Raw genomic sequence first — 63,054 nt, forward strand, 5'->3', positions numbered from 1 at the left:
TCTCCCTCTACACTGTCCTCATCAAACACTCACAGGACAGGTACAGCACAGGGTTAGATACAGAGTAAATCTCCCTCTACACTGTCTCCATCAAACACTCCCAGGACAGGTACAGCACAGGGTTAGATACAGAGTAAATCTCTCTCACACTGTCCCCATCAAACACTCCCAGAACAGGTACAGCATGGGGTTCGAAACAGAGTAACCCGCTCAATCCAGTGCCATCAAACATTTGCAGGACAGATACAGAGTGGAGTTAGATAGAGATTAAAGCTCCGTTTACACTGTCCCCATCAAACACTCCCATGAAAGGTACAGCACGGGGTTAGATACATCACCCTCTGCTCTATCGCCAGCAATCACTTCCAGGACAGCTACAGTATGCAGTTAGATTCTGTGTAAATCTCTCTCTACAATGTCCCCATCAAAAGCTGTAAGAAGTCTCACAACACCAGGTTAAAGTCCAACCAGTTTGGACATAAACTGGTGGACTTTAACCTGGTGTTGTGAGACTTCTTACTGTGTCTACCCCAGTCCAAAGCCAGCATCTCCACATCATGACCATCAAAAGCTCACAGGACAGGTACAGCACGGGGTTAAATCCAAAGAAAAGCTCCCTCTACACTGTCCCCATCAAACATTCCCAGGACAGGTACAGCATTGGGTTCAATAGAGAGTAAAGCTCCCTCTACACTGTCCCCATCAAACACTCCCAGGACAGGTACAGCATTGGGTTCAATAGAGAGTAAAGCTCCCTCTACACTACCTGTTCAAACCCTATCAGGACACTTCGAGTACGGGGTTAAATGCAGAGCGCAGCACGCGCTACACTCTCCGCAGCAAACATTCCCGGGGAGACACAGCATGTAGTTAGATACAGAGTAAGTGGAATCGGCTGCTGTCGGTGGTGGTGGAGGCAAATTCGATAGGGTCTTTTAAGAGACTTTTGGATGAGTACTTGGGACTTAATAGGATTGAGGGTTATAGGTAAGCCTAGTAGTTAGAGATAAGATCGGCACAACTTGTGGGCCGAAGGGCCTGTTTGTGCTGTAGTTTTTCTATGATTCTATGATTCTAAATCTCCCTCTACACTGTTCCCATCAAACACTCCCAGGACAGGTACAGCACGGGGTTAGATACAGAGTAAAGCTCCCTCTACACTGTCCCCATCAAACACTCCCAGGACAGGTACAGCACGGGGTTAGATACAGAGTAAAGCTCCCTCTTCACTGTCCCCATCAAACACTCCCAGGACAGGTACAGCACGGGGTTAGATACAGAGTAAAGCTCCCTCTACACTGTCCCCATCAAACACTCCCAAACAGTACAGCATGGCATTAGGTATAAAGTAAAGCTCCCTCTTCACTGTCCCCATCAAACACTCCTAGGACAGGTACAGCACGGGGTTAGATACAGAGTAAATCTCCCTCTACACTGTCCCCATCAAACACTCCCAGGACAGGTACAGCACGGGGTTAGATACAGAGTAAATCTCCCTCTACACTGTCCCCATCAAACACTCCCAGGACAGGTACAGCACGGGGTTAGATACAGAGTAAATCCCCTCCACACTGTCCCCCATCAAACACTCCCAGGACAGGTACAGCACAGGGTTTGATACAGAGTAAATCTCCCTCTACACTGTCCCCATCAAACACTCCCAGGACAGGTACAGCACAGGGTTAGATACAGAGTAAATCTCCCTCTACACTGTCCCCATCAAACACTCAGTATGCATTGTGTAGATGGAATCTGCTGATTTAGACTGTGCCTTTGAGAAATGGAGGTTGCCATCTCCCACAATGCCAGTGGGATGTGCAAGTGCCCTATCAATTTGCTGGAGCAGACAGTGACTCTGCAGATTGGTCTGTGTGTGTGTTGTCTGGAAGCCATTTGCTGATTCTTTCTCTGCCTCTCTGTACTGCTGCTTCGAGTGAATCACTGCAGCCAGTCTCTGGGGGCAACATTTGCAATCTGGCCTCCCCTCTCTTGCAGGAGGGAGAGCAGAGCAGAGGTGCAGGGTGAAGCAGCTTGCACACACACAGCGGGCGGATAGAGTGGGGGAGAGAGCAGGGAATTGCTGCATTGAAGAGGCCTGGAGCTAACAAAGGGCACAGGGAGCCTGCACATTGCTGGTAGGTAACCACCGACACTGGGTACAGGCACACAGAGAGAGCCACTCTCCTCTCCTCCTTATCTCTCTGTAACTGTCCCTCTCTCTCTATACAGCTCTCTCTCTCTTTCCCTTTCTGCAACTGTCTGTCTCTCTGTCGTGCTGCCTCTCTCTCCCTCCCTCTCTGCAATTGTCTGTCTCTCTCTTTACAATCCTGTCTCCTCTCTGCCTCTTGCTCTCTCCTTCCCTCTCTGCAAGTGTCTGTCTCTCTCTCTCTCTTTACAGCCCTCTCCCTCTCTCTCTGAGTCTCTCCTCTCTCTCTCTCTGTCTGGAACTGTCTAACTCTCTCCACCTCCCTCGATCTTCTTCCTTCCTTAGAATGGTCTGTCTCTATCTCTCTCCTTCCATCCATTGAGATGTCTCTCCGCCTCTCACTTTCTCACTCTCCAGTCCTCTGTTGAACTCTTGGTCTTTCTCCTTTACATGTTGTCTCTTTCTCTCTCACCCTGCTCTACAACACTTTACCTCTCTCACTATCTGTCTGCCATCACCTTCACTATCTCTCTCTGTCCCTCTCTATTTCTCGGAAGTCCACCAGAATTGTCTCTCTCTCTGTTACCCCATTTCCCTTCATCACCATGTCCTTGCTTCGTTCTCTCACACTTCTGCTCCCACTCTCTCTCCTTCCCTATGTTACTTTCTCCTTCCTTCCGTCTCCCCGTCTCTCTCTTTCTCCTTCTTTCTATCGCCGTATCCCTCTCCTTCGCTCCATTGTCCTGTCTCTCTCTCTCTCTCGTTCCCTCCATCATCCCGTCTCTCTCTCTCCTTCTCTCCATCACTGTCTCTCTCTCTCCTTCTCTCCATCACTCTGTCTCTCTCTCTCCATCGCTCTGTCTCTCTCTCTCCATCGCTCTGTCTCTCTCTCTCTCCATCGCTCTGTCTCTCTCTCTCTCCATCGCTCTGTCTCTCTCTCTCCTTCTCTCCATCGCTCTGTCTCCTTCTCTCCATCGCTCTGTCTCTCTCTCTCCATCGCTCTGTCTCTCTCTCTCCATCGCTGTCTCTCTCTCTCCATCGCTCTGTCTCCTTCTCTCCATCGCTCTGTCTCCTTCTCTCCATCGCTCTGTCTCTCTCTCTCTCCATCGCTCTGTCTCTCTCTCTCTCCATCGCTCTGTCTCTCTCTCTCTCCATCGCTCTGTCTCTCTCTCTCTCCATCGCTCTGTCTCTCTCTCTCCTTCTCTCCATCGCTCTGTCTCCTTCTCTCCATCGCTCTGTCTCCTTCTCTCCATCGCTCTGTCTCCTTCTCTCCATCGCTCTGTCTCTCTCTCTCCATCGCTCTGTCTCTCTCTCTCCATCGCTCTGCCTCTCTCTCTCTCCATCGCTCTGTCTCTCTCTCTCTCTCTCCATCGCTCTGTCTCCTTCTCTCCATCGCTCTGTCCCTCTCTCTCCATCGCTCTGTCTCTCTCTCTCTCCTTCTCTCCATCGCTCTGTCTCCTTCTCTCCATCGCTCTGTCTCTCTCTCCCCATCACTCTGTCTCTCTCTCTCTCCTTTCTTCCATCGCTCTGTCTCCTTCTCTCCATCGCTCTGTCTCTCTCTCTCCTTCTCTCCATCGCTCTGTCTCTCTCTCTCTCCATCGCTCTGTCTCTCTCTCTCTCCATCGCTCTGTCTCTCTCTCTCTCCATCGCTCTGTCTCTCTGTCTCCATCACTCTGTCACTCTGTCTCCTTCTCTCCATCGCTCTGTCTCCTTCTCTCCATCGCTCTGTCTCTCTCTCTCCATCGCTCTGTCTCTCTCTCTCCATCGCTCTGTCTCTCCTTCTCTCCATCGCTCTGTCTCCTTCTCTCCATCGCTCTGTCTCCTTCTCTCCATCGCTCCGCCTCTCTCTCTCCATCGCTCTGTCTCCTTCTCTCCATCGCTCTGTCTCTCTCTGTCCATCGCTCTGTCTCTCTCTGTCCATCGCTCCGCCTCTCTCTCTCTCCATCGCTCTGTCTCCTTCTCTCCATCGCTCCCACTCCTTCTCTCCATCGCTCTGTCTCTCTCTGTCCATCGCTCTCTCTCTCTGTCCATCGCACTGTCTCTCCCTGTCCATCGCTCTGTCTCTCTCTCTCTCCATCGCTCTGTCTCTCTCTCTCTCCATCGCTCTGTCTCTCTCTCTCTCTCTCCATCGCCCTGTCTCTCTCTCTCTCCATCGCCCTGTCTCTCTCTCTCCATCGCCCTGTCTCTCTCTCTCCATCGCCCTGTCTCTCTCTCTCCATCGCCCTGTCTCTCTCTCTCCATCGCTCTGTCTCTCTCTCTCCTTCTCTCCATCGCTCTGTCTCTCTCTCTCCATCGCTCTGTCTCTCTCTCTCCATCGCTCTGTCTCTCTCTCTCCTTCTCTCCATCGCTCTGTCTCTCGCTCTCCTTCTCTCCATCGTTCTGTCTCTCTCTCTCCTTCTCTCTATCGCTCTGTCTCTCCCTCTCTCCTTCTCTCCATCGCTCTGTCTCCTTCTCTCCATCGCTCTGTCTCCTTCTCTCCATCGCTCTGCCTCTCTCTCTCTCCATCGCTCTGCCTCTCTCTCTCTCCATCGCTCTGCCTCTCTCTCTCTCCATCGCTCTGCCTCTCTCTCTCTCCATCGCTCTGCCTCTCTCTCTCCATCGCTCTGCCTCTCTCTCTCCATCGCTCTGTCTCTCTCTCTCCTTCTCTCCACGTTCTGTCTCTCTCTCTCTCTCCTTCTCTCCATCGCTCTGTCTCCTTCTCTCCATCGCTCTGTCTCCTTCTCTCCATCGCTCTGTCTCCTTCTCTCCATCGCTCTGTCTCCTTCTCTCCATCGCTCTGTCTCCTTCTCTCCAGCGCTCTGTCTCCTTCTCTCCAGCGCTCTGTCTCCTTCTCTCCAGCGCTCTGTCTCTCTCTCTCCAGCGCTCTGTCTCTCTCTCTCCAGCGCTCTGTCTCTCTCTCTCTCCTTCCCTCCATCGCTCTGTCTCTCTCTCTCCTTCCCTCCATCGCTCTGTCTCTCTCTCTCTCCTTCTCTCCATCGCTCTGTCTCTCTCTCTCTCTCCTTCTCGCCATCGCTCTGTCTCTCTCTCTCTCTCCTTCTCTCCATCGCTCTGTCTCTCTCTCTCTCTCCTTCTCTCCATCGCTCTGTCTCTCTCTCTCTCTCCTTCTCTCCATCTCTCTGTCTCTCTCCCTCTTTCCTTCCCTCCATCACTCTACCTCTCTCTCCTTCCCTCCATCTCTCTACCTCTCTCTCCTTCCCTCCATCTCTCTTGCTCTCCATCTCCTTTCCATCATCAAGTTGACTCTCTCTTCTCCCCTGATCCTCATCTCTCTCGCTCAGCCCTCCCTCTGCTACTCTCATTCTATCTGTGACAAATAACCTGTTGGTGGGCTGGATGTTAAACTTTGCTGGAGTGTTGATTCTAGTGAATATCACAACCTCAAGATAAAGGGGGGGCGGTTTAGAACGGAGTTGAGGAGGAACTTCTTCACTCAAAGGGTGGTGAATCTCTGGAATTCTCTGCCCGTTGAAGTGGTGGAGGCTGCCTCGCTAAATATTTTTAAGACGCGGGTTGATGGGTTTTTGATAAGAGAGGGGATTGAGGGTTATGGGGAGAGGGCGGGAATGTGGAACTGAACCACTTCAGATCAGCCGTGATCTTATTGAATGGCGGGGCAGGCTCGAAGGGCTAGATGGCCTACTCCTGCTCCTATTTCTTATGTTCTTATGTTCTTATATCTCTCTGTTGATAATTGTTCCCTTGGTGTGGTACTGTTGGAATTGGCGGAGGATTGGATCTTTGTGTAATAGAACATTATAGCGCAGTAGAGGCCCTTTGGCCTTTGATGTTCATAGAATCATAGAACCCTACAGTGCAGAAAGAAGCCCTTCAGCCCATCGAGTCTGCACCGAACACAATCCCACCCAGGCCCTACCCCCATATCCCTACATATTATCCCCACTAATCCCTCTAACCTACGCATCCCTAGACACTAAGGGGTAATTTCGTAGCATGGCCAATCAACCAATCAATCAATCAATGTTGCGCCGACCTGTGAAACCAATCTAAAGCCCATCTAGCCTACACTATTCCAATATCATCAATATGTTTATCCAATGACCATTTAAATGTTGGTGAATCCATTACTGCTGCAGGCAGGGCATTCTACACTCTTATTACTCTCTGAGTAAAGAACCTACCTCTGATATCTGTCCTATATCTATCACCCCTCAATTTAAAGCTATGTTCCCTCGTGTTAGCCTTCTCCATCCGAGGAAGAAGGCTCTCACTGTTCATCCTATCTAATCCTCTGATCATCTTAAATGCCTCTAATTGTCATATAGCAGGGATTGATTCCCCCCCTGAGAACTAACACCAAAATACCCAAAGAGGAGTACCTGACCCAATAATCTGTAAAAAGTGTGTGTGAAGTGGTGTGACTCCTAATAGTTAAATACAAAATAAATCCCTGACACTCACTCTAACATGAACGAGTAACAACTTATGTATCTAACTAACAGCGAACAAGCTAACTAAACTATTAACAAACTGAATAAATCCCTTCTGTTTACCGTTCCCGAATAAGACAAGATTCTCATGGAATGCTGTTCCAATAAATACAATTCCTACTCATTAACAAAAGTTGAATTTAGTCTCTCTCTAAATTACAACCTTGTTTTGTGTCTTCCAGAATATTCGGTGGTTTCTCTATTGATTCTTCTGCCTGGAGCTCCTTTCTTCTTTGGTACCTTTGCTATCCAGATGGTGCTTTCTTTAAGACATAGATGAAGCTATGAGAGGCAGCTATTCTCTCTTGAGAGTTGAGAGCTGTTAGCTCTGGTAAGTAGCAGTTGCTCTCCCCTCTTTGCCTCACTGACCCCCGTCTTTTATACCTGTGATGACATATCAATATTTTCCACAATAGGATTGGTTCTAAGTTGTCAAAACCATCAGATTTGACTTTAATAGGTTCTTGGTATCAAAATGTTTGATGCAAATTGATAGGCTAAATTCAAAAGTCTTGTTAAAAACTGCTGCTTGGCCTTTCGATACTGCTGTTTCAGTTTGGGCTCTCTATTGTTACAACACAGAGATTAATCCTCTGGTAAAATATTTGGGAAGGTGTTAACTGTTCTTAATTAACATTTAGAGGTTCATTGACATAAAGGTCTGACACTCGCTTTAAGTGAATAATTAACAAAGTATTTTATTTAAATAACCAGGAACTGTACCTTAATTAATATGTTCCTTGTTTAGTTACAGTTTGACTGAAATGTTGTTCGACTAATACAGGAACACTCTTGACCAAAACAGTAATAACAGAATTTATGCAACCAGGCTTGATGGAACTTGGAAGCTTTTGGACCTTTTCTGCAGTTATCGGTTGTCTATAAGATCTTTCTTACCCTTTTGTTAGATAGCTGGATAGTTTTCTTAAAGAGATATTTAAACTAGCACAGTGGAGAGCTGCTCTTAAGAGCCGAATGCCAGCTTTTGACTGGCTGCCCTGGCCTCTGAGATGTTCTCCCTGGAAATCGCTGTTGCTTTGTTCTTTATACCTGCGAACACCTCGCAATTTTCTCATACCAGAGTTGGTTTGATGCTGTCAACGCTATCAAATTCAAATCTGATAGGCTCACAATAGTTGATGGTTCTTTTTAAACAGATAGGCTGGCAGAATGTAAAAGCCTGTTACCAAGTAATCCTGATGCTTGGCCCTTTTGAAATAAATATTGCAATCTGGAGTCTTTGTGTACCCTGCATTTTAGCACAGAACTCAAAAACAGCTTTTAAAGGAACCATGCACTGTTTTCTTTCCCTCTAACATTTTTTACAATTAGTATATATCTTTACAATCTCAACTTCACTGTGTACTTGCATTTTGAATCTCTAAGCACAGAAAAAGCACCAACTTTTAGTGGGACTTTACAATATTTTCGCCCCTGTATAAACACCAATCTAACTTCCTACCTCCCAATCTACCATTACTCTGCCCTACTTCACAACAACAATGTTGTTGTCCCTATTGCTGACAGGTTTGTAATTGAATTGAGTGCTTACAATTCTTTCTTCATCTCCCAGGGAGAGGCCTGGTCGCTTCCCCGCACCGATTAACCCTTCACTCAGGCAGTTGACCACTGGGGAATCTGCAAGGCCCTGGCTTTTGCTTCTGCTGTCACAATGGACAACATGTTTACGGTTGTATTGAGTGAATCTTGGTTTTCTCTCCAGTGAATAGCTCTCACTGGGGGTTTAGGGAGATGTCAGCCTCGATAACTTTGGTATTAACACGGGGGATTGAGGTTGCTCTGGGAGACAGGTTGGTCCGCACGGCTTATAATTGTGATCTTTCTGCTCTGACCCACAGGGTGTCTTGCTTCGGACTCCTGGCAAGAAACCTTTCCTTCAGCACCCCTGGAGCGGTAAGTTGCTCAGCTGGAGGAGACAGGACTGTGGACAACTTGGGACCCCCCAGATCAAATTTGGGGTTTATAGTTCTTTGGGACAAACACCAGATTGTAGACATCCCGCCTTCCAGGTACGGACACACTGCCAACAAATTCAGATGCTGCATCTATCCCCAAACTAATCCTATTCCCCGCTGTCTTCCCATAGCCCTGTATCAATCCCAAACTAATTCCACTGCCCCACTCTCTCCCCATAGCCCTGTATCAATTTCCAACCTAAATCTCACTGTCCCACTCTCTCCCCATAGCCCTGTATCAATTCCCAAACTAATCTCACTGCTCCACTCTCTCCCCATAGCCCTGTATCAATCCCAAACTAAATCTCACTGTCCCACTCTCTCCCCATAGCCCTGTATCACTTTCCAATCTAAATCTCACTGCCACACTCTCTCCCCATAGCCCTGTATCACTTTCCAATCTAAATCTCACTGCCCCACTCTCTCCCCAGAGCCCTGTATCAATCCCAAACTAAATCTCACTGCCCCACTCTCCCCATAGCCCTGTATCAATTCCCAATCTAAATCTCACTGCCCCACTCTCCCCATAGCCCTGTATCAACCTCCAATCTAAATCTCACTGCCACACTCTCCCCATAGCCCTGTATCAATCTCCAAACTAAATCTCACTGTCCCACTCTCTCCCCATAGCCCTGTATCAATCTCCAAACTAAATCTCACTGTCCCACTCTCTCCCCATAGCCCTGTATCAATTTCCAATCTAAATCTCACTGCCCCACTCTCTCCCCATAGCCCTGTATCAATTTCCAATCTAAATCTCACTGCCCCACTCTCTCCCCATAGCCCTGTATCAATTTCCAATCTCAATCTCACTGTCCCATCTCCCCCCGTGGCTCTGTTTCAATCTTCAAACTAATCCCACTGTCTCACTCTCTCCTTATAGCTCCGTATCAATCTTCAAACTAATCTTACTGTCCCACTCTCTCCCCATAGCCCTGTATCAATCCCAAACTAATCCCACTGTCCCACTTTCTCCCCATAGCCCCGTATCAATCCTCAAACTAATACAACTACCCTGTTCTCTCTCCATAGCTCTGTAACAATCCCCACACTAATCCCACTGCTGCACTCTCCCCCTTTAGCTCTGTATCAATCCTGAAACTAATCCCATTGCCCTGCGCTCTCCCCAGAGTCCTGTATCAATTGCCAAACTATTCCCTCTGCCCCACTCTCTCCCCATGGCCCTGTATCAATCCCAAACTAATCCCACTACTCTGCTCTCTCCCAATAGCCCTGTATCAAACCCCAAACTAATCCCACTGCCTCAATCTCACCCCATAGCCCTGTATCAAACCCCAAAATAATCCAGTTGTGTCAATCTCTCCCCACAGCTCGGTATCAATCCCAAACAAATCCCACTTCCTCCCTCTCTTCCCACAGCCCTGTATCAATCCCTAAAGTCATCCTACTCTCACACTCTCTCCCCCTGGCCGTTCTAATCCCAAACTAATTCCACTACACCGTGCTTTGCCCATAGTCCTGTATGAATCCCAAACTAATTCCACTGCCCAACTCTCTTCCATAGCCCGGTATCAACCCCCAAACTGTTCCCCTCTCTCCCAATAGCCCTGTGTCAATCCATAACAGTCTCAAATTGCACTCCCTCCGCATAAACACGGTATCAATCCCCAAACTAGACCCACTGCTCCACGCTCTCCCCATAGCCCTACATCAATCCCAAACTAATCCCCCTACTTCAGTCTCTCCCTGTATCAATCTCAAATTAATCTCACGATCCTGCTCTCTCCAAAACTCTGTATGAATCCCAAAACAAATCTGTCTACCCCAATCTCACCCCATAGCTCTGTATCAATCCCCAAATGATTCCCACTGCCCTGCTCCCTCCTCATAGTTCTGTATCAAACCCCAAACTAATCCCACTGTCCCAATCTCTTCCCATAGTCCTGTATCAATCCCAGACTAATCCTACTGCCCCAATCTCTCCTCCTGAACTTCCATCAATCTCAAACTAATCCCACTGCCCCACTCTCACCCTTTAGTCCTGTATCTATCCCCAAAATTAATCCAAATGTCCCAATCTCTCCCCAGAGCACTGGATCAATCTCCAAACTAATCCCACTGACCTCTCTCTCCCCTTAGTTCTGTATCAATCTCCAAACTAATCCCACTGCTCCACTCTCCCCATAGTCCCATATCAATCCCAAACTAATCCCACTGCCCCACTCTCCCCATAGCCCTGTATCAATCCCAAACTAATCCCACTGCCCCACTCTCTCCATAGCCCTGTATCAATCCCAAACTAATCCCACTGCCCCACTCTCCCCATAGCCCTGTATCAATCCCAAACTAATCCCACTGCCCCACTCTCCCCATAGCCCTGTATCAATCCCAAACTAATCCCACTGCCCCACTCTCCTCGTGTCAAACCCAAATTAATCTCATTACCCTGCTCTCTCCAAAGCTCTGCATTAATCCCCAAACTAATCCCATTGCCCCACTCTGTCCCCATAGCTATGCATCAATCTCCAAATGAATCCCATAGCACTGTATAAACCTCAAACTAATTCCATCGCTCCAATCTCTTCCCATAGTCCTGAACCAATCCCCCACACTCTCCCTATCTCTGTAACCTCCTCCAGCTCCTACAACCCTCCCTATCTCTGTAACCTCCTCCAGCCCTTACAGCCCACATTATCTTTGTAACCTCCTCCAGCCCTTACAACCCCACCTTATCTCTGTAACCTCCTCCAGCTCCTACAACCCTCCCTATCTCTATAACCTCCTCCAGCCCTTAACAGTCCACATTATCTCTGTAACCTCTTGCAGCCTCTACAACATCCCATCCCTGTAATCTCCTGCTAACGCTACTCCCTATCTCTGTAACCTCCTTCAGTCCCTACAATCATAGAATCTATATGGTGCAGAAGGTGCCATTCATCCCATCGAGTCTGCACTGACTCTCTGATAGATTACCTTACCCACGTTCTGCCATGTCTAATTCTGGCCTCTTGAGCATCCCCTGATTCCCATCTCTCTGCCATTGGATGTCATGCCTTCTGCTGCCTGCTGCCCTAAATTCTGAATTCTCGCCACGAACTCTATGCTTTTCCCTCCATCTTGCTTTCTCTTTGTCACTTGCTCTCTGACCAATCTTTTGATCATCTGTTTCTGTTATTTCCTCATGTGGTTCGGTGTCAGATTCTGTTTGACAACACTCCCACGACGTTGCTCAGGGCATGTTAATGATATTTTCTAAATGTACATTATCATAAGCTCTTTCTGAAATCGCAGTAGTACACTTCGTATCAACGTTGGACTAAAATCACAGACTTACATTCAACAGACTTACCTTAACAGTAAAACTTTCCATTAAATGCATTTTTTTAAGGTGAGGTTTGACTTTGCGAGGCGCTAATTTCCTACAGTGCTCTAGTGTGGTTTAACCGAAAGATATGGAGACCAGAACTGTGCACAGTGCTCCAAGTGTGGTCTAACCGAGGGATATGGAGACCAGAACTGTGCACAGTGCTCCAGGTGTGGTCTAACTGAGGGATATGGAGAGAGGAACTGTGCACAGTGCTCCAAGTGTGGTCTAACTGAGGGATATGGAGAGAGGAACTGTGCACAGTGCTCCAGGTGTGGTCTAACTGAGGGATATGGAGAGAGGAACTGTGCACAGTGCTCCAAGTGTGGTCTAACTGAGGGATATGGAGAGAGGAACTGTGCACAGTGCTCCAAGTGTGGTCTAACTGAGGGATATGGAGACCAGAACTGTGCACAGTGCTCCAAGTGTGGTCTAACTAAGGGATATGGAGACCAGAACTGTGCACAGTGCTCCAAGTGTGGTCTAACTAAGGGATATGGAGACCAGAACTGTGCACAGTGCTCCAAGTGTAGTCTAACCAAGGGATATGGAGACCAACACTGTGCACAGTGCTCCAAGTGTGGTCTAACCGAGGGATATGGAGACCAGGACTGTGCACAGTGCTCCAAGTGTGGTCTAACCGAGGGATATGGAGACCAGAACTGTGCACAGTGCTCCAAGTGTGGTCTAACTGAGGGATATGGAGACCAGAACTGTGCACAGTGCTCCAAGTGTGGTCTAACTAAGGGATATGGAGACCAGAACTGTGCACAGTGCTCCAAGTGTAGTCTAACCAAGGGATATGGAGACCAACACTGTGCACAGTGCTCCAAGTGTGGTCTAACCGAGGGATATGGAGACCAGGACTGTGCACAGTGCTCCAAGTGTGGTCTAACCGAGGGATATGGAGACCAGAACTGTGCACAGTGCTATAACAAAGAACATATGAGTCTACGGTCTGGTGTTGAAGCGAAAATTCTTTTGGATATCTAAACATATTGCCTCAACGTCATTACCCTGATCTATCCTCTCCATTCCTTCTGGTACAATTATAACAAAATTTGGAAAGCTTTTGTATACGTAGACAGCAGTGTATCCTCATTGTCAATGAGTATAACAAAGAGGGAGATTTGTTGGACATTGAGAGGATTGAGGGAGAGGAGCAGGGTAGGAAAGTGGGGATGTGGTGGAAGGCCAGTCACGGGCCCCTCGAGTGGATGAATGGTCACACAGCAGCACCTAACCTCTCACATCTTCTTATTCCTTCTCCATTCTGTATGAACACTCTGCGATTGGAGGGGGTGACTGGGATAGGGGGAAAGGACTGCTGGAAGAGGAGGTGGCAAGAGGGGTGGGAAGGGGAGGGGGTGGTGGGGAGTTGGAGGGGGAGGGGGTGGTGAGGGAATGGGAGGGGGTGGGGAGTTGGAGGGGGTGATGAGGGAATGGAAGGGGGATAGGGATCAGTGGGGGATGGGGTGGTGGGGGGAGTGAGAGGGATGGGGGGGGGGTAGTTGGAGAGGGAGGGGTTGGTGACGGAGTGGGAGGGGGATGGGAAGCCGGAGGGGGATGGGGTGATGGGGGGAGTGAGAGGGATGGGGAGGGGGAGGGGGTGGTGGGGGAGTGGAAGGGACGGGGAGGGTGAGGGTGAGGAGAGGAGGGAGTGGGAGGAGGTGACGTGTTGTGGAGAGGGGGTGGCAGGGTTAGGGGGAGGGGGTGGTGAGGGGAGTGGGAGGGGAGGGAGGGGGGAGTGAGAGATTGTGGGGAGGGGGGTGGGGAGTCGGAGGGAGATGGGTTGGTGGGGGGAGTGAGAGGGATGGGGAAGGGGAGGGGGTGGCGGGTTGTGGGGAGGGGGTGGCGGGGTTAGGGGGATGGGGGGGGGGGAGGGATGGAAATCCACACTCGACACTAACTTTGCCTTTGTGCTCTCAGGCGGAAGGAGACGGTCGACCCTGGGAGGCGTCGCGAGGATGGAGCTGGAGCGGGAGCGGACGGAGGCGGAGGAAGAGGAGGAGGAGGAGGAGGAGGAGGACGAGGGGGTTCCCGAGATGGGAGGTGGCGGAGAGGATGATGACGACGATGAAGGGGGGGTGGGGGTGCCCTTTGGCTTGGCAGCGCCGCCGTGCCACTGTGCCGTGTGCGAGAAGGGTTTCAGCTGCCGCTCGCACCTGGAGCGCCACCTGCGGGTGCACACCGGGGAGCGGCCTTTCGAGTGTGGCATCTGCGGCAACCGATTCAACCGAGCCAGTAACCTGCGGCGGCACCAGCAGCACCGGGCAGCGGCCGGAGGGCAGGGCCCCCTGGAGTGCCCGGTCTGCCACCGGCTCTTCTGCGTGACGGGGGACCTGGTGAGGCACCGACGGGCACACGCTGGCGAGAGGCCCTTCGAGTGCGGGGTGTGCGGCAAGCGCTTCTGCCGCCTGGCGGTGCTGGAGATCCACCAGCGCTACCACACGGGGGAGCGGCCCTACCAGTGCCCGCTCTGCGCCAAGTGCTTCTACACGTCCAGCGAGCTGAACCGTCACTCACGCACCCACACCGGCGAGCGGCCGTACGCCTGCCCGCTCTGCCCCAAGCGCTTCTACACGGCCAGCAAGCTGGCGGTCCACCGGCAGATCCACACCGGCGAGCGCCCCTTCCCCTGCCCCGACTGCCCCAAGCGCTTCTACACGGCGGGCAAGCTCCGGCGACACCAGCGCACCCACGGCGCCATCAGCCAGTTCATCTGTGGCGTGTGTGGCAAGACCTTCGCCCGCACCAGTCACCTCACCAACCACCAGCGCACCCATCGTTGAGGCCAGCAGCGGGCAGCTTGGCCGGGGTGGGTGGGGGAAGGTGCACAGTCTGACTCTCCCTGTGTGCGTGTGCCCGCCCAGGAACCGTGCCAGGGCCCAGAGCCCCCAGGCTGGCTGGCACAGGCTGAGTGGAAGGGGGTGTGTTTCCAAGTGACGAGCGTGCACACGGGGGGGCTTTGGAGACCGGGTGTTGTCTGCTCTCTCTCCCTCTCTGTCTCTCTCACTCTCCCACTCCGTTGCCCTGAACCTCTCCCTCTCTCTCACTTGTCTGCGAGCGTGGAACAGAATCTCAATAAACTATCGGGAAAGACACTATTGCTGCTGACCTGTTACTGACTCCACGTTCTCTCTCTGTGTCCTTCCCTCTCGTGCTCTCTCCCCCCTGCACTCTCTCATGCTTTTTTTCCCCAAATCTTTCCCTCACTCCCTCCTGCTCGCTCTCCCTATCGCTCTCCATTCTCTCTCTCTCTCTGATACCTCACTCCTTCCTGCCTCTCCATACTCTCTCTCTCACTCTCTCAATCTCTCACTCCCTCTCTCCTGCTTGCTCTCCATTCTCTCGGATACCTTGCTCCTTCCTACCTCCCCCCCATACTCTGTCTCTCTATCTCTCAAAGTCTCACTCCCTCTCTCCTGCTTGCTCTCTCCATTCTCTCTGATACCTCACTCCTTCCTGCCTCCCCACGCTCTCTCTTTCATTCTTTCTCTCTCTATCTCCATCACTCTATCTCCATCACTCTATCTCCATCACTCTATCTCCCTGTTCTCTCCCTTACCACCACTCTTTCTTTTTCCACGTACTCTCTTCCTCCTGTTATAAATTGGAGAAACTAACACTGAAACAGCCGAAGAGGAATACCTCGCCCAATAATCTGTAAAAAGTGTGTGTGAAGTGGTGTGACCTGCTCTTCGCCAACTCCGAGTGGTTAAATACAAAATAAAACCCTGACACTCACTCCAAAATCAACATGTAACAAGTTACCTAGTAGTGAACAAACTGAATAAAACAAGATTCTAATGGATGCTATTCCAATAAATACAGTTCCCACTCATTAACAAAAATAGAATTTGGTCACTGTCTAAATTACAACAGGTTTTGTGATTTTGAGAATACTCTGGGCTTTCTCTGTTGATTCTTCAACCTGGAACAAAGAACAGTACAGCGCAGGACCAGGCCCTTCCGCCCTCCAAGCCTGAGCCGATCATATTATCTCGACCAAATGCATATATCTCCCTATTCCCTGTTTGTTCATCTGCCTATCCAGATAAGTCTGAAATGTCACTAACGTATCTGCCTCAGCCACCTTGCTTGGCAGTGCATCCCAGACCCCCACCACCTTCTGTGTTAAGAAAAACTTTCCCCGCACATCTCCACTGAACCATCCCCCCCACCTTATCTTGAACATGTGCCACCTTGTAATTGTCATTTCTGCCCTGGGAAAAAACTTCTAACAGTTCACCCTCTCTGTATCCCTCATAATTTTATGAACTTCTATCAGGTCACCCCTCAGCTTCCGCCTTTCCTGGGAGAACAATCCCAGTTTATTCAATCTCTCCTTATAGCTAATACCAGGCAACATCCTGGCAAACCTTTTCTGCACTCTCTCCAAAGCCTCCACATCCTCCTGGTAGTGTGGTGACCAGGATTGGACACAATATTCTAAATGTGGCCCAACCTACGTTTTGTACGACAGTAACTCAATACCCCGGCCGATGAAGGCAAGCGTGCCATATGCCTTCTTCACCACCTTTTCCACCTGTGCTGCCACTTTTAAAGATCTGTGGACCTGTACATCCCAGATCTCTCTGAGGGTCTGTGCTCCTGATGGGTTTTGCCATTTATTTTATAGCTCCCACCTGAATTAGATCTACCAGAATGCATCACCTTGCATTTGTCCGAGTTAAATTCCATCAGCTATTTCTCCGCCCAATTTTATAGATACAGCCTATTTATATCCTGCTGTATTCTCTAACAATTTCCATCAGTATCCGCAACTCCACCAATCTTAATACCATCCACAAACTTGTTAATCAGACCAGCTATATTTTCTTCCAAGTCATTTAAATATATATTACAAACAGCAGAAGTCCCAGCACTGATCCCTGTGGAACACCACTAGTTACAGATCTCCATTCAGAAAAACACCCTTCCATCGCTATCCCCTGTCTATGGCCAAGCCTGTTCTGAATCTATCCAGCTAGTTCACCCCTGAGATTTAATTTTTTGCACCAGCCTGTCACGGGAACTTCTTTCTTCTTTGATACCTTTGCTATCTAGATGGTGCTTTCAATATTTCCCACAATAGGATTGGTCCTAGGTTGTCAAAACCATCAGATTTAAATTTAATAGGTTTTTGGTATCGAAGTGCCTGATTCAAGCCTGATGTTATGGTAAAAACTGCTGCTTGGCCTTTGCATATTAATGTTTCAGTTTGGACTCTCTGCGTGCATTTTAATCTCTAGCACTTTTAAAGGGACCACGCGATGCTTTCTCCCCAGCATTCTACAACTGTACAACACCAATCTACAACTACTTTATCCGATCTCGCAACAGTCCCAAACCCTGATCTTTCACTCTTCATTCTCTCTCTCTCTCTCACCCCAGCCCATCGTAATCTCTCCCACCCCACTGCCACAATCTCAGTCTCTCTTGCGCTCTCTTTCCCCACCCTCCTGTTTCCCTCTCCTTGGTCTCTCTCTGTCATTCTCCTCACATCCTCACTTGCTCTCTCCCTTTCACCCTGACCTCTCATTCCCCACTGCTCACTCTCTTCCCACTCTCACTCACTCTCCCTCTTTCTATCCTCCCAATTCCCCCTCCCCTGAAGGTTGAGGGATGGGGGAGTAGGTGGGTTGGTGGGATTAGATCATAGATCATAGACTCCTACAGTGCAGAAAGAGGCCCTTTGGCCCATCGAGTCTGCACCGACCACAATCCCACCCAGGTCCTACCCCATATCCCTACATATTATACTCACTAATCCCTCTAACCTATGCATCCCTGGACTCTAAGGGGCAATTTCTTAGCATGGCCAATCAACCTAGCCCGCACATCTTTGGACTGTGGGAGTGAACCGGAGCACCCGGAGGAAACCCACGCAGACACGAGGAGAATGTGCAAACTCCACATAGACAGTGACCTGAGGCAGTTGGGGAGGAGATGGGTCAGAGGAAAGGTCTCCTCCACATTAATAACCTTCGACGAGTAGCTGGAGGGAGTTGGAGGTTGTTTACTGTGAGGTAATGAGACTGAAACACCAGAGCTTGAACAGAGATCTTTAATTGCGGTTTCAAAAAAAAAGCTCAACAATATTGGGAAAGGGTGGTGGGGAGAGCAAGGGAAAAAGTGGCCTCTGAACAAGCTTACAGGTGACGGAAAGCTCCAGTGAGGAGTGAAGACCTGTGGTGATTGAGGAATTGACTGGAGGTGGGTGGAGGCACAGTATTAAGGTGGGAGAGAATGGGCATCGCAGTCTCCTCGGGTCTCAGAGGGTCCGCTGGGTGGCTGGAAAGGATACTGCATTCAGATCCGGAGGGATACCTGTCTCCTGAAAAATAGCAAATGATGATACGATTAGGCAGACCGAGAGTGGGAGAAAGATGGATATTGGCCTACACTCCCTCCACTGTAGCTCCTCACACCCAGAAACCCAATCCCTCATACCTCGGACACCACCAGAACGGACTTAACCAGCAGCTAACCAAACCTCCATTCCCTCTGACCTCAATTCCACAATAACTCAATAGGTTCCTTGTCCAGTAAACCCAATGAATCTCATTCAGCCAGAATCCCCCCACCACCACCCCCGCCTCGATGGTGAACATACATTGACTCATGTTTGATGAACACCATAATTTTCAAATCATAATTCATGTAGTCCTCACCCCCACCCTATCTCTGTAACCCCCTCCAGCCACTACAACCCTCCCTGTCTCTGTAACCTCCTCCAACCCCTACTACCCTCCCTATCTCTAATCCCTTCCAGCCCCTACAACCCTCCCTATCTCTGTAACCTCCTCCAACCCCTACAACCTTCCCTATCTCTGTAACCTCCTCCAGCCCCTACAACCCTCCCTATCTCTGTAACCTCCTCCAGCCCCTACAACCCTCCCTATCTCTGTAACCTCCTCCAACCCCTACAACCCTCCCTATCTCTGTAACCTCCTCCAACCCCTACAACCCTCCCTATCTCTGTAACCTCCTCCAACCCCTACAACCCTCCCTATGTCTGTAACCTCCTCCAACCCCTACAATCCTCCCTATCTCTGTAACCTCCTCCAGCCCCTACAACCCTCCCTATCTCTGTAACCTCCTTCAGCCCCTACAACCGTCCCTATCTCTGTAACCCCCTCCAGCCCCTACAACCCTCCCTATCTCTGTAACCTCCTCCAGCCCCTACAACCCTCCCTATCTCTGTAACCTCCTCCAGCCCCTACAACCCTCCCTATCTCTGTAACCATCTCCAGTCCCTACAACCCTCCCTATCTCTGTAACCTCCTCCAACCCCTACAACCCTCCCTATCTCTGTAACCTCCTCCAACCCCTACAACCCTCCCTATCTCTGTAACCTCCTCCAACCCCTACAACCCTCCCTATCTCTGTAACCTCCTCCAACCCCCATAACCCTATCTTTGTAACATCCTTTAGCTGCTACAGCCCTCCCTATTGCTATCACCTCCTCTAGCCCCTACAACCCTCCCTATAGCTGCAACCTTCCCCAGGCCCTAGAACCCCCCTTATCTCTGTAACCTCCTCCATTGCCTACATCATGGGACATGGGCGTCGCTGGCTGGCCAGCATTTATTGCCCATCCCTAGTTGCCCAAGGGCAGTTGAGAGTAAACCATATTGCTGTGGCTCTGGAGTCACATGTTGGCCAGACTGGGTTAAGGTGGCAGGTTTCCTCCCCTAAAGGATATAAGTGAACCAGATGGGTTTTTCCGACATTCAGCAATAGTTTTATGGTCATTGGTAGATTCTTAATTCCAGATTTTTTTACTGAATTCAAATTCACTCACCTGCAGTGGTGGGATTTGAACCTGGTTCCCCAGAACACCAGCTGAGTTTCTAGATTAATAATCAAGTGATGGTACCACCAGGCCACTGCCTACATCCTGACAACTCTCCCTACCTGTACTCTCCTCCAACCTCTACAACCATCCCTATGTCTCTAGCCTCCTCCAGACCCTGCTTCTCTTAACCCTACAACACCCTCTCTCTGTAACTACCTCCAGCCCCTACTGACCTCCAAATCTCTGCAACCTCCTACAACCCTCACTATCATTTAAATGTTGTCTGGACCCTACAACCCTCCCTATCTCTGTAATTCTCTCCAGACCCTATTACCCTCTGTACCTCGGTGATCTCCATCAGTCCCTACCTCCCTATCTCTGTAACCTCCTCCAGCCCCAACAACACTCCATATCTCTGCAACCTCCAGCAGTCCCTACCTCCCTATCTCTGTAACCTCCTCCAGCCCCAACAACACTCCATATCTCTGCAACCTCCAGCAGTCCCTATCTCTGTAACCTCCTCCAGCCCCAACAACACTCCATATCTCTGCAACCTCCAGCAGTCCCGACCTCCCTATCTCTGTAACCTACTCCAGCCACTACAATCCTCCCAATTTCTGGAATCTCCTCCAGCCCCTATAACCCACACTATCTCTGCAACCTTCACCATTCCCTACACCCCTATCTCTGTAACCTCCTCCAGACCTAATAACTCTCCCTCTCTCTGTAATCTCCTCCAGCCCCTACAATATTCCCCATCCCTGAAACCTCCTCCAATCCCTACAGCCCTCCCTATCTCTGTAATCTTCTCCAGCCCCTGCAAACTACACAAGTCCCTACCCTCTACCTCAATAACCTTCTCCATCTAGACAACACATTCTATCTCCACCAGTCTCTACCTCCCTATTTCTGCAATTTCCTCCAGTGTCCCCGACCCTCCCTATCTCTAACATCCTCCAGCCCCTACAATCCTGTAACTCCCTCCAATCCCAGCAACACCCTCTATCTCTGTAACCTCCTCCAGTGCTTACAACCCTCCCTATCTCTGTAACCACCTCCAGCCCCTACAATCCTCCCTATCTCTGTAACCTCCTCCAGTGCTTACAACCCTCCCTATCTCTGGAACCTCCTCCAGTGCTTACAACCCTCCCTATCTCTGGAACCTCCTCCAGCCCCTACTACGCTCACCATTTCTGGATCCTCCTCTAGTCCAGAAATATTCCCTATCTTCTCTCGTGGGTGACATGGTGACACAGTGATGAGCACCGCTGCCTCCCAGCACCAGGATCCGGGTTCAATTCTAGCCTTGGGTCACTGTCTGTGTGGAATCTGCACATTCCCCCCGTGTCTACATGGGTTCCTCCGGGTGCTCCAGTTTCCTCCAAGTGTCTAAAGATGAGCGGGTTAGGTTGATTGGCCATGCTAAATTGTCCCTTCGTACCAGGGGGATTCACAGGGTAAATCCATGGGTTATTGGGGTAGGACATGGGTGGGATTGTTGACATGGCAGACCCGATGGGCTGAATGGCCCCCTTCTGCACTGTGGGGATTCTATGGTCTTTAATCTACTCCAGATAACTACAACATTCCCTATCTCTCTAACCTCCAGCCCCTACAACCCTCCCTATCACTGTCACCTACTCCAGATCTATAATCCTACCTATTTCTGGAACCTCCTCCAGACCCTAACCCCCTCCTAGTGTCAGGGGGACAAGCTGGGGTAAATGCATCAGGTTATGGGGATAGGGCCTGAGTGGGATGGTAGTGCTGACTCAATGGGCCGAATAGCCTCCTTCTGCACTGTAGGGTTTGATGATTCCATATCTGCACTCTCACCCAGTTCCGACAACACTTCCTGTCCCTATAACACCATCCAGCCTCTACAATCCTCTCTATCTCTGTAAACATCTCCAGCCCCACAACCCCTCATCTCTGCAACCTCCATCAGTCCCTAAACACCACCCGTCTCTGTAAACTTTTCCAGACCTCAAAACCTCCCCCCCAGCTCTGTAAAGTTCTCCAGTCCCTATAACCCTCCCTATCTGTGTAACCTCCTCCAGTCCCTACAATTCCCCCCATCTCTGCAAACTCCACCAGTCCCTACATCCCCCCGCATCTCTGCCAATTTTTCCAGACCTCAAAACTCCCACATCTCTGTAACATTCTCCAGCCCCTACAATCCTCCCTGTCCCTGTAATCTCGTTCACCCCTACAACCCTCTCTATCTGTGTAACCTGATCCAGCTCCCTGCACCATTCACTATCTCTGCAACCTCTACTAGCCCCTACAACCGTCCATATCTCTGTAACCTTTTCCAGCCCCTACAACCGTCCCTACCTCTGTAACCTTTTCCAGTCCCTACAACTCTCCCTATCTCTGTAACCTCCACCACCTCTACAACTTTTCCTATCCTGTAACCCCCTCCAGCCCCTACAACCTTTCCTATCTCATAAACTCCTCCAGCCCCTACACCCATCTCTATCGCTGTAACCTTCACCAACTCCTACAACCCTCCCTAACTCTGTAGCCTCCATCACTCTATAACCCCCCCATCTCTGTAACCTCCTCCAGTCCCTACTCCCCTCCTAATGTCAGGGGGACTAGCTGGGGTAAATGCTTTGGGTTATGGGGATAGGGCCTGGGTGGGATTGTGGTCAGTGCTGACTCGATGGGCCGAATGGCCTCCTTCTGCACTGTAGGATTCTATCTCTGCAACCTCGCCCAGTACCGACAACCATCCCTATCTCTGTAACCTCCGCCAAGAGCCTACAACTCTCCTTATCTCTGTGGCCTTCTCCACCCTCTACACCCTCCCATCTCTATAACCTTCCCCAGCCCCAACAATTTCCCTCCATCAATCAGCCCCTACAACCCCCTATCTCTGTAACCTCCTCCAGCCCCCACAACCCATCCTAACTCTGCAATCTCCACCAGTCCCCACTTCCCTATCTCTGCAACGTCCTCCAGCCCCTACAACTCTGCCTATCTCTGTAACCTCCTCCAGCACCTACAATCCCCCCTATCTCTAATGTCCTCCAGTTCCTACACCCCTTCTTATTTCTGCAATCTCCTGCAGTCCCTACACCCTCTCTATCTCTGTAACCTTCTCCAGCCCCTACAACACTTCCTATCTCTGCAATCTCCTCCAGTCCCTACACCCTCCCTATCTTTGTCACCTCCTTCAGCCCCTACAATACTCCTTATCCTATAATCTCCTCCAGTCCCTATACCCTCCCTATCTCTAACCTCCTCCAGCCCCTACAACCCTCCTTTTCTCTGCAACTCCTCCAGACTCTAAAATATTCCCAATCCTCTCCAGTGGGTGGCATGGTGACACAGTGGTTAGCACTGCTGCCTCCCAGCACCAGGACCAAGGTTCAATTCCCCATTTTCTGTGTGGAGTTTGCACATTCTCCCCATGTCTGCGTGGGTTTCCTCTGGGTGCTCCGGTTTCCTCCCCAGTGAAAAGATGAGCGGGTTAGGTTGATTGGCCGTGCTAAATTGTCCCTCAGTGCCAGGAGGATTCACAGGGTAAATTTGTGGGTTAAGGGGATAGGACATGGGTGGGATTGTTGTCATGGCAAACCTGATGGGCTGAATGGCCCCCTTCTGCACTGTGGGGATTCTACGGTCTCTAATCTATTCCAGATAACTACAACATTCCCTATCGCTCTAACCTCCCCTAGATCCTGCAAGTTTCCCTATCACTGTAAATTATTCCAGACCCTACAATCCTTCCTATCTCTGTAACCTCCTCCAGTCCCTATAATCCTCCTTATTTCTGTAACCTCCTCCAGCCCCAACAACCCTCCGTATATCTCTATCCTCCTCCAGCCCCTATAACGCTCCCATCTCTGGAACCTCCTCCACCCCATCCTTCCCTATCTCTGTTACCACCTCCAGTCCATACAACCCTCCCTATCTCTGTAATTCCTCCAACCTCTATAACACTCCCTATCTCTGTAACCTTTGTCACCCCTACAACCCGCTCTATCTCTGGAATCTCCTCCAGTTCCTACAACCCACCCCATTTCTGCAATGTCCTCTAGCGCCTACAACCCTGCCTATCTCCGCACTCTTCTGCAGCCCCTATACCCCACCCTATATCTGTGACATCCTCCAGCCCTGACAACCCTCCCAATTTCTGTAACCTACTCCACCCCTACAGCCCTCCCTATCTCTGTAACATCCTCCGGACCCAACAACCCTCCCTATCTCTCCAATCTCCTGCAGTCCCTACTACCCTCCTTATCTCTATAACCTCCTCCAGCCCCTGCAGCCCTCACTATATCTGTAACCTCCTCCAGGCCCTACACCCCTCCCTACCTCGTAATTTCCTCCAGTCCTTACACTGTATCTCTGTAACTTCCTCCAGCCCCTACAAATCTTCCTACCTTTGTAACCTCCTCCAATCCAGACAACCCTTCCTATCTCTGTAATCTCCTCCAGTCCCTATAACATTCCCTATCTCTGTAACCTTCTCCAGCCGCTACACCCCTCCCTATCTCTGTACCTTCCTTCAGTTGCTATATCCCTCCTTATATCTCTGTAACCTCTGACCCTACTTCTCTTTGGATTCTGTGTGCTCCGCCAAATCTGGCATCTTGGATACTGCCCTGATTCCCATCACTCCACCACGAGTGGCTGTGCCTTCAGCTTCATGGACCTTATGCTCTGGAATTCCCTTGTTATCACTTCCCTTTCTCTCTCTCTCCCTCTCCTCCTTTAAGCTGCTGTTCAATACTCTCTCTCTGACTGAGCTGTATATCATCTATCCCTCAGATCTCGTCACATGTTGAGTGTGGTTTGAAAACTTGTGAAATATCGAGGGATGCTTAAGGTGCTATGTAAATGCAACGGATTATCATGGCAAAACTAGTGGCACCGAGGGGTGAGCGTATGTCTAGGACCACCTGGCCACAGAGACTCGACCACAGTCTGGCAGTTCCGAGAGGTTGCGAGTGTGTGTGTGGTGCCTGCTCCAAGAAGGATAGTCTTACCTGGCTTTCCTGTGCAGCCCTCCATTGGTGCCTCCTGTTCTCCCAGTGCAGACACAGCACCAGGCCAAAGAGGATGAGCAGAATCAGAGCCATTGTCAGAGTGACGGTGACACCAGCAGCCAGAGTGTTCTCGTGCTGCTCAACTGAAAATCAAAGGGACAGTCTCAGCAGGAGGAACACCCACCCACTGAATCCATCATCAGACAAGGTGAAACTCCACAATGGACACATACATACAGGACGAGACTGAGTCTCGTGTAACCCCTTCCCATTCACTCCCACTGTACACAACCTAATACACTCAAACCCCTTCCCATTCACTCCCACTGTACACAATCCCAATGGTTCCAAACCCCTTCCCATTCACTCCCACTGTACACAATCCCAATGGACTCAAACCCCTTCCCATTCACTCCCACTGTACACAATCCCAATGGACCCAAACCCCTTCCCATTCACTCCCACTGTACACAACCTAATACACTCAAACCCCTTCCCATTCACTCCCACTGTACACAACCTAATACACTCAAACCCCTTCCCATTCACTCCCACTGTATACAATCCCAATGGACTCAAACCCCTTCCCATTCACTCCCACTGTATACAATCCCAATGGTTCCAAACCCCTTCCCATTCACTCCCACTGTACACAATCCCAATGGACTCAAACCCCTTCCCATTCACTCCCACTGTGCACAATCCCAATGGACTCAAACCCCTTCCCATTCACTCCCACTGTGCACAATCCCAATGGACTCAAACCCCTTCCCATTCACTCTCACTGTACACAATCCCAATGGACTCAAATACCTTTCCATTCACTCCCACTGTACACAATCCCAATGGACCCAAACCCCTTCCCATTCACTCCCACTGTACACAATCCCAATGGACCCAAACCCCTTCCCATTCACTCCCACTGTACACAATCCCAATGGACCCAAACCCCTTCCCATTCACTCCCACTGTACACAATCCCAATGGACCCAAACCCCTTCCCATTCACTCCCACTGTACACAATCCCAATAGACCCAAACCCCTTCCCATTCAATCCCACTGTACACAATTCCAATGGATCCAAACCCCTTCCCATTCTCTCCCACTATATACAATCCCCATGGACCAAAACCCCTTCCCATTCATTCTCACTGTACACAATCCCAATGGATCCAACCCCCTTCCCATTCACTCCCACTGTATACAATCCCAATGGACCCAAACCCCTTCCCATTCACTCCCACTGTACACAATCCCAATGGACCCAAACCCCTTCCCATTCATTCCCACTGTACACAATCCCAATGGACCTAAATCCCTTCCCATTCACTCCCACTGTACACAATCCCAATGGACCCAAACCCCTTCCCATTCACTCCCACTGTGCACAATCCTAATGGAATTCAATTCCTTCCTATTCAATCCAATAATAAAATATGCTCACAAATCTCCAACTTGAGGAGGATGGAACAACTGTTTGACCCGATGGAATTTGATGAGATGCACACATAAAGTCCAGATGTCTCCACTGAGATGTTGTGAAGGACAATGGTGCCTTCATCAGCTGAAAGGAATAAGGAATTAGATATTGAGATGAGCATCCATAAAACTTCCCCCAACAAACACTCCCAGGACAAGTACAGCATGGGGTTAGATACAGAGTAAAGCTCCCTCTACACTGTCCCCATTAAACACTCCCAGGACAGGTACAGCACAGGGTTAGATACAGAGTAAAGCTCCCTCTACACTGTCCCCATCAAACACTCCCAGGACAGGTACAGCACGGGGTTAGATACAGAGTAAACCTCCCTCTACACTGTCCCCATCAAACACTCCCAGGACAGGTACAGCACGGGGTTAGATACAGAGTAAACCTCCCTCTACACTGTCCCCATCAAACACTCCCAGGACAGGTACAGCACGGGGTTAGATACAGAGTAAACCTCCCTCTACACTGTCCCCATCAAACACTCCCAGGACAGGTACAGCACAGGGTTAGATACAGAATAAAGCTCCCTCTACACTGTTCCCATCAAACACTCCCAGGACAGGTACAGCACGGGGTTAGATACAGAGTAAACCTCCCTCTACACTGTCCCCATCAAACACTCCCAGGACAGGTACAGCACAGGGTTAGATACAGTGTAAATCTCCCTCTACACTGTCCCCATCAAACACTCCCAGGACAGGTACAGCACGGGGTTAGATACAGAGTAAACCTCCCTCTACACTGTCCCCATCAAACACTCCCAGGACAGGTACAGCACAGGGTTAGATACAGAGTAAAGCTCCCTCTACACTGTCCCCATCAAACACTCCCAGGACAGGTACAGCACAGGGTTAGATACAGAGTAAATCTCCCTCTACACTGTCCCCATCAAACACTCCCAGGACAGGTACAGCACGGGGTTAGATACAGAGTAAATCTCCCTCTACACTGTCCCCATCAAACACTCCCAGGACAGGTACAGCACGGGGTTAGATACAGAGTAAATCTCCCTCTACACTGTCCCCATTAAACACTCCCAGGACAGGTACAGCACGGGGTTAGATACAGAGTAAATCTCCCTCTACACTGTCCCCATCAAACACTCCCAGGACAGGTACAGCACGGGGTTTGATACAGAGTAAATCTCCCTCTACACTGTCTCCATCAAACACTCCCAGGACAGGTACAACACAGGGTTACATACAGAGTAAATCTCCCTCCACACTGTCCCCATCAAACACTCCCAGGACAGGTACAGCACAGGGTTAGATACAGAGTAAATCTCCCTCTACACTGTCCCCATCAAACACTCCCAGGACAGGTACAGCACGGGGTTAGATACAGAGTAAATCTCCCTCTACACTGTCCCCATCAAACACTCCCAGGACAGGTACAGCATGGGGTTAGATACAGAGTAAATCTCCCTCTACACTGTCTCCATCAAACACTCCCAGGACAGGTACAACACAGGGTTACATACAGAGTAAATCTCCCTCTACACTGTCCCCATCAAACACTCCCAGGACAGGTACAGCACAGGGTTAGATACAGAGTAAAGCTCCCTCTACACTGTCCCCATCAAACACTCCCAGGACAGGTACAGCACGGGGTTAGATACAGAGTAAATCTCCCTCTACACTGTCCCCATCAAACACTCCCAGGACAGGTACAGCACGGGGTTACATACAGAGTAAATCTCCCTCTACACTGTCGCCATCAAACACTCCCAGGACAGGTACAGCACGGGGTTAGATACAGAGTAAATCTCCCTCTACACTGTCCCCATCAAACACTCCCAGGACAGGTACAGCACAGGGTTAGATACAGCCATCTTACTTTGGAACAAACTGAGGGGAACATTCCCACTGGATTCAACCTTCCACCAGCTGTAGTGTGGATCTGGTTTCCCAGTGATGGATGAACAGATGAGGGAGATGCTTCCACCCAGCTCCCATGCTCCTGCTGTGCTGCATGTGGGTGTAGATGGTTTCTCTGTAGAGGTGGAGACACAGATTCAGTTTGTGCTGCCTGTATAGAGCAGGAGGATGTGTAATTCCACCTCCCCGCCCTCCCCATACTTACACTGAATACATTTAAATATTTAAAGTAGTATTTAAATATGCTTAGCTTGTTTTGGTTCCGGATTGTCCCAGCTCCCAGGATTGTCTGACCCTCGGGCATGGCTGGAATCACTACCGGAAGGGAACAGACATGATGATGGGGGGCTTGGAGACCATGGAAGTCTTCACATTGGGGTGGCATGGTTGACTGGTGCCCATTGGCAAGAGCCCACCTGCCATCCTGACAGATTCCACTGGACATCTTGGTAGTCATGAAGTGGAGATGCCAGTGTTGGACTGGGACTGGGGTAAACACAGTAAGAAGTCTCACAACACCAGGTTAAAGTCCAGGTTAAATGGGTTGGACTTTAACCTGGTGTTGGGAGGCTTCTTACGTTCTTGGTAGTGCCAGTTCAGAGCATGAAGGGGACTCATGTCAGGGGTTAGCCTGAGGGACCCTTTGGAAGGGTCCCAGTGCTGATGACCCATGGTGGGCTGGGCGTGAGATCTCTGTCTGTGGCAGAGGGAGGGGCACTGTGAGATCAGGGTGGCCTTGCAAAACGTTGCCCGAGAGCTCTGTAGCCATTCTCCTTGGTGTGGTTAGACCCCGTCCCAGCATCAACCCAGCACTCTCCTGAAATGTGAGTGTGCTTGGGAGGATTGCAGCCTCGAGCCTGAGGGACTGGTGAGGATTACTTCTGTATTCTCATCATCATGACAATTACTCTGACCTGTGTGTCTCTGTCTCTCCCAGTTAATCTCTGTCTCTCCCTGTCCATCTCTCCGTCTCTCCCTGTTCATCTCTGTCTCTCCCTGTTCACCTCTGTCTCTCCCTGTCCATCTCTCTGTCTCTCCCTGTCCATCTCTCTGTCTCTCCCTGTTCACCTCTGTCTCTCCCTGTCCATCTCTCTATCTCTCCCTGTCCATCTCTTTGTCTCTCCCTGTTCATCTCTGCCTCTCCCTATCCATCTCTCTGTCTCTCTCTGTTCATCTCTCTGTCTCTCCCTGTTCATCTCTGCCTCTCCCTATCCATCTCTCTGTCTCTCCCTGTTCATCTCTGCCTCTCCTTATCCATCTCTCTGTCTCTCCCTGTTCATCTCTGCCTCTCCTTATCCATCTCTCTGTCTCTCTCTGTTCATCTCTCTGTCTCTCCCTGTCCATCTCTGTCTCTCCCTATTCATCTCTCTGTCTCTCCCTGTCCATCTCTCTGTCTCTCCCTGTCCATCTCTCTATCTCTCCCTGTCCATCTCTCTGTCTCTCCCTGTTCATCTCTGCCTCTCCCTATCCATCTCTCTGTCTCTCTCTGTTCATCTCTCTGTCTCTCCCTGTCCATCTCTGTCTCTCCCTGTTCATCTCTCTGTCTCTCCCTGTCCATCTCTGTCTCTCCCTGTCCATCTCTCTGTCTCTCCCTGTTCACCTCTGTCTCTCCCTGTCCATCTCTCTGTCTCTCCCTGTCCATCTCTCTATCTCTCCCTGTCCATCTCTCTGTCTCTCCCTGTTCATCTCTGCCTCTCCCTATCCATCTCTCTGTCTCTCTCTGTTCATCTCTCTGTCTCTCCCTGTCCATCTCTGTCTCTCCCTGTTCATCTCTCTGTCTCTCCCTGTCCATCTCTGTCTCTCCCTGTTCATCTCTCTGTCTCTCCCTGTCCATCTCTCGGTCTCTCTTTCTATTGATTTCTGTCTCCCTTCTCTGTATCACTTTTCTCCTGTGCCTCTCTCTCTCTGTATGTCTCACTTTCATCTCTCTATCTCACTCGCTTTGTCTCTCTGTCTCTCCCACTCTCATCTCTCTCTCTCTACCTGTGTATGTGTGTCTCTCTCTCTGTCACTTTCTCTTCTGTTGATGTCTCTTTCTCTCTAACACACTTTCTTCTCACTTTCTGACATGCATTCTCTTTCTACTTCTGTCTCTCGCTCTCCCTCTGCCTCTCTCTGTTTTGTCTCTCTCTAACCACTTCTCCCTCTCACAGCCAGTAGCCTCATTCTCTCAGGCCTGTTCTCTGTCTGGATGAGACACACACCCAGCACAGACAGGTTAACGAGACGGACGATGCTCCGATCATTCTGTACGGGGTTCACAACGAGACACTGATAGACACCGCCATCACTTCTTTGCGTCTTCTCAATAAAGATGCTTCCATTCACGGTGGGGTCACCCAGGAACCCCACACGGCCACCCACATTCCAGGGCATGTTCATAACATTCCCAGCCTGATACAGGATAATCTGTAGAGAAAGAGGAGAGAGGCCTAAATACAATGGATAACAATGGGGAGAGTGGGATTAGACTGGGTGGGATATTAAGGGGTGTGTGGAGTGAGTGGGAGAGTGGGATTAGACTGGTGTGATATTAAAGGGTATGGGGATTGAGGGGGGGAAATGGGATTTGACTGGGTGGGATATTGAGGGGTGAGGGGAGTGAGTGGGGACTGGGATTCAACTGGGTGAGATATGAAAGGGTTCAGGGAGTGAGTGGGAGAGTGGGATTAGACTGGGTGGGATATTAAAGGGTATAAGGAGTGAGTGGGAGAGTGGGATTAGACTGGGTGGGATATTAAAGGGTATAGGGAGTGAGCGGGAGAGTGGGATTAAATGGTGCAATGATGGGGAGGACCTCAGGATCACCTGAATAGTTGGAGCTTTCTCAATCGATGGGGTTAGTGTCCACACGATGTGAAGTCGAGAGGAATCATTAAATTTTGGAAGCTCACAAGGCAAAACAGCGCGGTCTCCATGGGTGACAATAACACTGACTGAACCAATCCATCTGATCGCTGAAACAAAGTTCATGTATCTGTTATTCTACATATAAACCACCCCAAACCCCTTGATTAGATTCCAGTCTGTAACTCACTCCCAGGTATCTGTTATTCTATATATAAACCACCCCGAACCCCTCGATTAGATTCCAGTCTGTAACTCACTCCCGGGTATCTGTTATTCTGTATATAAACCACCCTGAACCCCTCGATTAGATTCCAGTCTGTAACTCACTCCCAGGTATCTGTTATTCTATATATAAACCACCCCGAACCCCTCGATTAGATTCCAGTCTGTAACTCACTCCTGGGTATCTGTTATTCTGTATATAAACCACCCGAAACCCCTCAATTAGATTCCAGTCTGTAACTCACTCCCAGGTATCTGTTATTCTATATATAAACATCCCCAACCCGTCAATTAGATTTCATGCTGTAACTCACTCCCAGATATCTGTTATTCTATATATAAACCACCCCAAACCCCTCGATTAGATTCCAGTCTGTAACTCACTCCCGGGTATCTGTTATTCTATATATAAACCACCCCAAGCCCCTCGATTAGATTCCAGTCTGTAACTCACTCCCGGATATCTGTTATTCTATATATAAACCACTCCAAACCTCTCGACTAGATTCCAGTCTGTAACTCATTCCTGGATATCTGTTATTCTACCTATAAATCACCCTGAACCCCTCGATTAGATTCCAGTCTGTAACTCACTCCCGGATATCTGTTATTCTATATATAAACCACCCCAAACCTCTTGACTAGATTCCAGTCTGTAACTCATTCCTGGATATCTGTTATTCTACCTATAAATCACCCCAAACCCCTCGATTAGATTCCAGTCTGTAACTCACTCCCAGGTATGTGTTATTCTATATATAGAACATAGAACATAGAACGCTACAGCACAAACAGGCCCTTCGGCCCACGAGTTGCACTGATCACATCAACACCTACCAATCCATAGACCTATCTATAACCCCCAATCCCATATACTCATCCAGAAGTCTTTTAAAAGACCCCAGCGAGTTCGCCTCCACCACCACTGACGGCAGCCGATTCCATTCACTCACCACCCTCTGAGTGAAAAACTTACCCCTAACATCACTTCTGTACTTTCCTCCCCGCACCTTAAAACTGTGTCCTCTCGTAGCGACCATTTCAACCCGGGGAAATAGCCTCTGAGAATCCACCTTATCTGTTCCTCTCAACATTTTATAAACTTCTATCAGGTCGCCTCTCAACCTTCGTCTCTCCAGGGAAAAGAGTCCCAGCTCCCTCAACCTAACTTCATAAGGCATGCCACCCAGTCCAGGCAACATCCTTGTAAATCTCCTCTGCACCCTTTCGATAGCTTCTACGTCCTTCCTATAGTGAGGCAACCAGAACTGCGCACAGTACTCCAAGTGAGGCCTGACAAGGGTCTTATAAAGTTGCAGCATTACCTCCCGATTCCTAAACTCAATCCCTCGATTAATGAAGGCCAGTACACCATACGCCTTCTTGACCACATCCTCCACCTGCGAGGCCGATTTAAGAGTCCTGTGGACCCGGACCCCAAGATCCTTCTGCTCTTCAACACTACTAAGACTCCTGCCCTTGATAGTGTACTCGTTCATCCCATTGGTCCTGCCAAAATGGACGACTACACATTTATCTGCGTTGAAATCCATCTGCCACATCTCCGCCCAGTCCTGCATCCTATTTATGTCCTGCTGCAATTTCTGACATCCTTCCAGGCCATCCACAACACCACCGACCTTCGTGTCATCAGCGAACTTACTAACCCATCCCTCCACTTCCTCATCTAGGTCATTTATGAAAATGACAAACAGCAAGAGTCCTAGAACAGATCCCTGGGGCACTCCACTGGTGACTGACCTCCATGCAGAAAAAGACCCATCCACAACCACTCTCTGCCTTCTGCAGGCAAGCCAGTTCTGGATCCACAAGGCCAAAGGCCCTTGGATCCCATGCCCTCTCACCTTCTCAAGAAGTCTTGCATGGGAGACCTTATCAAACGCCTTGCTGAAGTCCATATACACCACATCCACTGCACTTCCTTCGTCAATGTGTTCAGTCACATTTTCGAAGAACTCAACTAGGCTCGTAAGGCACGACCTGCCCTTGACAAAACCATGCTGACTATTTCTGATCATGTCAAACCTCTCCAAATGCTCGTAAATCTTGTCCCTCAGAAGCCTCTCCATCAGCTTACCAACCACTGAGGTCAGACTCACCGGTCGGTAATTTCCCGGGCTATCTCTGTTCCCTTTCTTGAAAATAGGAATGACATCCGCAATCCTCCAATCTTCCGGAACCTCTCCCGTCTCCATTGACGACGCAAAGAGCATCGCCAGGGGCTCTGCAATCACCTCCCTCACCTCCCACAGTATCCTGGGGTACATCCCATCTGGTCCCGGCGACTTATCTATCTTGATAGAATTCAAAAGTTCTAACACATCCTCTTCCTTAATATCCACATACTCAATCTTTTCCATCTGCTGCAAATCCATAGCAAAATCTCCCAGATCAGTTTCCACTGTGAATACTGAGGCAAAGTACTCATTAAGCACCTCTGCCATTTCTTCTGGTTCCACACAGACCTTTCCCCCTTCACCTTTTATAGGTCCTATCCCTTCTCTTCTCATCCTTTTACTTTTCACATATTTATAGAAGGCCTTGGGATTCTCCTTAATCTTACCCGCCAAGGTCTTCTCATGACCCCTTCTGGCTCTCCTAATTTCCCTTTTAAGCTCCTTTCTACAATCCTTATACTCCTCAAGATCCTTAACATCTCCTAGCTCCCTGAGCCTTTTGTACACCTTCCTTTTCCTCCTGACTAGGTTCACCACAGCCTTCGTGCACCACGGTTCCCGCGACCTACCAAAACCTCCTTGTCTCATCGGAACGTTGTCATGCAGAGCTCCAGACAAACATTCCTTGAATATCCGCCACCTTCCTTTGGTACTTTTCCCTAAGAACGCCTCCTTCCAGTTTATTTGTCCATATAAATCACCCTGAAACCCTCGATTAGATTCCAGTCTGTAACTCACTCCTGGGTATCTGTTATTCTACCTATAAATCACCCCGAACCCCTCGATTAGATTCCAGTCTGTAAATCACTCCCAGGTATCTGTTATTCTATATATAAACCACCCCAAGCCCCTCGATTAGATTCCAGTCTGTAACTCACTCCCGGGTATCAGTTATTCTATATATAAACCACCCCAAACCCCTCGATTAGATTCCAGTCTGTAACTCACTCCCGGGTATCAGTTATTCTATATATAAACCACCCCAAACCCCTCGATTAGATTCCAGTCTGTAACTCACTCCCAGGTATCTGTTATTCTATATATAAACCACCCCGAACCCCTCGATTAGATTCCAGTCTGTAACTCACTCCCGGGTATCTGTTATTCTATATATAAACCACCCCGAACCCCTCGATTAGATTCCAGTCTGTAACTCACTCCCAGGTATCTGTTATTCTGTGTATAAACCACCCCGAACCCCTCGATTAGATTCCAGTCTGTAACTCACTCCCCGGTATCTGTTATTCTATACATATAACACCCCGAACTCCTCGATTAGATTCAGTCTATAACTCACACTCCCGTATCTGTTATTCAATATATAAACCACCCCGAATCCCTCGATTGGATTTTGATCTTTAACTCACTCCTGCGTATGTTATTCTACATATAAGTAACTCTGAATCCCATGATTAGATTCTAGTCTATAACTCACGCCCAGGTATCTGTTATTCTATATATAAACCACCCCGAATCCCTCGGGTTAGACTGCAGTCTGTGACTCACTCCCGGGTATCTGTTATTCTATATATAAACCATCCTGAACCCCTCGATTAGATTCCAGTCTGTAACTCACTCCCGGGTATCTGTTATTCTGTGTATAAACCACCCCAAACCCCTCAATTAGATTCCAGTCTGTAACTCACTCCCGGGTATCTGTTATTCTATATATAAACCACGCTGAACCCCTCGATTAGATTCCAGTCTGTAACTCACTCCCCGGTATCTGTTATTCTATACATATAACACCCCGAACTCCTCGATTAGATTCAGTCTATAACTCACACTCCCGTATCTGTTATTCAATATATAAACCACCCCGAATCCCTCGATTGGATTTTGATCTTTAACTCACTCCTGCGTATGTTATTCTACATATAAGTAACTCTGAATCCCATGATTAGATTCTAGTCTATAACCCCCGCCCAGGTATCTGTTATTCTATATATAAACCACCCCGAATCCCTCGGGTTAGACTGCAGTCTGTGACTCACTCCCGGGTATCTGTTATTCTATATATAAACCATCCTGAACCCCTCAATTAGATTCCAGTCTGTAACTTACTCCCGGGTATCTGTCATTCTATATATAAACCACCCTGAACCCCTCCATTAGATTCCAGTCTGTAACTCACTCCCGGGTATCTGTTATTCTATATATAAACCACCCCGAACCCCTCGATTAAATTCCAGTCTGTAACTCACTCACGGTATCTGTTATTCTATATGTAAACATCCCCAACCCGTCAATTAGATTTCATGCTGTAACTCACTCCCAGATATCTGTTATTCTATATACAAACCACCCCAAACCTCTCGACTAGATTCCAGTCTGTAACTCATTCCTGGATATCTGTTATTGTACCTATAAACCACCCGGAACCCCTCGATTAGATTCCAGTCTGTAACTCACTCCCAGGTATCTGTTATTCTATATATAAACCACCCTGAACCCCTCGATTAGATTCCAGTCTGTAACTCACTCCCAGGTATCTGTTATTCTATATATAAACCACCCTGAACCCCTCGATTAGATTCCAGTCTGTAACTCACTCCCGGGTATCTGTTATTCTATATATAAACCACCCTGAACGCCTCGATTAGATTCCAGTCTGTAACTCACTCCCAGGTACCTGTTATTCTATATATAAATCACCCTGAACCCCTCGATTAGATTCCAGTCTGTAACTCACTCCTGGGTATCTGTTATTCTATATATAAACATCCCCAACCCGTCAATTAGATTTCATGCTGTAACTCACTCCCAGATATCTGTTATTCTATATATAAACCACCCCAAACCCCTCGATTAGATTCCAGTCTGTAACTCACTCCTGGGTATCTGTTATTCTATATATAAACATCCCCAACCCGTCAATTAGATTTCATGCTGTAACTCACTCCCAGATATCTGTTATTCTATATATAAACCACCCCAAACCCCTCGATTAGATTCCAGTCTGTAACTCACTCCCGGGTATCTGTTATTCTATATATAAACCACCCCAAGCCCCTCGATTAGATTCCAGTCTGTAACTCACTCCCGGATATCTGTTATTCTATATATAAACCACTCCAAACCTCTCGACTAGATTCCAGTCTGTAACTCATTCCTGGATATCTGTTATTCTACCTATAAATCACCCTGAACCCCTCGATTAGATTCCAGTCTGTAACTCACTCCCGGATATCTGTTATTCTATATATAGAACATAGAACATAGAACGCTACAGCACAAACAGGCCCTTCGGCCCACGAGTTGCGCTGATCACATCAACACCTACCAATCCATAGACCTATCTATAACCCCCAATCCCATATACTCATCCAGAAGTCTTTTAAAAGACCCCAGCGAGTTCGCCTCCACCACCACTGACGGCAGCCGATTCCATTCACTCACCACCCTCTGAGTGAAAAACTTACCCCTAACATCACTTCTGTACTTTCCTCCCCGCACCTTAAAACTGTGTCCTCTCGTAGCGACCATTTCAACCCGGGGAAATAGCCTCTGAGAATCCACCTTATCTGTTCCTCTCAACATTTTATAAACTTCTATCAGGTCGCCTCTCAACCTTCGTCTCTCCAGGGAAAAGAGTCCCAGCTCCCTCAACCTAACTTCATAAGGCATGCCACCCAGTCCAGGCAACATCCTTGTAAATCTCCTCTGCACCCTTTCGATAGCTTCTACGTCCTTCCTATAGTGAGGCAACCAGAACTGCGCACAGTACTCCAAGTGAGGCCTGACAAGGGTCTTATAAAGTTGCAGCATTACCTCCCGATTCCTAAACTCAATCCCTCGATTAATGAAGGCCAGTACACCATACGCCTTCTTGACCACATCCTCCACCTGCGAGGCCGATTTAAGAGTCCTGTGGACCCGGACCCCAAGATCCTTCTGCTCTTCAACACTACTAAGACTCCTGCCCTTGATAGTGTACTCGTTCATCCCATTGGTCCTGCCAAAATGGACGACTACACATTTATCTGCGTTGAAATCCATCTGCCACATCTCCGCCCAGTCCTGCATCCTATTTATGTCCTGCTGCAATTTCTGACATCCTTCCAGGCCATCCACAACACCACCGACCTTCGTGTCATCAGCGAACTTACTAACCCATCCCTCCACTTCCTCATCTAGGTCATTTATGAAAATGACAAACAGCAAGAGTCCTAGAACAGATCCCTGGGGCACTCCACTGGTGACTGACCTCCATGCAGAAAAAGACCCATCCACAACCACTCTCTGCCTTCTGCAGGCAAGCCAGTTCTGGATCCACAAGGCCAAAGGCCCTTGGATCCCATGCCCTCTCACCTTCTCAAGAAGTCTTGCATGGGAGACCTTATCAAACGCCTTGCTGAAGTCCATATACACCACATCCACTGCACTTCCTTCGTCAATGTGTTCAGTCACATTTTCGAAGAACTCAACTAGGCTCGTAAGGCACGACCTGCCCTTGACAAAACCATGCTGACTATTTCTGATCATGTCAAACCTCTCCAAATGCTCGTAAATCTTGTCCCTCAGAAGCCTCTCCATCAGCTTACCAACCACTGAGGTCAGACTCACCGGTCGGTAATTTCCCGGGCTATCTCTGTTCCCTTTCTTGAAAATAGGAATGACATCCGCAATCCTCCAATCTTCCGGAACCTCTCCCGTCTCCATTGACGACGCAAAGAGCATCGCCAGGGGCTCTGCAATCACCTCCCTCACCTCCCACAGTATCCTGGGGTACATCCCATCTGGTCCCGGCGACTTATCTATCTTGATAGAATTCAAAAGTTCTAACACATCCTCTTCCTTAATATCCACATACTCAATCTTTTCCATCTGCTGCAAATCCATAGCAAAATCTCCCAGATCAGTTTCCACTGTGAATACTGAGGCAAAGTACTCATTAAGCACCTCTGCCATTTCTTCTGGTTCCACACAGACCTTTCCCCCTTCACCTTTTATAGGTCCTATCCCTTCTCTTCTCATCCTTTTACTTTTCACATATTTATAGAAGGCCTTGGGATTCTCCTTAATCTTACCCGCCAAGGTCTTCTCATGACCCCTTCTGGCTCTCCTAATTTCCCTTTTAAGCTCCTTTCTACAATCCTTATACTCCTCAAGATCCTTAACATCTCCTAGCTCCCTGAACCTTTTGTACACCTTCCTTTTCCCCCTGACTAGGTTCACCACAGCCTTCGTGCACCACGGTTCCCGCGACCTACCAAAACCTCCTTGTCTCATCGGAACGTTGTCATGCAGAGCTCCAGACAAACACTCCTTGAATATCCGCCACCTTCCTTTGGTACTTTTCCCTAAGAACGCCTCCTTCCAGTTTATTTGTCCATATAAATCACCCTGAAACCCTCGATTAGATTCCAGTCTGTAACTCACTCCTGGGTATCTGTTATTCTACCTATAAATCACCCCGAACCCCTCGATTAGATTCCAGTCTGTAAATCACTCCCAGGTATCTGTTATTCTATATATAAACCACCCCAAGCCCCTCGATTAGATTCCAGTCTGTAACTCACTCCCGGGTATCAGTTATTCTATATATAAACCACCCCAAACCCCTCGATTAGATTCCAGTCTGTAACTCACTCCCGGGTATCAGTTATTCTATATATAAACCACCCCAAACCCCTCGATTAGATTCCAGTCTGTAACTCACTCCCAGGTATCTGTTATTCTATATATAAACCACCCCGAACCCCTCGATTAGATTCCAGTCTGTAACTCACTCCCGGGTATCTGTTATTCTATATATAAACCACCCCGAACCCCTCGATTAGATTCCAGTCTGTAACTCACTCCCAGGTATCTGTTATTCTGTGTATAAACCACCCCGAACCCCTCGATTAGATTCCAGTCTGTAACTCACTCCCCGGTATCTGTTATTCTATACATATAACACCCCGAACTCCTCGATTAGATTCAGTCTATAACTCACACTCCCGTATCTGTTATTCAATATATAAACCACCCCGAATCCCTCGATTGGATTTTGATCTTTAACTCACTCCTGCGTATGTTATTCTACATATAAGTAACTCTGAATCCCATGATTAGATTCTAGTCTATAACTCACGCCCAGGTATCTGTTATTCTATATATAAACCACCCCGAATCCCTCGGGTTAGACTGCAGTCTGTGACTCACTCCCGGGTATCTGTTATTCTATATATAAACCATCCTGAACCCCTCGATTAGATTCCAGTCTGTAACTCACTCCCAGGTATCTGTTATTCTATATATAAACCACTCCAAACCCCTCGATTAGATTCCAGTCTGTAACTCACTCCCGGGTATCTGTTATTCTATATATAAACCACCCTGAACCCCTCCATTAGGTTCCAGTCTGTAACTCACTCCTGCGTATGTTATTCTCCATATAAGTGATTCTGAATCCCATGATTAGATTCTAGTCTGTAACTCACTCCCAGGTATCTGTTATTTTACATATAAACTACCCTGAACCCCCCCCCTCCTCCACCTCCCCCCCCCACCCCCTCGATTAGATTTCAGTCTGTAAATCATTCTCAGGTGTATGTTATTCCACATGTAAACCATCTTGAACCCCTCGATTAGATTCCAGTCTGTAACTCAGTCCTGGGTATCTGTTATTCATGATGTGGAGATGCCGGCGTTGGACTGGAGCTAAACAGAAAGAAATACCACAACACCAGTTTAAAGTCCAAACAGGTTTATTTGTGACAAATAAACCTGTTTGGACTTTAAACTGGTGCTCTGGGATTTCTATCTGTTATTCTACATATAAACCACCCCAAACCTCTCGAATAGATTCCAGTCTGTAACTCACTCCCGGGTATCTGTTATTCTATATATAAACCACCCTGAACACCTTGATTAAATTCCAGTCTGTAACTCACTCCCGGGTATCTGTTATTCTATATATAAACCACCCTGAACCCCTTGATTAAATTCTAGTCTGTAACTCACTCCCGGGTATCTGTTATTCTTTATATAAACCACGCTGAACCCCTCGATTAGATTCCAGCCTGTAACTCACTCCCGGCTATCTGTTATTCTTTATATAAACCACGCTGAACCCCTCGATTAGATTCCAGTCTGTAACTCACTCCCGGGTATCTGTTATTCTTTATATAAACCACGCTGAACCCCTCAATTAGATTCCAGTCTGTAACTCACTCCCCGGTATCTGTTATTCTATACATATAACACCCCGAACTCCTCGATTAGATTCAGTCTATAACTCACACTCCCGTATCTGTTATTCAATATATAAACCACCCCGAATCCCTCGATTGGATTTTGATCTTTAACTCACTCCTGCGTATGTTATTCTACATATAAGTAACTCTGAATCCCATGATTAGATTCTAGTCTATAACTCACGCCCAGGTATCTGTTATTCTATATATAAACCACCCCGAATCCCTCGGGTTAGACTGCAGTCTGTGACTCACTCCCGGGTATCTGTTATTCTATATATAAACCATCCTGAACCCCTCAATTAGATTCCAGTCTGTAACTCACTCCCGGGTATCTGTTATTCTATATATAAACCACTCCAAACCCCTCGATTAGATTCCAGTCTGTAACTCACTCCCGGGTATCTGTTATTCTATATATAAACCACCCTGAACCCCTTGATTAAATTCCAGTCTGTAACTCACTCCCGGGTATCTGTTATTCTATATATAAACCACTCCAAACCCCTCGATTAGATTCCAGTCTGTAACTCACTCCCGGGTATCTGTTATTCTATATATAAACCACCCTGAACCCTTGATTAAATTCCAGTCTGTAACTCACTCCCGGGTATCTGTTATTCTATATATAAACCACCCCAAACCCCTCGATTAGATTCCAGTCTGTAACTCACTCCCGGGTATCTGTTATTCTATATATAATAAGTAAGAACTCTCACAACCTCAAGATAAAGGGGGGGCGGTTTAGAACGGAGTTGAGGAGGAACTTCTTCACTCAAAGGGTGGTGAATCTCTGGAATTCTCTGCCCGTTGAGGTGGTGGAGGCTACCTCGCTAAATATTTTTAAGACGCGGGTTGATGGGTTTTTGATAAGCGAGGGGATTAAGGGTTATGGGGAAAGGGCGGGAATGTGGAACTGAGACACGACAGATCAGCCATGATCTTATTGAATGGCGGGGCAGGCTCGGAGGGCTGGATGGCCTACTCCTGCTCCTATTTCTTATGTTCTTATGTTCTTATGTTATGTACAACACCTGTTTAAAGTCCAACAGGTTTATTTGGTAGCAAACACCACTAGCTTTTGGAGCGCTGCTCCTTCGTCAGGTAAGTGGGAGTTCTGTTCACAAACAGGGCAGATAAAGACACAAATTCAATTTACAGATTAAAGGTTGGAATGTGAGTTTTTACAGCAAATCAAGTCTGAAAGGTACAGACAATGTGAGTGGAGACAGCGTTAAGCACAGGTTAAAGAGATGTGTATTGTCTGCAGGCAGGACAGTTAGTGAGATGTCGCAAGCCCAGGCAAATCATGGGGGTTACAGATAGTGCGACATGAACCCAAGATCCCTGTTGAGACCGTCCTCATGTGTGTGGAACTTGGCTATCAGTCTCTGCTCAGCGACTCTGCGCTGTCGTGCGTCGTGAAGGCCGCCTTGGAGAATGCTCATCCGAAGGTCAGAGGCTGAATGCCCGTGACCACTGAAGTGTTCGCCAACAGGAAGGAACAGTCTTGCCTGGTGATTGTCGAGCGATGTTAATTCATGTGTTGTCGTAGCGTCTGCATGGTTTCCCCAATGTACCATGCTTCGGGACATCCTTTCCTGCAGTGTATCGGGTAGACAACGTTGGCTGACTTGCAAGAGTATGTACCGTGTACCTGGTGGAGGGTGTTCTCACGTCGATGATGGCATCTGTGTCGATGATCCGGCATGTCTTACAGAGGTTGCTGTGACAGGGTTGTGTGGTGTTGTGGTCACTGTTCTCCTGAAGGCTGGGTAGTTTGCTGTGGACAATGGTCTGTTTGAGGTTGTGTGGTTGTTTGAAGGCAAGAGGTGGGGGTGTGGGGATGGCCCTGGTGGGATGTTCGCCTTGATAACAAACATCTCGCCAAGACCATCCCCACACTCCCACCTCTTGCCTTCAAACAACCGCACAACCTCAAACAGACCATTGTTCGCAGCAAACTACCCAGCCTTCAGGAGAACAATGACCACGACACCACACAACCCTGCCACAGCAACCTCTGCAAGACATGCCGGATCATCAACACGGATGTCATCATCTCACATGAGAACACCATCCACCAGGTACACGGTACATACTCTTGCAACTCGGCCAACGTTGTCTACCTGATACGCTGCAGGAAAGGATGTCTCGACGCATGGTACACTGGGGAGACCATACAGACGCTACGACAATGGATGAATGAACACCGCTCGACAATCACCAGGCAAGACTGTTCTCTTCCTGTTGGCGAACACTTCAGTGGTCTTGCGCATTTGGCCTCTGATCTTCAGGTAAACGTTCTCCAAGGTGGCCTTCACGACACGCGACAGCGCAGAGTCGCTGAGCAGAGACTGATAGCCAAGTTCCAAGTTCCACACACATGAGGACGGCCTCAACTGGGATCTTGGGTTCATGTCACACTATCTGTCACCCCTATGACTTGCCTGGGCTTGCAAAATCTCACTAACTGTCTTGGCTGGAGACAATACACATCTCTTAAACTGTGCTCAGTTCTCCTTCCACTCACATTGTCTGAACTTTTAAGGCTTGATTAGCTGCAAAGCCTCGCATTCCAATCATTATTCTGTAAATTGAGTTTGTGTTTTTATATATCCTGTTTGCGAACAGAACTCCCTCTCACCTGATGAAGGAGCAGCGCTCCGAAAGCTAGTGGCATTTGTTCCCAAATAAACCTGTTGGACTTTAACCTGGTGTTGAGAGACTTCTTACTGTATTTACCCCAGTCCAACGCCGGCATCTCCACATCGTTCTATGTATAAATCAACCCGAACCCCTCGGTTCAATTCCAGTCTATAACACACTCCCGAGTATCTACTATTCTATAAAATAAACCACCTTGAACCCTTGATTAGATTCTGGTCTGTAACTCACTCTCGGGTACAAAGAACAAAGAAAATTCCAGCACAGAAACAGGCCCTTCGGCCCACCAAGCCTGCACCAACCATGCTGCCAAACTTAACTAAAACCCCCTACCCTTCCAGGGACCATATTCCTCTACTCCCATCATATTCATGTACTTGTCAAGACGCCCCTTAAAAGTCACTACTGTATCCGTTTCCAGTACCCACCCCGGCAACAAGTTCCAGGCACCCAATACTCTCTGTAAAAAATCTGCCTCGTACACCTCCTTTAAACCTGGCCCCTCGCACCTTAAACCCATGCCCCCTAATAATTAAGTCTTCCACCCTGGGAAAAAGCTTCTGACTATCCACTCTGTCCATGCCTCTCATGATCTTGTAGACTTCTATCAGGTCTCCCCTCAACCTCCGTCGCTCCAGTGAAAACAAACCAAGCTTCTCCAACCTCTCCTCATAGCTAATGCCCTCCATACCAGGCAACATTCTGGTAAATCTTTTCTGAAACCTCTCCAAAGCCTCCACATCCTTCTGGTAGTGTGGCGATCAGAATTGAACAGTATATTCTAAGTGCAGCCTTGGTTCTATAAAGCAGCAACATGACTTGCCAATTTTTAAGCTCAGTATACCAGCAGATGAAGACAAGCATGTCATATGCCTTCTAGACTACCTTCTCCACCTGCATTGCCATTTTCAGTGACCTGTGTACATGAACACCCAGATCCCTTTACCTACCAACATTTGTTATTCCGTATAGAATAACCTCAAACCCCTCGATTAGATTCCAGTCTGTAACTCACTCCCGGGTATCTCTTATTCTATATATAAACCACCCTGAACCCCTCGATTAGATTCCAGTCTGTAACTCACTCCCGGGTATCTGTTATTCTATATATAAACCACCCTGAACCCCTCGATTAGATTCCAGTCTGTAACTCACTCCCGGGTATCTCTTATTCTATATATAAACCACCCTGAACCCCTCGATTAGATTCCAGTCTGTAACTCACTCCCGGGTATCTGTTATTCTATATATAAACCATCCCAAACCCCTCGATTAGATTCCAGTCTGTAACTCACTCCCGGGTATCTCTTATTCTATATATAAACCACCCCAAACCTCTCGATTAGATTCCAGTCTGTAACTCACTCCCGGGTATCTGTTATTCTATATATAAACCATCCCAAACCCCTCGATTAGATTCCAGTCTGTAACTCACTCCCGGGTATCTGTTATTCTATATATAAACCACCCTGAACCCCTCGATTAGATTCCAGTCTGTAACTCACTCCCGGGTATCTGTTATTCTATATATAAACCATCCCAAACCCCTCGATTAGATTCCAGTCTGTAACTCACTCCCGGGTATCTGTTATTCTATGTATAAACCATCCTAAACCCCTCGATTAGATTCCAATCTGTAACTCACTCCCGGGTATCTGTTATTCTATATATAAACCACCCTGAACCCCTCGATTAGATTCCAGTCTGTAACTCACTCCCGGGTATCTGTTATTCTATATATAAACCGCCCTGAACCCCTCGATTAGATTCCAGTCTGTAACTCACTCCCGGGTATCTGTTATTCTATATATAAACCATCCCAAAATCCCTCAATCAGATTCCAGTCCGAAACTCATTCTCCCGATTCTGGTATTCTGTATATAAGCCATCTCAATCCCTTTGGTTAGATTCCAGTCTGTAACTCACCCTTGGTTGTCTTTTATCTGATATATAAATGAGCCTGAATCCCAGTCTGTAGCTCACTCCCAGGTATTTACTATTTTGTTTCTAAATCACTCTGAACCCTCAATTAGATTTTATTCTGTAACTCATTTTTCGGGTATCTGCTTTTCTATATCGGCCGGTGGCTCTGACATCCATCATTATGAAGTGCTTTGAAAGGTTAGTTATGGCAGAATCAATTCCAGCCTCCCGGACTACCTAGGTCCACCACAGTTTGTCTACCGCCACAACAGATCCACAGCAGACATCATTTCCCTGGCTCTGCACTCAACCCTGGAACAGCTAGATTACAAAGACAGACTTGACTACAGCTCAGCCTTCAACACTATTCCCACAAAACTCATCTCCAAACTCCTTGGCCTGGGGCATTTCCCTCTGTGCTTGGATCCTGAATTTTTTAACTCACTACTACAATAGGTAACACCACATCCTCCACAATCATCCTCAACATTGGTGCCCCACAAGGCTGTGCTTTTAGCCCCTACTATACTCCTTATACACTTATGACTTGTGCGGCCAAATTCCCTTCCAATTCGATTTTCAAGTTTGCTGAAAACACCCCCATTGTGGGTCGGATCTCAAACCATGATGAGACAGATTACAGGAATGAGATAGAGAATCTGGTGAACTGGTGCAGCAACAATAATCTCTCCCTCAATGTCAACAAAACAAAGGAGATTGTCATCGACCTCAGGAAGTGTAAAGGAGAACATACCTCTGTCTGCATTAATAGGGACGAGGTGGAAAGGGTCGACAGCTTCAAGTTTTTAGGTGTGTAGTTCACAACAACCTGTCCTGATTCCCCCAAACCCATCAATGCCTCTACTTTCTCAGAAAACTAAAGAAATTTGACTTGTCAGGTACGACTCTCACCAACTTTTACAGATGCACCATAGAAAGCACTCTTTCTGGTTTTATCACAGCTTGATATGGCTCCTGCTCTGCCCAAAACCGCAATGAACTACAAAAGGTCGTGAATGTAGCCTAATCCATCACGCAAACCAGCCTCCCATTCTTTGACTCTACTCACACTTCCCGCTGCCTTGGAAAAGCAGCCAGCATAATTAAGGACCCCATGCACCCCAGACATTCTCTCTTCCACCTTCTTCCTTCGGGAGAAAGATCAAAAAAATCTGAGGTCACGTACCAACCAACTCAAGAACAGCTTCTTCCCTGCCGCTGTCAGACTTTTGAATGGACTTACCTTGCATTAAGTTGATCTTTCTCTACACCCTAGCTATGACTGCAACACTACATTCTGCACTCTCTCATTTCCTTCTCTCTGAGCGGTATGTTTTGCTCGTATAGTGCACAAGAAAGAATACTTCTCACTGTATGTTAATACATGTGACAATAAATCAAAGCAAATCAAATATATAAACCACCCCAAACCCCTCAGTTAAATTCCAATCTATAACTCACATCCGTTATTCTCTAAACAAACCCTGAATCCCCTGATTAGATTCCAGTGTCTAACTCACCCCTGGGTATCTATTGCTGTCCACATAAACGACACCAAATCCCACTATAAGCTTCAATTCTATAACTCAGTCCCAGATATCCATAAGTCAACAGATCAACAACCCTGCATCCTCTCGGTTAGGTTCCAGTCTGTAACTCATTTTTGGTATAAGTTATTCTACAGATAAACCAGCCCGAACCCTCTGATTAGGTTCCAGTCTGTGACTCACTCCTGGCTATCTATTATTCTATATCTCAACAACCTCAAACCCCTCGATTAGATTCCAGTCTGTCAATCACTCCCGGGTGTCTGTTATTCTGTATATAAATCAACCTAATCCTCCGAGTAGATTCCAGTCTGGAACTCACTCCCGGATGTCTGTTATTCTGCACATAATGATGTGGAGATGCTGGCATTGGACTGGGGTAAGCACAGTATGAAGTCTCACAACACCAGGCTAAAGTATAGAAACTTGATGTCTGTGTCGATATGCGCGTGTAGGAACTTGATGTCTGTGTTGATATACCTTTATCCTGGTGTTGTGAGACTTCTTACTATTCTGTATATAAACCACCCTAATCCCTCGATTAGATTCCAGTCTGTAACTCACTCCCGGGTATTTACTACATCAACCACACTGAACACGATGTAAGATTCAATTCTATAACTCAGTCCCAGATAGCCACAAGTCAATATATAAACAACCGTGCATCCTCTCTATTAGCTTGCAGTCTGTAACTCACTCCCGGGTATCTGTTATTCTATATATAAACCACCCCAAACCCCTCGATTAGATTCCAGTCTGTAACTCACTCCCGGGTATCTGTTATTCTATATATAAACCACCCCGAACCCCTCGTTTAGATTCCAGTCTGTAACTCACTCCTGGGTATCTGTTATTCTTTATATAAACCACGCTGAACCCCTCGATTAGATTCCAGTCTGTAACTCACTCCCGGCTATCTGTTATTCTTTATATAAACCACGCTGAACCCCTCGATTAGATTCCAGTCTGTAACTCACTCCCGGGTATCTGTTATTCTTTATATAAACCACCCCGAACCCCTCGATTAGATTCCAGTCTGTAACTCACTCCCGGGTATCTGTTATTCTATATATAAACCACCCCGAACCCCTCGATTAGATTCCAGTCTGTAACTCACTCCCGGGTATCTGTTATTCTGTGTATAAACCACCCCAAACCCCTCGATTAGATTCCAGTCTGTAACTCACTCCCGGGTATCTGTTATTCTATATATAAACCACCCCAAACCCCTTGATTAGATTCCAGTCTGTAACTCACTCCCAGGTATCTGTCATTCTATATATAAACCACCCTGAACCCCTCGATTAGATTCCAGTCTGTAACTCACTCCTGCGTATGTTATTCTACATATAAGTGATTCTGAATCCCATGATTAGATTCTAGTCTGTAACTCACTCCCACGTATCTGTTATTTTACATATAAACTACCCTGAACCACCCCCCTCCTCCACCTCCCCCCCTCACCCCCCGATTAGATTTCAGTCTGTAAATCATTCTCAGGTGTATGTTATTCTACATGTAAACCTTCTTGAACCCCTCGATTAGATTCCAGTCTGTAACTCAGTCCTGGGTACCTGTTATTCATGATGTGGAGATGCCGGCGTTGGACTGGAGCTAAACAGAAAGAAATACCACAACACCAGTTTAAAGTCCAAACAGGTTTATTTGTGACAAATAAACCTGTTTGGACTTTAAACTGGTGCTCTGGGATTTCTATCTGTTATTCTACATATAAACCACCCCAAACCCCTCGACTAGATTCCAGTCTGTAACTCACTCCCGGGTATCTGTTATTCTATATATAAACCACCCCAAATCCCTCGATTGGATTCCAGTCTGTGACTCACTCCCGGGTATCTGTTATTCTATATATAAACCACCCTGAACCCCTTGATTAAATTCCAGTCTGTAACTCACTCCCGGGTATCTGTTATTCTATATATAAACCATCCTGAAACCCCTCGATTAGATTCCAGCCTGTAACTCACTCCCGGGTATCTGTTATTCTTTATATAAACCACGCTGAACCCCTCGATTAGATTCCAGTCTGTAACTCACTCCCGGGTATCTGTTATTCTTTATATAAACCACCCCGAACCCCTCGATTAGATTCCAGTCTGTAACTCACTCCCAGCTATCTGTTATTCTTTATATAAACCACGCTGAACCCCTCGATTAGATTCCAGTCTGTAACTCACTCCCGGGTATCTGTTATTCTTTATATAAACCACCCCGAACCCCTCGATTAGATTCCAGTCTGTAACTCACTCCCGGGTATCTGTTATTCTTTATATAAACCACCCCGAACCCCTCGATTAGATTCCAGTCTGTAACTCACTCCCGGGTATCTGTTATTCTATATATAAACCACCCCAAACCCCTCGATTAGATTCCAGTCTGTAACTCACTCCCAGGTATCTGTTATTCTATATATAAACCACCCTGAACTTCTCGATTAGATTCCAGTCTGTAACTCACTCCCGGGTATCTGTTATTCTATATATAAACCACCCCAAACCCCTCGATTAGATTCCAGTCTGTAACTCACTCCCAGGTATCTGTTATTCTATATATAAACCACCCTGAACCCCTCGATTAGATTCCAGTCTGTAACTCACTCCCGGGTATCTGTTATTCTATATGTAAACCACCCCGAACCCCTCGATTAGATTCCAGACTCACTCCTATCTGTTATTCTATGTACAACGATGTGGAGATGCCAGCGTTGAACTGGGGTAAAACAAAGAACAAAGAACAAAAACAACCTGGGAAACAGGCCCTTCGGCCCAACGAGCCCACGCCGCCATTTTAACATTACCAGTCCCCCCTCCACCCATGACCCTTATCTATTGTTTATGGCCATCCGCATTGAGGGAAACTAATTTATGGACAATTTATCACCTCCAATCAGCCTAACAGCACATCTTTGGGGTGTGGGAGGAAACCGGAGCACCCGGAGAAAACCCACGCAAACATGGGGAGAATGCGCAAACTCCCGCAGACACTGGCCCAAATCCTTGTGTCTGTACAGCAAACAGTGATAGTCACTGAGCTGTCGTGTTGCCCAGCATCTGGTCCAGTTTAAGCACACACTAACGACATGAAGCACTAGGCCACTCTCGAACTTTCAAGAGCAGCCCAAGTACGACCCATCGCGTGTATGCCCCTCGTTGGACAACAAGGCGGACCGACTTAAAATCTGTGAATGGAAAGAGAAAAAACTTTATTATCATACCACATCCATTTACCTTACCAGGGACTCCCCAATGCTAATGAGCTTTATTTAAAACAATCTCCGATATCCTCCCATCTCCAACCCATTCATGTGCCTGTCTAAGTAACTCTTAAACAATTCCAGCGTTCCTGCCTCCGCCACCTTGCTTGGCAGAGCATTCCATACCCCTACTACCCTCTGTGTGAAAAACCTCCCCCTAATATCCGTGTTATACCTCTCCCCCCTCACCCTAAGCCCATGGTCTCTAACATAGGAAATAGCTTACCTCTGTTTACTCTACCTATACCCTTCATAATCTTATATACCTCTATTAGATCCCCCCTCAGTCGCCGTCTTTCAAGGGAAAACAGCCCCAATTTGCTCAACCTTTCCTCATAACCCAGACCTTCCATACCAGGCAACATCCTGGTAAACCTCCTCTGTACTCTCTCCAGAGTCTCCACGTTCTTCCGACCAGAACTGTACGCAGTACTCTAAATGCGGCCTAACCAACGTTCTATACAACTGCAACATTAGACTCCAGCTCTTATATTCTATACCCCTTCCTATAAAGGCTAACATACCATAGGCTTTCTTCACAACCTTCTCCACTTGTACTGCCACCTTCAAAGACTTGTGCACTTGTACCCCCAGGTCCCGCTGCGTTTCTATACTCTTTATAGGCTTACCCTTTATCATATAACTCCCCCCTACATTATTCCGGCCAAAATGCATCACCTCACATTTATCAGGATTAAACTCCATTTGCCACGTATCTGCCCAATATACCAGCCTATCAATATCCCATTGTATTGCCAGACACTGCTCCTCACTGCCAGCCAATCCAGCCATCTTAGTGTCATCAGCAAATTTGCTGATCACACCATTTACTCCCTCTTCCAAGTCATTTATATACACTACAAAGAGAAGAGGTCCCAGTACTGAGCCCTGCGGCACACCGCTAGTGACAGACCTCCAGCTAGAAAAGGACCCCTCCGCTACTACTCTCTGTCTCCTCTTAGCAAGCCAGTTCTCAACCCATCTAGATACCTGGCCTTGTATCCCATGCGCCTTAATCTTTTCTACCAACCTACCGTGAGGGACTTTGTCAAATGCCTTACTGAAATCCATATAGACGACATCAACGGCTCATCCTTTGTCGACCGTTTTTGTCACCTCCTCAAAGAATTCTACCAGATTCGTAAGGCAAGACTTCCCCTTGACAAAGCCATGCTGCGTATCCTTAATCAGATCGCAACGCTCTTAAGTGCTCATACATCCTATCCCTAAGAATCCTCTCCATCAACTTGCCTACCACTGGCATCAAACTCACCGGCCTATAGCTACCCGAGTTATCTCTCCTACCCTTTTTAAACAACGGTACCATGTTTGCTATCCTCCAGCCTCTGGGACCTCACCTGTGTCCACAAAAGAGACAAAGATTTGCGTCAGAGGCCCAGCAATTTCATCTCTCGCCTCCCTAAGCAGCCTAGGATAAATGCCATCAGGCCCCGGAGATTTATCAGTTTTAATGCTACCTAAAAGCCCTAACACTTCTTCCCTCGTAATCGATAGTTCCTTCAATTGGTCTAAAGCTCCCTCGAAGACTGTACCAGACATCAAGCTCCTCTCCTTCGTGAATACTGACGCAAAGTATTCATTCAGGATCTTCCCCATTCCCTCGGACTCCAAGCACAATTCCCCTCCTCTGTCCCTGAGGGGACTGATTTTTCCCCGAGCCACCCTTTTGTTCCTAACATAGGAGTAAAACGCCTTTGGATTTTCCTTAATTCTACCTGCTAAAGCCATTTCATACCCCCTCTTTGCCCTCTTAATTCCCCTTTTGAGATCCCTCCTACTCTCTCTGTATTCCTCCACCGCTCTCTCCATTCCCAGTTGCTTAGACCTTACATACGCCTCTCGTTTCTTCCGGACCAGGTCCTCAATATCTCTAGTAGTCCACGGCTCTCTAATCCTACCTCTCCCATCCTTCCTCCTAACCGGCACAAGCCTTTCCTGCACCCATTTTAGTTTTCTCTTGAAAGACTCCCACATGCCTAACGTGGTCTTGCCTTCCAACAGCCTATCCCAGTCTGTATCCCTAAGCTCCTGCCTAATCCGGCTGTATCTAGCCTTCCCCCAATTTAGCACCCTCCCCTTAGGACAGCACTCATCTTTTTCCATTCGCATCCTAAAGTAGACAGAGTAGTGGTCACTATTAGCCACATGTTCACCTACTGCAACCTCAACCACCCGACGAAAGAGCAGAACTCCGAAAGCTAATGGCTTTTACTACCAAGTAAACCTGTTGGACTTTAACCTGGTGTTGTGAGGTTTCTTATGCTATATATAAACCACCCCGAACCCTCGATTAGATTCCAGTCTGTAACTCACTCCCGGGTATCTGTTATTCTATATATAAACCACCCTGAACCTCTCGATTAGATTCCAGTCTATAACTCACTCCCGGGTATCTGTTATTCTATATATAAACCACCCTAAACCCCTCAATTAGATTCCAGTCTGTAACTCACTCCCGGGTATCTGTTATTCTATATATAAACCACCCCAAATCCCTCGATTAGATTCCAGTCTGTAACTCACTCCTGGGTATCTGTTATTCTATATATAAACCACCCCGAACCCTCGATTAGATTCCAGTCTGTAACTCACTCCCGGGTATCTGTTATTCTATATATAAACCACCCCAAACCCCTCGATTAGATTCCAGTCTGTAACTCACTCCCGGGTATCTGTTATTCTGTATATAAACCACCCCGAACCCTCGATTAGATTCCAGTCTGTAACTCACTCCCGGGTATCTGTTATTCTATATATAAACCACCCCGAACCCTCGATTAGATTCCAGTCTGTAACTCACTCCCGGGTATCTGTTATTCTGTATATAAACCACCCTGAATCCCTCGATTAGATTCCAGTCTGTAACTCACTCCCAGGTATCTGTTATTCTATATATAAACCACCCTGAATCCCTCGATTAGATTCCAGTCTGTAACTCACTCCCAGGTATCTGTTATTCTATATATAAACCACCCCGAACCCCTCAATTAGATTCCAGTCTGTAACTCACTCCCGGGTGCCTGTTATTCTATATATAAACCACCCCGAACCCCTCGATTAGATTCCAGTCTGTAACTCACTCCCGGGTATCTGTTATTTTATATATAAATCACCCCAAATGCTGGGTATCTGTTATTCTGTGTATAAACAGCTCTATCTATATATCGTCCACTGACCCATTTTCCACAGACACTGAATGAATGGAAGCCTTGTTCCCAGGACCTTGGTACCATTCCAAATCTGACCATCCGGGGAGAATGAGGGAGAGTGGCAGGAACCGATAGTGTGATGGTATAGTGGGGGAACACTGCAAGAGGTAATGGGTTACTAAGAGAGAGTTTAAGAAAGTTAAAGACAGGGTGTGAGAGAGAAAGATAGAGAGGGACAGCCAGAGAGTGAAACTAATTGATCAAGTTAGATCATTGAGTGAGAATAGACCCCACTGAAAAATGTACAAAAGATGTTTCTCTCTCTCTTAATCTGTCCGTTTCTAAATCTGTCTTTATCTAACTTTTTTCTGTCTCGCACTTTTTCTGATTCTGCCCTTCTTTCTCCTTTTCTCTGTCTCTCTGACTCTCACTCTCTGTTTGTCTCTCTCTCGCTCTCTGTTTCTCTCACTTGATCTCCCTTCCTCTGTTTCTTCACTCTGTCTCTCTCACTCCGTCTCTTTCCCTCTGTTCTTTCACTATCTATCTATCTCTCTCTATCTATCCATCTATCTCTTCACTCTGTTCTTCTCTCTGTTCATCTCTTGCTTTCTCTTTCCTCCCCTCACTCTCAATACATTTCTCTGCCTTGAAATCTCTTAGTCCTTCTCAATCTGTTTTTCTCACTCTGCCTGTCTCCCGCTGCCTGTCACTTGCTTTCTCTCACTCTCCCTCCTGCTTACCATGCAAATTCAAATAAATCGAGCACCAGACTCGGAGACTCTGCTTGCCTCTCATGCTGGGGGAATCTCCGCATTCACAACACGTCGCTGTGTGTCTGGGAGTCACTTCTCAGCTCCTCCCCTACCTCTCGCTCTTTCCCTCTCACTGTCTTCTCTCTATCTCACTCTCTGATTGCCTGGTTCTTCTGTCTCTCTCTCTTTATCCCTCTTGGGACAGTTCTCACTATTTCTCTCTTGGCTCTATCTCTCTCTTGCTATCCCTATCTCTTGCTCCCTGTCTTTTATTCTCTGTCTCTCTATCTCTGCCTTGTCTCTCTCCCTGTCTCTATCTCTCTCTCTTTCGGTTCCTTTCTGTCCCTCTCTGTCTCGCTTTCCACTTCTCTCTCATTCTCCCTGTCACTCAAATACCTCACTCTTTTCCTCTTTCCACCGCTTAGTCTCTGTTCTGTTTCTCTCCCTCTCTGTCTCTTTCTCTCTGTCTTTCCCTCCATCCCTGTCTCTCACTGCATCTCTCACACTCTCCCTATCACTCTCTGTCAGTCTCTCTTTCTCTGTTGTTCACTTCTTTTCTATGTCTTGCCCTCTTTCTGTCCCTCGTTCTCTGTCTCTTGCTTTCTCTCTGTCCTTTGCAAACATCCTGGCTCTTGTTCTCTGTCTCTCTCTGGACTCTCTGTCTGTCTCACTGTGTCTCTCTCACACACACTCTGTCACTTTAACTCCGTTCAACTCTGTCTCTGTCTGTCTGTCTCTCTGACACTCCCTCTCTCTCTCCCCTCGCTGTCTCTGTCCTTTACGCTCTTTCTCTCAATCTGTCTCTCTCTGTCAGTCTCTCTTTCTCTCTCTTTGTTTCTGCCCCCATATCTCTCTTTGTCTCTCTCTAGCTCTCTGTCAGTCTCTCTCTCTCTCTCTCTCTCTCTGGCTTTCTGTTGGGCTCTCTTCTGTCTCTCGCTCTGTTATTATGTTATTAACCACAAAAGGGACTGGGAGGTTTGAATTCTAAGGAGAGGCTGGATAGGCTGGGACTGTCTCTCCCTGGAGTGTAGGAGGATGAGGGGATAACTTTATACAGGTCTATAAAATCATGATAAGGTGAAGAGTCAAAATCTTTTCCCCAGAGTAGGGCAGCTCAAAACTAGAGGGCACAGGCCTAAGGTAAGAGGAGAAAGATTTAAACTGGACCTGAGTGTCACCTTTTTCACACAGAGGGTGGGATGTAGATGGAATGAGCTGCCAAAGGAGGTGGTAGAGGCGGGTACAATTACTACAGTTAAAATAGATTTGAAAGTGACATGAATAGGAAAGGTTTAGAGGGAGATGGGCCAAACACAGGCAAATGGGACTAAATCAGTTTCGGAAACCTGGCCAGTATGGATGAGTTAGGCCAAAGGGCCTGTTTACGTGCCGTATATCTCTATGATTCTATCCATCTCCCTCCCCGTCTCTCTCTGCCTCACTGTCTCTTTCTGCTTCTCTCTCACATCTCTTTCTCTGCCTCTCTCTGTCTCGCTCTCTCCCTCACTATATCTTTCTCTGTCTCTGTCTCTCTCTTTCTCTTTGTGTGTGTCTCTCTCTCCCTCTTTCTGCCTCCCTCGCTATATCTCTGTCTCTCTCTGTTTCTCCCTCTTTCTGCCTCTCTCTCTCACTATATGTGTCTCTCCCTTTCTCTCTCTCTGTCTCTCCCTCCTTCTTTCTGCCCCTCTCTCTCTCACGGTATCTGTCTCTCTCCGTGTGGAATGTGGCTTTTCAGGTTTCACTGCCTTTGTGTAGGTGAAGGAGCGAGTCCAGCTATCTGGACTCTTTCTCCCACTTCCGTGTTTGAGTTCAGTTGCCTGGATTCGTTAAACCGTTGCTACTGATTTCCCCACCCTCCCCTTCCTAACTGCTGACTCATTCACAGGCACAGCCTGAAGCCTGTCTGTGCCTCTGAGTGTGAGGGTGTGTGTGTACCTCTGTGAGAGTGACAGTCTGAGTCTGTCCCTGTGAGTGTCAGGGTCTGTGTGTGTCTCTGTGAGTGTCAGGGTCTGTGTGTGTGTCTCTGTGAGTGTCAGAGCCTGTGTCTGTCTCTGTGAGTGTCAGAGTCTGTGTCTGTCTCTGTGAGTGTGAGGGTCTGTGAGTGTGTGTGTGCGAGAATCACAAGGTGACCGGGAAGATGAGTGCAGCAGGTAAGACTCCTGCACCTCCGTACAAGGTCCAACCGTGGGCGGCACGGTGGCACAGTGGTCAGCACTGCTGCTTCACAGCTCCAGGGTCCTGGGTTCGATTCCCGGCTCGGGTCACTGTCTGCGTGGGGTTTGCACATTCTCCTGCGTGGGTTTCCGCTGGGTGCTCTGATTTCCTCCCACAGTCCAAAGATGTACGGGTTAGGTAGATTGGCCGTGCTAAAATTGCCCCTTAGTGTCCAGGGATGTGTAGGTTAGAGGGATTAGTGGCTATAATATGGGGGGAAGGATAGAATGGGGCGGGAAGAATAGAATGGAGCTCGCTCTGCCGCTCCACACTCAGTCCCCCTGTGCTCGTTTACCCCTGTGCTGGCCTCCCACCCCGCGCTCGGCCTCCCCCTCCCCACACTCACCCTTTGCTCGTTCCTCCTTTTCGCCATGTCCCCCCCCCATGCACCTGCTCGCCCACGCTTCCTCCTCTCCTGCCCCGCGTGAATCTCTCTCCTCCCACATGCCCCTCTCTCTCCCTCCCATGAGACCCGCTCTCACCGTGTGCCCCCCCTCCCCCCAGCACACCTTTCTGTCCCCTGCCAGCGCCCCCCCTCCTCCCCCACGTGCACCCTCTCTCCCCCCCCACCGAGCACCACTCCCTCCCACCCACACATATCATCTCCCTGTCCGCATGCCCCTTCTCCCCACTTGTATCTCTCTCTCTCTACCTCCCTCTCTCTCTCTCTGCCGTCTTTCTCCCTGTATGTCTCTATCTCTCTCTCGGTCTCTCACACACACCCGTCTCTCTCTCTCTCTCACCCCCGGCTCTCTCTCTCTCCGCCCTCACCCCCCTCACCGTCTCTCTCTAATCTACAGGAGATGAGCTGACATGTGAGGATTTGAAGCAGATGTTGGCAGCTGGGAAGGTGACAATCATCGATGTCCGGAAACCTGAGGAGTTAGAGAAAGGGAAAATCGAAGGATCCGTCAACATCCCAGGTGGGAAAAGAAGATTCCGTAAAACACGATTAACCCCCGGCTCCGATAGGGGAACAGGCTGCCCGGTGTGTGTCAATGGGGGAGAGGTGGGTGAGAGGGTTAATCCCCCTCCGATAGGGGAACAGACTGCCCGGTGTGTGTCAATGGGGGAGAGGTGGGTGAGAGGGTTAATCCCCCCTCCGATAGGGGAACAGACTGCCCGGTGTGTGTCAATGGGGGAGAGGTGGGTGAGAGGGTTAATCCCCCCTCCGATAGGGGAACAGACTGCCCGGTGTGTGTCAATGGGGGAGAGGTGGGTGAGAGGGTTAATCCCCCCTCCGATAGGGGAACAGACTGCCCGGTGTGTGTCAATGGGGGAGAGGTGGGTGAGAGGGTTAATCCCCCTCCGATAGGGGAACAGACTGCCCGGTGTGTGTCAATGGGGGAGAGGTGGGTGAGAGGGTTAATCCCCCCTCCGATAGGGGAACAGACTGCCCGGTGTGTGTCAATGGGGGAGAGGTGGGTGAGAGGGTTAATCCCCCCTCCGATAGGGGAACAGACTGCCCGGTGTGTGTCAATGGGGAGATGGGTTTGTGTTTTTGCCTCTCATCTTCTCTCTTTCTCTTTTAGTGGACAATGTGAAGGAAGCTTTCTCACAGGACCCTCAGAGCTTTGAGAGGAGGTTTGGGTTTGAAAAACCAGCCTTCACGTCTCCTCTGATATTTCACTGTCAGATGGGGCTCAGGGGAGCGAATGCGACAGCAACTGCCAGAAAATTGGGATATACCAGGTATGAGGAGAGGTTAAAAATTTATTTATTAGTATCACAAGTCGGCTTACCTTAACAGTGCAATGAAGTTACAGTGAAAATCCCTAGTTATTGTTAGGAAGGGGAGGATGATCTCTTAGAGAATTAACACTCAACCACTCCGAGAGAGATATCTCTCTTTATATCTATTAAAGTGTGTGTGAGAAATAGCACAGCAATGTTTAGTGGTTAAATCAAAATAACTACCTGAGACTCTGTAAAAGCAACAGGTAACTGTTCATTTTTATCTAACTTACTGTGAACAGGGTAACTAAACTATTAATAAACCAAAGAAAGCACTATTCTAATGGAATGCTGTTTAGATAATTACAATCCCCACTTATTGGCAAAAAAAGATAGAATTGCCGGTCACACTCGATATGCAGTCAGTCTTGTCTTTCCGAATGTTCTTTCTGCTTTCTGTGTTCCAGTGGCCTGTTCACCTGAGATAAGATGAAGCTTTCTTTTAAGACATAAAATGTAGCTGTTACACTGTCTTCTCGCTCTCTCTCCACCCTCCCTCTGGTCTGCCCACCCTCTGGATCCAACCTCCCTCTGGTCCACCTGCCCTCTGGTCCGCCCACCCTCAGTCTGCCAACCCCCTCCCCACCCTCCCTCCAGTCCGCCCCTCCTAGCCCTCCCTCTGGTTCACCCCCTCCCAGCCCTCCCTCTGGTCCGCCCTCTCCCTGCCCTCCCTCTGGGTCTGCCCCCTCCCCACCCTCCCTTTGGCCTGCCCTCTCTCCCTCTCTGAGAGATCTGTGAGCTGTGGCAGGCGCAGAGACTGTCTTTCCAGCAGTTTTCTGGAGCTGGTTTTTATATCCCTGATGACATACCAAAAAAAACCCCACAATAAGATTGGTTATCAAGTTTTTTGACCAACCGAATAAACAAAATCAAATTAACAAAGAGACAAAGTAAAAAGGGTAGCTCCCAAAAGGAGGGGAAACAAAGGACAAAATAGAAAGGAAACTTAAAACATCAAATTAAAATGTAATTAAAGGGGTGGATAATGCACCCCGGTCCCTATGGAAGGCATTAACAGTATCCTCGGACACCCTGTGCTCCCTCTCCAGGGATACCCAGCCGTGAATGTAGCTGCAGTGGCGGGGCAGACAGTTGGGGTCAGAGTGCCCCTTCGAGCGCCTACTGCTTGGATCTTTGTTTATGGCAGGTTTGGAGGAACCCAGGAGCAGGTTCACGAGGAGGTTCTCCGCCTTCCCCGCCCCCTCTCCGCACTGGGTATCCGTCAATCAGGAACATGGATGAAGTGCAACCAATACACCAGCAAAAGGTTTCTGAGGAAACAAAAACGGTCATGCAGTCTACAACATGGAACATAGACATAGTCCACAGACTCCACAAGATTGCAAAAAAAGGGGCAAGTCTCTTGGGAGCCCATGAACCGGCGCAACCTACAATTGCACGTTACTGCTGCGTGCACCATCCTCCACCCCGGGTCAGATTATCAGAACACCAAATTCAAATTTGAAAGGCTGCTGCTATTCAAATGCCTATTTCAAATTGCTTGGTTAAAATTCAAAAACACGTTCTGATTCAAATGCCTAAAGCCTGTTACCCAAGCAAACCCGTTGTTTTCTCTCAGACACATTGTTTCAGTCTGCACTGGTTGCACCTGCAGCTTCGCAGCACAGAAAAAAAACTATATCGTCTTTTAAACAAACAATTTTACAACTGGTCGCATTTTTACAATTTTTCATAATTTTATGAACACTAACTTCACAAAGCTACACTCCAGCGCCTGTTCGGGTACACCGAGGGAGAATTTAGCACGGCCGACGCACCTAACCAGCACATCTTCGGACTGTGGGAGGAAACCAGAGCACCTGGAGGAAAGCCATGCAGACACTGGGAGAATGTGCAAACTCCACACAGACAGAGACCCAAGGACGGGAATCAAACCCGGGTCCCTGGCGCTATGAGGCAGCAGTGCTAACCGCTATGTCACTGTGCCACTCTGGAGGTTCACTCCAGTGCTGGAGATTAGTTACAGCAGCCTACACTGTCACTATTAAACACTCTGGGCTCTGTTATCTCCTGTTTAGTTACTGTTTCTATCGATGTTTTTTAGGGCTCAGAATTTAAAAGGCGGATTTGGGGAGTGGGCTCGAGAGGAACCGCGATGACGACTTTGTGTGTACACTGAAGGCACCGTAACTGGACAAGGTCACATTGCACTCCACCAACCTTGATCCTAACCTGAACTTTGACACTAAACCCTCCTGGCCATTTTTTCCCCAACTGAAACTGAAGTCCCAGCTCTCTCCATCCAACCTGCAAACTCCAAGTGTGAACCTTCCCCTGGGCCTGAGGCAAACCCTGCGTCTGACCACATCGAATTTCCCACAAAACCCACCCCATTTCCAGTCTGCTTGCTTTTCCGGTGGTTTTGTATCCGTTACTCAAGGTGCTTGGAATAAAGTTCGCTCAAACTCTGGACTCCAATTGTGGTTCCTTAATTCTGAAAGACAGAAATACAGAGTGAGACAGACACACACACACACACACACACACACACACACACACAGGGAGGAGGGGCACAGAGTGTGTGAGAGACAGGCAGAAACAGAGTGAGGGAGTGTGAGAGACACAGACAAGAGAGACAGAAACACACAGTGAGACAGAGAGAGAGAGAGACACACACACACACACACACAGAGGGAGGAGGGGCACAGAGTGTGTGAGAGACAGAAACAGAGTGAGGGAGTGTGAGAGACAGAGGGAGAGAGAGAGAGAGAAAGAAACATAGAGTCAGAGAGACAGAAACAGAGTGAGGGAATGTGAGAGATACAGACGAGAGAGACAGAAACACACAGTGAAACAGAGAGACACACACACACAGGGAGGAGGGGCTCAGAATGTGTGAGAGAGAGACAGAAACAGAGTGAGGGAGTGTGAGAGACAGACAAAAGAGACAGAAACACACAGTGAGGGAGCGTGAGAAAGACAGAAACAGTCAGACAGAGAGAGACAGAAACACAGTGAGAGGGAGAGAGTGTGTGAGAGACACAGATGAGAAAGAGACAAACAGAGTGAGAGACACGAGGGAGTGAGAAACAGAAGAAAGACAGAAATGCACACACAGGCTGAAAGGGAGCGAGAGACACAAATGCAGAGAAATAGAGAGGGATAATGGACAGAGAGGGCAAGAAAGTTAGAGACAGATAGGGAGTTAAAAAGACAGATAGAGGTTGGGAGAAAGAAGACAGAAGCAGAGAGGGAGAGATACAGAGAGAAACAGGTAAACACAACACAGAAAAAGAAAAGCAATAGAAAAGCATGGGGACACAATGGATAGCACTGCTGCCTCACAGCACCAGAGATTTGGGTTCAGTTCCCAGCTTGGGTCACTGTGTGGAGTTTGCACGTTCTCCCTGTGTCTGTGTGGGTTTCCTCCCGGTGCTCCGGTTTCCTCCCACAGTCTGAAAGATATGCTGGTTAGGTACATTGGCCCGAACAGCAGCGGACTGTGACGAGTACGGGAATTTCACAGTAACTTCATTGCAGTGTTGATGTAGGCCTTACTTGTGACTAATAAATAAACTATAACTGTATCTGGATTCCATCCTGAGATATTACTGAAAGAGCTTTATGTTATTGGAGGGTCAGTACTGAGGGAGTGCTGCACTGTCAGAGGGTCAGTACTGAGGGAGCGCTGCACAGTCAGAGGGTGAGTACTGAGGGAGTGCTGCACTGTCAGAGGGTCAGTACTGAGGGAGTGCTGCACTGCCAGAGGGTCAGTACTGAGGGAGTGCTGCACAGTCAGAGGGTCAGTACTGAGGGAGTGCTGCACTGTCAGAGGGTCAGTACTGAGGGAGTGCTGCACTGTCAGAGGGTCAGTACTGAGGAGGTGCTGCACTGTCAGAGGGTCAGTACTGAGGAGGTGCTGCACTGTCAGAGGGTCAGTACTGAGGGAGTGCTGCACTGTCAGAGGGTCAGTACTGAGGGAGTGCCGCACTGTCAGAGGGTCAGTACTGAGGGAGTGCTGCAGTGTCAGAGTGTCAGTACTGAGGGAGTGCTGCACTGTCAGAGGGTCAGTACTGAGGGAGTGCTGCACTGTCAGGGGGTCAGTACTGAGGGAGTGCTGCACTGTCAGAGAATCAGTACTGAGGGAGTGCTGCACTGTCAGAGGGTCAGTACTGAGGGAGTGCTGATCTGTCAGAGGGTCAGTACTGAGGGAGCGCTGCACTGTCAGAGGGTCAGTACTGAGGGAGTGCTGCACTGTCAGAGAATCAGTACTGAGGGAGTGCTGCACTGTCAGAGGGTCAGTACTGAGGGAGTGCTGATCTGTCAGAGGGTCAGTACTGAGGGAGTGCTGCACTGTCAGAGGGTCAGTACTGAGGGAGTGCTGCACTGTGAGATGGTCAGTACTGAGGGAGTGCTGCACTGTGAGATGGTCAGTACTGAGGGAGCACTGTGCTGTCAGAAGCTCTGTTGGGACTCTGCGCCTTATTGAACGTGACAGGACAGCTTGTGAGAGCGGTGATGGAAGAGCGTTGTACCCTCTGCACCTTCATTCTGAGCATGGAGTGCCACAACAAAGTGGTTATCCGTACCTAGAGCGCTGGTTCAATCTCAGAGGATTGTTTCCATTCCTATGTTCCACTCTTTGGGAAGGATGTGAAGGAGTCGGAGTGAGTGCAGAGGAGATTGGGACGCATGGTTTCAGAGATGAGGAACTTCCGTTATGAGGATAGATTGGAGAGAGCCGGGACTGTTTTCCTGGAGAAGAGAAGGCTGAGAGGAGATAGGTTAGTGATGTTCAGGAACATTAAGGAGAACCTGTTTGCTGCTGTTGAGGCCAGGAATCAGAGTTGGTGAATTGGTGAAAGGAGCAATGGACGTGAGGAGAACCGTTCTCACCCAGTGAGTGGTTAGAATCATAGAACCATAGAACCCTACAGTGCAGAAAGAGGCCCTTCGGCCCATCGAGTCTGCACCAAACACAATCCCACCCAGGCCCTACCCCCCATATCCCTACATATCATACCCACTAATCCCTCTAACCTACACATCCCTGGACACTAAGGGGCAATTTTAGCATGGCCAATCAACCTAACCCGCACATCTTTGGACCCTGGGAGGAAACCGGAGTACCCGGAGGAAACCCACGCAGACACGGGTAGAATGAACAAACTCCACACAGATAGTGACCCGAGGCCAGAATTGAACCCAGGTCCCTGACGCTGTGAGGCAGCAGTGCTAACCAGCTGTGCCAAAGGTGAAATCTGAATCCAATAACCTGGAATTAAAAGTCTC

At 48.2% G+C, this 63,054-nt stretch overlaps 3 protein-coding genes across 4 annotated transcripts; 2 read left to right on the top strand and 1 right to left on the bottom strand.

Annotated features, from left to right (window-relative positions):
- The first annotated feature begins 1,864 nt into the window (after positions 1–1,864).
- On the top strand, positions 1,865–15,002 carry LOC145338827 (uncharacterized). 2 transcript variants are annotated; one of them, XM_080183236.1, is made up of 4 exons: positions 1,865–2,135; positions 6,777–6,925; positions 8,454–8,624; positions 13,825–15,002. In XM_080183236.1, the coding sequence occupies exon 4, from the start codon at positions 13,863–13,865 to the stop codon at positions 14,685–14,687; it is 825 nt and encodes a 274-aa protein (XP_080039362.1). In that variant the 5' UTR covers positions 1,865–2,135; positions 6,777–6,925; positions 8,454–8,624; positions 13,825–13,862; the 3' UTR covers positions 14,688–15,002. The 2 variants fall into 2 exon arrangements, with proteins under 2 accessions (XP_080039362.1, XP_080039363.1); XM_080183237.1 differs by lacking the exon at positions 6,777–6,925.
- Positions 15,003–17,951: 2,949 nt separating this feature from the next.
- Positions 17,952–53,912, bottom strand: LOC145338830 (immunoglobulin superfamily member 11-like). Its single transcript, XM_080183241.1, has 7 exons — positions 53,842–53,912; positions 30,875–31,023; positions 30,271–30,475; positions 28,026–28,181; positions 26,145–26,264; positions 24,700–24,842; positions 17,952–18,235 (listed from the first exon to the last, which is right to left on the bottom strand). The coding sequence occupies exons 1-7, from the start codon at positions 53,894–53,896 to the stop codon at positions 18,173–18,175; spliced, it is 891 nt and encodes a 296-aa protein (XP_080039367.1). The 5' UTR covers positions 53,897–53,912; the 3' UTR covers positions 17,952–18,172.
- A 1,749-nt stretch (positions 53,913–55,661) lies between these two features.
- On the top strand, positions 55,662–60,240 carry LOC145338828 (thiosulfate:glutathione sulfurtransferase-like). Its single transcript, XM_080183239.1, has 4 exons — positions 55,662–56,003; positions 56,868–56,990; positions 57,600–57,759; positions 59,867–60,240. Exons 1-4 carry the CDS (start codon positions 55,991–55,993, stop codon positions 59,919–59,921), a joined length of 351 nt encoding a protein of 116 aa, XP_080039365.1. The 5' UTR covers positions 55,662–55,990; the 3' UTR covers positions 59,922–60,240.
- The last annotated feature ends 2,814 nt before the right edge of the window (positions 60,241–63,054 follow it).

This window comes from Carcharhinus amblyrhynchos, unplaced genomic scaffold (genome assembly GCF_965287045.1).
Source record: "Carcharhinus amblyrhynchos unplaced genomic scaffold, sCarAmb.v2.hapA chromosome_193, whole genome shotgun sequence".
Classification (NCBI taxonomy): Eukaryota; Metazoa; Chordata; class Chondrichthyes; order Carcharhiniformes; family Carcharhinidae; genus Carcharhinus; species Carcharhinus amblyrhynchos.

Coding starts and splice junctions, on each gene's coding strand:
- LOC145338827 (XM_080183236.1), top strand. CDS start 13,863: ATGGAGCTGGAGCGGGAGCGGACGGAGGCGGAGGAAGAGGAGGAGGAG.
- LOC145338830 (XM_080183241.1), bottom strand. CDS start 53,896: ATGAGAGGCAAGCAGAGTCTCCGAGTCTGGTGCTCGATTTATTTGAAT. Junction 26,265..28,025: donor TCCCCTCAGTTTGTTCCAAA/GTAAGATGGCTG, acceptor TATTCCTTTCAG/CTGATGAAGGCACCATTGTC. Junction 18,236..24,699: donor GGGCTGCACAGGAAAGCCAG/GTAAGACTATCC, acceptor GCTATTTTTCAG/GAGACAGGTATCCCTCCGGA.
- LOC145338828 (XM_080183239.1), top strand. Junction 56,991..57,599: donor AGGATCCGTCAACATCCCAG/GTGGGAAAAGAA, acceptor TTTCTCTTTTAG/TGGACAATGTGAAGGAAGCT. Junction 57,760..59,866: donor AGAAAATTGGGATATACCAG/GTATGAGGAGAG, acceptor GATGTTTTTTAG/GGCTCAGAATTTAAAAGGCG.